The 70,865-nt window shown below is 45.5% G+C and overlaps 4 protein-coding genes and 1 long non-coding RNA gene across 7 annotated transcripts; 2 read left to right on the plus strand and 3 right to left on the minus strand.

Moving 5' to 3' along the window:
* Window positions 1–10,307: 10,307 nt before the first annotated feature.
* LOC125537074 lies at window positions 10,308–10,968 on the minus strand. The gene is made up of 2 exons (XR_007295530.1): window positions 10,747–10,968; window positions 10,308–10,569 (listed from the first exon to the last, which is right to left on the minus strand). It is a non-coding gene; the product is annotated as an uncharacterized LOC125537074 (long non-coding RNA).
* Window positions 10,969–14,015: 3,047 nt separating this feature from the next.
* On the minus strand, window positions 14,016–19,054 carry LOC125523905 (calmodulin calcium-dependent NAD kinase-like). Its single transcript, XM_048688974.1, has 8 exons — window positions 18,055–19,054; window positions 17,216–17,439; window positions 17,040–17,101; window positions 15,973–16,194; window positions 15,630–15,759; window positions 15,049–15,374; window positions 14,666–14,807; window positions 14,016–14,561 (listed from the first exon to the last, which is right to left on the minus strand). The coding sequence occupies exons 1-8, from the start codon at window positions 18,149–18,151 to the stop codon at window positions 14,274–14,276; spliced, it is 1,491 nt and encodes a 496-aa protein (XP_048544931.1). The 5' UTR covers window positions 18,152–19,054; the 3' UTR covers window positions 14,016–14,273.
* Window positions 19,055–19,194: 140 nt separating this feature from the next.
* LOC125523884 (TNF receptor-associated factor homolog 1b-like) lies at window positions 19,195–30,242 on the minus strand. Of its 3 annotated transcripts, none has more exons than XM_048688955.1 (13): window positions 30,130–30,242; window positions 28,864–29,081; window positions 27,480–27,594; window positions 26,839–26,927; window positions 26,694–26,762; window positions 26,465–26,594; window positions 25,795–25,953; window positions 25,333–25,696; window positions 24,748–24,857; window positions 23,894–24,044; window positions 22,548–22,891; window positions 22,277–22,472; window positions 19,195–21,615 (listed from the first exon to the last, which is right to left on the minus strand). In XM_048688955.1, the coding sequence occupies exons 2-13, from the start codon at window positions 29,039–29,041 to the stop codon at window positions 19,354–19,356; spliced, it is 4,167 nt and encodes a 1,388-aa protein (XP_048544912.1). In that variant the 5' UTR covers window positions 29,042–29,081; window positions 30,130–30,242; the 3' UTR covers window positions 19,195–19,353. The 3 variants fall into 3 exon arrangements, with proteins under 3 accessions (XP_048544912.1, XP_048544918.1, XP_048544904.1); XM_048688961.1 differs by lacking the exon at window positions 30,130–30,242 and adding an exon at window positions 29,889–30,123 and having other exon boundaries at window positions 27,480–27,591; XM_048688947.1 differs by lacking the exon at window positions 30,130–30,242 and adding an exon at window positions 29,889–30,123.
* An 8,882-nt stretch (window positions 30,243–39,124) lies between these two features.
* Window positions 39,125–41,423, plus strand: LOC125523915 (40S ribosomal protein S15-like). Its single transcript, XM_048688984.1, has 4 exons — window positions 39,125–39,231; window positions 39,336–39,502; window positions 39,632–39,689; window positions 40,926–41,423. The coding sequence occupies exons 1-4, from the start codon at window positions 39,229–39,231 to the stop codon at window positions 41,172–41,174; spliced, it is 477 nt and encodes a 158-aa protein (XP_048544941.1). The 5' UTR covers window positions 39,125–39,228; the 3' UTR covers window positions 41,175–41,423.
* A 146-nt stretch (window positions 41,424–41,569) lies between these two features.
* On the plus strand, window positions 41,570–42,475 carry LOC125523922 (photosystem II reaction center W protein, chloroplastic-like). Its single transcript, XM_048688996.1, has 2 exons — window positions 41,570–41,849; window positions 41,945–42,475. The coding sequence occupies exons 1-2, from the start codon at window positions 41,789–41,791 to the stop codon at window positions 42,271–42,273; spliced, it is 390 nt and encodes a 129-aa protein (XP_048544953.1). The 5' UTR covers window positions 41,570–41,788; the 3' UTR covers window positions 42,274–42,475.
* Window positions 42,476–70,865: the final 28,390 nt, after the last annotated feature.

Below are 70,865 nucleotides of genomic sequence, written 5' to 3' on the forward strand. Positions count from 1 at the left end.
CGAAACAAACACACAAAAGAGAAGTTTATTTTGAAAATTAGAGATGGCACATGCAAATTTGCTTAGAACGGCAAAAGAATACCGCATATAGGTAGATATAGTGGACTCATGTGGCAAAACTGGTTTGAAGAATTTTGGATGCACAAGTAGTGATCATACTTAGTGCAAAATGAAGGCTAGCAAAAGATTGGGAAGCAACCAACCAAGAAAAGAATAATCTCATAAGCAAGCATTAAGCATAATTAACACCGAATAATGCACCATAAGTAGGATATAATTTCATTGCATCATTATTGACTTTCGTGCATGCATAGGGAATAACAAACCTTAACACCAATATTCTTACTAAAGCATAATTACTCATCAAGATGACTCACATATCACATCATCATATCTCAAAGCTATTACAAAGAATCAAGTTTATTTTGTCCAATGATCTTCATGACATTTTTTATTTTTTTTATTTATCCTTCTTGGATATCTATCACTTTGGGACTAATTTTCATGTGTTGCTTTCCATAAGCTCAAACAAATATAAGTGAAGATCATGAGCATAACAAATTTTCTTTCTCTCAAAATAATTTAAGTGAAGCAAGAGAGAATTTCTTCAAAATTTTACTAACTCTCAAATAAATCTAAGTGAAGCAAGAGAGCATTTCTTCAAAAATAACAAAGCACACCATGCTCAAAAAGATATAAGTGAAGCACTAGAGCAAGTCCATTGCTCATAAAAGATTTAAGTGAAGCATAGAGAGCAATTCTAACAAGTCATGACATAATTTTGGCTCTCTCAAATAGGTGTGTCCAGCAAGGATTTATGACTTCAAACACAAAATAAAACAAGCAAAGACACATATCATACAAGACGCTCCAAGCAAAATAGATATCATGTGACGAATAAAAATATAGTCTCGAGTAAAATACCGGTAGTTGTTGGAAGAAAGCGGGGATGCCACTCGGGGGCATCCCCAAGCTTAGTTGGTTGCTCATTCTTGGACAATATCTTGGGATGCCGGGGCATCCCCAAGCTTAGGCTCTTACATCCTTCCTTCATCCATCGTAAGATAACCCAAAACTTGAAAACTTCAATCACACAAAACTCAACAAAGCCTTCGTGAGATCCGTTAGTATAAGAATAATAAATCACTACTATAAGTGTTGTATCAAACCAATTCATATTTTGTTTTTGTATTATATCTACTGTATTCCAACTTTTCTATGGAAAAAACTCATCAAAGAAAACCATAGAGCCATCAAAATAAGAACACAACACAAAGAAAACAGAATATGTCAAAAAAGAACAGTCTGTAGCAATCTGACTATTTCGAATACTTATATAACTCAAAAAACTCTAAAATATTAGGACGACTTGAGAAATTTTTATATTGATCTACTGCAAGTGGAATGGTATTTTATCGCTCTCTGGTAAAAAAATGAAAATTAATTTCGTGAGCATAAAAGTTTCTGTTTTTCAGCAAGATCAAACAACTATCACCCAAGAAGATCCTAAAGGCTTTACTTGGCACAAACACTAATTAAAACATAAAAAACACAATCATAATAGTAGCATAATTTTGCTAACACTCAAAAACATAAAGCAAAAAGCAAAAATAAATTGTATTCATTGGGTTGCCTCCCAACAAGCGCTATAGTTTTACGCCCTTAGCTAGGCATAAAGCAAGGATCTAAGTTTTGTCATCTTTGGTTCAAGATCCATAAGATGACCTCATGATTGATTCATAGGGTGGCTTAATTCTAGTTCTAGGAAAGTGTTCCATACCCTTCCTCGAGGGAAATTGGAACTTAATATTGCCTTCTTTCATATCAATCACGACATCGATAGTGTGTAAAAACAGTCTACCAAGAATAATTGGACAAGACGGATTGCAATCAATATCAAGAACAATAAAATCTATGGGCACATAATTTCTATTTGCAAGAATAAGAACATCATTAATTCTTCCCATAGGCTTTCTAATAGTAGAATCCGCCAAGTGCAAATTCAAAGAACATGATTCAATATCGGTAAGACCAAGCACATCACATAAAGATTTTGGAATTGTAGAAACACTAGCACCCAAGTCACACAAAGCAAAACACTCATAATTTTAATCTTGACTTTGATAATAGGTTCCCATTTATCATGCAATTTTCTAGGAATTGAAACTTCTAATTCCAATTTTTCTTCAAGAGCTGTCATCATAGTATCAACAATATGTTTAGTAAAAGCTTTATTTTGTTCATATGCATGGGGTGAATTTGTCATGGATTGCAGCAAAGAAATACAATCAATCAAAGAGCAACTATCATAATTAAAGTCTTTGTAATCCAAAAGAGTGGGTACATCACTAGCTAAAGTTTTGACCTCTTCAAACCCACTTTCATCAATTTTTTCAACAAGATTTTCACCCTCCGAAATATTGGGACGCCTTCTACCTAAAGTTAACTCTTGTCCGGTCCCTTTTTCATCAATATTAACTTCACTAAACAAGGAATCGATAGAAGAAACACCAATCATTTTAAGATCTTCATCACTTTTATCGTCTAACGAGATTGGTTTAGCAGCCATTTGATTTACTAAGTTAGCTTGTGCGTCGGATATTTTCCTAACAAACTTTCAGCAAAAGCATACTTAGATTGGAGATTGCAAACTTCTCTGCTGATATCATCAAGTTGTTTTGTAATAGCATCAAGAACAATGGAGTGCTCCTTAAGTTCTTCAGTGAAATACTTATTATTTTCAAATTGTGTAGTCATATATTCCTTAGTAATTTTCCCAATTTCAAGAAAAATATTTTGGTAAGGAACATCATAATATTTTCTTTGAGGCATCATGACTACGCAAACACGAGTGCACACAAAAACAGATCCGGCAAGAAAACAGCGAACGAAAAAGAGGGGCGGATAAAACGGCAAATTTTTGTGAAGTGAGGGAGAGGAAAACAAGAGGAAAATTGCAAATAATGTAAATTGCGAGGAGATGAGATTTGTGATTAGGAACCTGGTTATGATGAAGATCCTCCCCGGCAACGGCGCCAGAAATTCCTTTTGATGTCGCTTGAAGCTACGTCGGTTTTTCCCCAAAGAGGAAGGGATGATGCAGCACAGCGGCGGTAGGTATTTCCCTCATATATGAAACCAAGGTTATTGAACCAGTAGGAGAACCAACCAACACAATGTAAACAGCCCCTGCACACAAATAACAACCACTCGCAACCCGACGTGTTAAAGGGGTTGTCAATCCCTTTCGGGTAACGGCGCCAGAGATGGCGTGTTGACGGGAGAAAGTTGTAAATAATAATAGATCAAACGCCAAATAAAATAAATTGCAGCAAGGTATTTTGGGGGTTTTTGGATTAATAGATCTGAAAATAAAAGCAAATAAAAGTAGATCGCAAAGGAAAATAATATGAGAAAGAGACCCGGGGGCCGTAGGTTTCACTAGTGGCTTCTCTCGAGAAAAATAGCAAACGGTGGGTGAACAAATTACTGTTGGGCAATTGATAGAACCTCAAATAATTATGACGATATCCAGGCAATGATCATTACATAGGCATCACGGCCAAGATTAGTAGATCGACTCCTACTTGCATCTACTACTATTACTCCACACATCGACCGCTATCCAGCATGCATCTAGTGAATTAAGTTCATGGAAAACGAAGTAATGCAATAAGAACGATGACATGATGTAGACGAGATCTGTTTATCTATGGCGGTAGATATAGATCCCATCTTTTTATCCTTAGTAGTAACGATACATACGTGTCGGTTCCATTTCTGTCACTGGGATCAAGCACCGTAAGATCGAACCCACTACCGGGCACCTCTTCCCATTGCAAGATAAATAGATCAAGTTGGCCAAACAAAACCCAAATATCGGAGAAGAAATACGAGGCTATAAGAGATCATGCATAAAAGAGATCAAAGAAACTCAAATACTTTCATGGATATAAAAAGATAGATTTGATTATAAACTCAAAGTTCATCGATCCCAACAAACACACCACAAAAGAGTTACATCATATGGATCTCGAAGAGACCATTGTATTGCCATCTAGCTACTAACTATGGACCCGAAGGTCTACAAAGAACTACTCACGCATCATCGGAGAGGCACCAATGGAAGTGGTGAACCCCTCCGTGATGGTGTCTACATTGCATCTGGCGGTTCTGGACTCTGCGGCGGCTGGATGAATATTTCGTCGACTCCCCTAGGGTTTTGGGAATATTGGGGTATTTATATAGCAAAGAGGCGGTCTGGGGGCACCCGAGGTGGGCACAACCCACCAGGGCGCGCCTGGACCTCCTGGCGCGCCCTGGTGGGTTGTCCCCTCCTCGGGACTCCCCCCCAGGTGCAACCAGGGCCCAACATCTTCCTTCTGGTCCATAAAAAATCTCTGTAAAGTTTCTTGGCATTTGGACTCCGTTTGATATTGATTTTCTGCGATGTAAAAAACATGGAAAAAACAGCAAGTGGCACTTGGCACTATGTCAATAGGTTAGTACCAAAAAATGATATAAAATGACTATAAAATGATTATAAAACATCCAAGATTGATGATAAAACAGCATGGAACAATCAAAAAAGTATAGATACGCTGGAGACGTATCAATAGGGAACAAGCAGACGACTAGAACCGCCATCAGGCTCCAGGTTTGCTGGATCTGCATCAGTCAAAGGCCACCTCCATCCTGGATATCCACCACTAGCGGCCAGGAAGCCATCAGATCTAAAGGGGGGAGGCAAGCAGCGTGTCCGAGGAGGCTTGCTCCTGCCCACCACCCACCGGATTCATCAAGAAGGACTCCAGGAAGGCAAGAAGCAGCGCCAAAGAAGGCTTGTGGAGACGTCGACAGACGAAACACGCGAGGACGATCGAACCCTGGCCTGATGCGCGAGAAGCGGCAAGGCCCCGCCACCGCCTACTGATAGTTATTTTGTGCCTACACAGTAGGCTTTGTGGAATTTTGCCGCGTTCATGTGTTTCTTTTTGTCGGTTTTCCAAGGGAACGTATTTTGAAATTAATAAAGCTCTCTGTAAGGAATCCTAGGAAATTATGGTGGAATCACACCATTCAATGTAATCATTGGCTACCATAAAAAGAATGAAGCAAAGGGAGAAAAAAGGAGTCCAGGTGGCCGATCTAGGGCAAAAGATGGCCTAGCATACGAGCGTGTGCGGTCGTATGCACGGTCATACATATGGGACGCCAGTGCCGCCTCCTCCTCCACTATTTCCACCCAACACATCCAAAAGGCGGAATCCTAGACTCCGGAGGGCATCCGGAGGGGGGTCGATCCAAGGACTTTGCCGCCACAACGCTGCATCAAGAGGGCTTCATCCTCACCACCACCATCATCATCATCTTATTCTCATGCATTTGTAATATAATAGTTGGAGTGGATTCAATCTTGTGTTACTTGTATGAGATCACCATGTTCATCATAATTCATCTCATCTTGTTTGTGCCCTTGAGGTGCGAGTAATCTTCCATATCTAAATAGCTAGCCCCCACTACTAGATTTCTCTACACATGCGTGCTCCACATCACCTCAACTATTTACAGCCTTCCGATTAAAATTGTGTGGCATCAAGAAGTCATGCATGTGCTCATAAGTTCCTTTTTTGCATTAATGTAAATCATGCCACTCATTAGTCATGCATGTCTTTATTTTCCAACGCATGCATGTACTCACAATTTTGCATTAATCTGTCAACTCAAACTTCGCCACTTCATCAATCATGTCTTCTTTTGGGGGGGGGGGATTTTTTCTCTTTTATACATCATTTTGTCACACACTTCTTTTTATGTTTTATCTTAAATATTTAAAACTCTTACATTTGTTTTTCATTGGTTTTAAGCACCTATTTATGCATTGGTTTAACATGCTTCCCGCGGCAATGTGCGGGACATCATCTAGTTTCCAAAGTTCTCGGGGATATGGAGGAACCCTAGTGTATAATAGATCGTTTGGCATTAGGATTTGTTATCCTATTTATGTTAATTGTCTTCTTGATGTAAGGGTGAAATGGCGATCCAACATATGACAATTTTGGACGGAAGGTTATTAATGTTGGCGAACCGGCTGGTTGCAGGGGTAGGTAAGTGACAGGGCCTATCTCTTTTCGTCCCAGATTATTGCAGCAGGAGGTAAACAAAGACCGCTTATAGGTTGCGTCCATGGAACCTTTTTCACCTTAATCACCGTTGGTAACCGGAGTGGGGAAGAACGGTGGTGACGTATGCAATACGGGGTTGCTGCGTGTATGCACCGTATCTGTACCGGCTCTGCCTATGAATAAAAACATATAAATTGGCTTAGGAATTCGACGTAGAATTATGCTTAGGCATTGATATTAGACGCACACTAGTGGGGAATCCTGACTCCTTTGGAACGCCTTAATCCTATTGATTTTGACAACTTTCACTCACATCTTTGCTACTTTAGTTTATTTCACTAATTACTTCACTGTTCGCTACACCGCTTTCAACCATATTACTACTATTGATTTGAATTTCTAGCTTTCAACCATATTACTACTATTGCTTTGAATTTCATCTAACTTGCAGGCACTTCTATTTGAGCCCTACAAGAGACAAAAGGATGATATATGTGCTCTGTGTGGGATTGATACTTTTACTTCAAAAAAAGCTACTGCTAAACGTTGTGCACTTGCAGGCCATCAAGTTTTTTCTGGCTCTATTGCTGGGGAGCTGAGCGCTTCGGTCTTTGTATTAAGTTTGGTTTCTTAATTACGTGTACTAAGTTATTTGCAGGTCTAGAGCAACCATGGCTGAGTTTGGGCACTTCTACCAACTAAAGGCGATGCAACTCACTGGACCACTTATACAGGAGATATTTACATCACTCGGTCTGAACCTCACTAGTGTGGCTTATGAGGTGAATCCGAGCGTACTGGCTTGTGAGGTGAACCCCGCTAGTGTGGCTTATGAGATCGCTTTAGATACATATCAGAAGGGAATCCGGACATCCCTGTGCGAATAGCTGGAAACGTCTTGCCTGTTGAGGCCGACGGGTACGTGTTAATATAGGTGGGGCGCACCTCCCGTACAGCGCATACAAAGTAGTTTGGATACAGGAGATATTCAGGAAGAAACAACTCATGTATATCTATCCTATATCTATCCTAACTACCTCCAGGTACGGGTCAAGGATGACATGCCAATATACGCCAATGTATACCGCACCAATATAACAGCATGTTTGACACCCTCCCTTAATCACAACTTCATCAAGTTGAGATTATGCTTGAAGTTTTCAAAGCTTTTTGTGGGCAGGGGCTTTGTGAATCCATCTGCAATTTGATCTTTGGAATGCACAAACCGGATGTCAAGTTGTCTTTGAGCAACTCTTTCTCTGACAAAGTGAAAATCTATCTCTATATGCTTTGTTCTGGCATGGAACACAGGATTGGCAGAAAGATAAGTAGCACCAAGGTTATCACACCACAAGCATGGAGCTTGTTTGCCTTTTACACCAAGCTCTTTCAACATAGACTGAACCCATATGATTTCAGCTGTGGCATTTGCTAGTGCCTTGTATTCTGCCTCAGTGCTTGACCTAGAGACAGTAGCCTGCTTACGTGCACACCATGATATCAGATTAGGTCCAAAAAATACTGCAAAGCCTCCTGTGGAGCGCCTGTCATCCAGGCAGCCTGCCCAATCAGACTCAGAGAAAGCACTGACAAGAGTAGAGGATGACTTGCTGAAATTCAGACCTATACTCAGAGTATGTTTAACATATCTAATGATACGCTTTGCAGCTATCAAATGAACAGTAGTAGGTGCATGCAAAAATTGGCAAACTTTGTTGACAGCAAATGAAAGATCAGGCCTGGTAAGAGTTAAGTACTGAAGAGCCCCTACTAGACTTCTATATTTTGTACTATCTTCCTGACTCAAAGGTGTACCTTCCATAAGTGACTACTTTCCTGAGCTTGATAATGGTGTGAGGGAAGGTTTACAACCTTGCAGTCCTGCCTTTTTAACCAGATCAGTTGCATACTTAGCTTGAGAAAGGTGAAGTCCATTCGAATGCTTCTTTACCTCAATTCCAAGAAAGTAGTGCAAGTCTCCAAGATCCTTTAACGCAAAGTCTGCACTCAAGTCCTTTAACAGTCCTTTAATTGCTTCATCAGATGAACTAGTGACAATTATATCATCAACATAGATGAGAACAAATATGCATGTATTGGATCTGTTATAGATGAACAATGACGTGTCTGACTTAGAGGGGATAAATCCAAGTGTTTGCATCTTGTGACAAAGACGTGAGTACCACGCCCTTGGAGCTTGCTTCAATCCATATAATGCTTTATCAAGTTTGCACACATAGGAGGGAGTTTTCTTACTTTCAAACCCAGGAGGTTGTTTCATATACACTTCCTCTTCCAGAACACCATGAAGAAACGCGTTCTGTACGTCAAGCTGCCTAAGACTCCATCCCCTGGAAACAGCAATGGACAAAACAAGACGAATGGTGGCTGCTTTTACCACAGGACTAAATGTATCCTCATAGTCTATACCATATCGTTGTTTGAAGCCTTTTGCAACTAGCCTAGCCTTATAGCGACCAATAGTTCCATCAGATCTCCTTTTGATCCGAAAAACCCACTTACAATCAATCAAGTTTTTACCTTGCTGTGGAGGAACCAAGTGCCAGGTCTTGTTTTTCTTTAATGCCATGTATTCTTCATTCATTGCCTTCTTCCACTTATCATCACGAAGTGTTGCATCAAGAGTCGCTGGCTCATCTGGTTCTCCTGTGGAACAGACCAAGCCATATTTGGTTACGTGTTTATAATTTAAAGGCTGAATTAAACCTTGTTGGAGCCGTGTTCATCGTGAAGGAGGAGCTACAGAGTCCGCAGCCACAGAGGATCCGGAGGGCTGCATGGATGGATCAGCAACAGATCCCGAGGGGGATCCTGCCGCGGACCCAGTAGCAGGTGCAGCAGCAGCCTCAGTCAGTGCGGGGCTGGCCGGATCTTCTGTGGTCGCTGGCTGAGGCGCCTCGGCACGGGTGGGTGCAGAAGATCCCAAGGCGGGGACCCGCTCATCATTGTGCGGTCCGGTCGGTTGATCAGCACCGGTGGGGCCAGCTTCAGAGACCTGCGCGGATCCGCGCCGCTGATATGTGACGGGACGGGCGCCGTACCGCGTGCTGCCTGGAGGGACCCGCATGTCGGGGAGGGCGCACGTGTCGGTGGTGGAGACGCGCGCATCTGGCGGGGCGGCGCGCACGCCTGCACCTGGCGTCCCTGCACCACCAGATTCTGAGGAGGATCTGGTCAGCGACTGCGCTGCCGATCCGAGGCGGATCTATCCCCTAGCGCGTTGTCTCCTGCCACGGGACACATGAAATATGGCCCGGATTTTTCACCTTGTTGATTATTTGCTTCACAATTTTTTTCTGTTTCATCAACACAAAGCTCATGCATGCCATTAGATGAGTTAGTCAACGAATGATCATCAATATTTAGTCCCCCTTTGTCAAAACTAGTGAGATGGGGGGTAGGAGGAGAATTTCTTCTCGAAGTAGTGCACCGGCGTTTGGGTGGAGATCGGCAAATGGAAACTTGGTTTCATCAAAAACGACATCACGGGAGATGTACACTCGCCCGGTGGAAACATCTAAGCACTTGACACCTTTGTGCTGTGCGCTATAACCAAGAAATACGCACTGTTTTGATCGAAACATGAGCTTGCGGTTGTTGTAGGGACGAAGGTTAGGCCAACATGCACACCCAAATACACGAAGGGACTTATAGTCTGGTTTGGTGTGGAGAAGTCTTTCTATCGGAGTTTCATTATGAATAACACGACTAGGGAGCATGTTGATGATATGGATTGCGGTTAAAAACGCTTCATCCCAGAATTTTAGAGGCATGGATGCGCCGGCTAGAAGGGCAAGGCCAACCTCGACAATATGTCGATGCTTGCGTTCTGCTGACCCGTTTTGCTGGTGAGCATGAGGACATGGCACTTGATGTGAGACACCAAGTGTTTGGAAGAAGGAGTTTAACTTTTTGTACTCCCCTCCCCAGTCTGACTGGACAGCGATGATTTTGCTGTCAAATTTTCGCTCAACAAGAGCTTGAAAGTTTTTGAACACTTGAAACACATCAGACCGTTTCTTTAAAAGATAGATCCAAAAAAATTGTTGAAATCATCGATGAAGCTAACATAATAAGTGTGTCTGCCAACAGAAGTAGGGGCAGGACCCCAAACATCAGAAAAGATCAATTGTAGTGGTTTGGTAGAAACACTGCTAGAGATAGGGTAAGGCAACTGATGACTTTTAGCTTTCTGACATGAATCACAAATTGTCTCATTATGACGCTCACCAACAAACGGGAGATTATTTTTCCTAAGTAATTTTTCAACTAAAGAAAAAGATGCATGTCCTAAACGATCGTGCCATCGTGTGGACGAGAGCTTGATAGCACCACAAGCATATTTATTTGGTCTTCGAAACTCCGGAATCAACGGATAGAGGCCACCAACGCATCTACCTCGATAGAGAACCGTCCTCGTTGCCTGATCCTTGATCAAAAAGAAGTAAGGGTGAAATTCAAGAAATACATGATTATCAAGGGCAATTCGATGGACAGAAAGAAGACTTGTTGGCACTAGGAACATGCAGAATTTTTCTAAGATGAATATTACGATGAGGGGTACGAAATATTGAGTGACCAAAGTGACGTATACTCATACCTTCTCCACTGGCAGTATGGATTTGATCCTTGCCGCGATATTTCTCCTTCATGGTTACTTTTTCGAGCTCATTGGTGATGTGGTTGGTAGCACCACTGTCAACATACCAGTTCGTGTCGACACCATATGAGCCATCAGCCGCCGCAGCGACCTTTTCTTCATCTTGGGAGTCGTAGTCGTCCTCCTCATACCTGTACCAGCAATCTTTTGCTGTATGCCCGACCTTGCCGCAGATCTGACACTTAGGGGTGTCCGGACGGTTCCTGCCGCCGCCACCAGCACCGCGTCCGCGACGGCCTCGGCCACCAGAATGGGGTGGCGCAGCGCCACGGTTGCTGTCGCCGGACCTGCCCTTGTTGCAAGAGGAGCCACGGGAGCGAGAGCCGCCGCCCCGCCCGCGAGTGGCCGCGTTTGCGGATGATTTGAAGCCGCCGCCACCGGCCCCCTGGAAGCGAGCCATGCGCTGATCGAAATTGGATAACATGGCAAAGAGTTCATCAAGGGTTACCCCGGTCACGCGAGCGTCGAGGGCAGACACCAGAGGCTGATAGTCGGCGTCGAGCCCATGGATGATGTAGGAGGCGAGTTCGTCGTCAGGGATCGCCTTGCCTGCGGCGGCTAGCTCATCGGCGTAGCCGCGCATGGCGGTGAAGTAGGAGGCAACGGAGAGACTCCCCTTCTACGCGTTGATGAGGGACGTTCGTATGTTGTTGATGCGGCTGGCAGACTGAGACGAGAACATCCCAGCGAACGTCGTCCAGAGCGCGCCCGCGGTGGTGACCGTGGTCACCGTGAGCAACACCTCACGTGTCAGGTTGTTCAGCAGGTATCCCAGAACCTGCTGATCCTCCCGGACCCAGATTGGGTGGAGAGGGTTGGGCGTTGACGAATCCTCCTTGCCGTCCTTGGTGGTGACGAGGAATTTCGCCGGCTCCGGCTTGGTGCCGTCGACGTAGCCGTAGACACCGGCGTCGCGCAGCTGAGGGATGACTTGCATGCGCCATAGCACATAATTTGTGCGGGTTAGCTTCTCGGTAACTTGGCTATTGAGGTTGGTTTGGGAAGCGCCGGAGGTGGAAGACATGGCTAGGGCTAGATGGAGTTTGCAGGGAGCTTTGATGGGAAAAGGATAGCTCTGACTACCATGTGCGAATAGCTGGAAACGTCTTGCCTGTTGAGGCCGACGGGAACGTGTTAATATAGGCGGGGCGCACCTCCCGTACAGCGCATACAAAGTAGTTTGGATATAGGAGATATTCAGGGAGAAGATAGAACTTGGAGAGAAAGAAACAACTCATGTATATCTATCCTATATCTATCCTAACTACCTCCAGGTACGGGTCAAGGATGACACGCCAATATACGCCAATGTATATCGTACCAATATAACAGCATGTTTGACAACCCCAAGATGCATTATTGATTCCAACAACCATCACTTCATGCTTGCACTATTTTAATATTGCATATTACTTCCGTGTTCACAGTTCACTTGCAACATTTCAAACTTCCGTTTCAACTGTGCTTCAGGTCAGTAGCGGAGCTACACAATTTTTGTTAGACGGGCCAAACTGAAGGAACGCATTGTTTTTCTCCCACATGATCCAACTTTTGCCTTCATTATTCACTGTTTTGGTCGTGGATTGGGCGGGCCACGGTCATATTTTGTTTCAACTAAGCTCTGCCACTGCTTCAGGCCGCAAGTGACTTATAGGCATGTGGCTCAGTCGCAAACGGCTTTTCTTAGTGAGTTGTGTGGGACGTTGTTGTACCATTAGATGTTTTTATATTGGTATATAGATAGATAGATCCGGGCCAGCTGCATCTCCTAGGCACGCCGAGGAACCCGATTTGTAACGCTCATATCGAAGATTGTCAGAGCACACAAAACTGTACTGACGCTCGTGTGTATGTGTGTGTGTGTTTGTTTTCGATACGAGAACAGGGATGCGGTTTTTTACGTTCGTGTTTCGTATGCAGCGCGAATCCGAGCTAGCCATCATGCATGATGTCCAATCAATTAGGCTCATCCTTGTGTCAGCCATGTACCAGCCACAGGCTAGTAGATTCGTTTCTCTAGCTAGGTCCTATACATGCTCTGTGCATTTTTGCCTCCCATACTCCTGTTTAGTGGCAGGCCAGCCTCATAATTATATCTGACGTGGATAATTAATGTCGCTAGTTACTTTTTTGCAGGATAATGTCGCTAGTTACTGTAGGATTATTACATGTTAACCTACAACCTCATTAAAAAATCATGCGCGTACAATTTTTATGAAGGCTTTGTCGGACTTTATGAAGGATGTGCCTGAATTTTGTCATGAAAATCAGAAGAACTTTTGAAAAAACCAAAAGAAATGAGAAGTTCTTTGAGTTTTGGCGACAAAGTTCCAAAAATACGGTTAAAACGTTATCTACCTATTTTTCAAAAATTGTGAGCTATACCAAAGTTTTCCAAAAGTTCTTCTATTTATCATGACAACATTCAGATACCAGTAAAACAAAGTTTGATTCTATTTAAAACTATTTAAAGAACATTCTTTAAAAACAATTTTAATAACAGGATATTTTAATTTTGTGATGTTTAAATTAAATCCAACAACATAGGCTAGATAATCACAGGAATTAATTCCACAGCCGGAGGGGTAAAGCGAATTTAGCAACACATCACCTACTACTGAACAAGACTAGCCTGGGTCCTAGTGGGGCCCTTCTCAGCTTTCTCACACGCATCATGGGTAAATTTGGGCGGTGAAAATACTAGTTGTGAACGGAACGCTAATGTAAATGCCTATTCCCCGAGAACAGTATACAATGGTCCATCGGGTTTGGAGATGGTAGAAAGCACGGCCTCTTCGGCGAGCCATCCATCAGGCTGGTTGTAGTGAGAGTATCATAAGTAGTATTATGCATGCCAATTAGACGTTTTGGATGATGTGGCACACAATTAAATGAGGAAAGAGAGGATGTAGTATCATATCATGATACCGTATCATATTAAATGCTTCGCTAGTTTGTGTCATGCATGACAATTAATAAGGCAATCTAAGATACTACCTTTCTCAGAGTTTACAGGGCGTGTGGGTGCCCCTAGGTTATCAATTTGACCAACCTAATACAAGTCATATATTACAAAAATTATACCAATATAAACTTCAGATGTTCTATTTTCAAATCGTATAATTTTTGTTTATATAGTTTATATTAAGATGATAAAATTGACAATCTAGATATACGCGTAGGACTTGTAAACTGAAACGGAGGTAGTATTAACTTATAATACTATGCATTACGGAGGTAGTATCACACACTAGTATCATATGCATGCATGATACTAGTATATGATACTTTTCATTACAACCAGCCTCATTTAACACCAGTCAACCAGCCACATCAACCCAACACCACACCCCAGCCTGACAGTGTCAAGAGGAAGAAGAAGAAGAAGAAGAAGAAGAAGAAGAAGAAGAAGAAGAAGAAAGGAGAAAGAAAACACCCTCATGACGGATGAAACGCACGCACCGGACTCAAAAAGTTTGTACCGGCGCGTCGCCGCCGCGGAGGGCGCCGTCGGCCAGCGACGCGGCCCTGAAGCGCGCCTCGCTCGCCTGGACGGTGGCCCTGAGCTCGCGCTGCACGGACGCCCTCGACGGCGACGCGACGAGGTCCTGCCACGCCGACGGCGACGGCTGCCCGTCCGGGTAGAGCTCGTCCACGCAGTTGGCCTCGTCGTTCAGGCCGCTCACCCGCTCCAGGCACCCGATCTCCTCCGGATCCACCAGCAGGTTGCTCTCGCCGTCCTTCCACCCTATCAGCTGCGATGCCATGAAGAACACACCATAGGTTCAGCAAACATGATACTCCAGCTCCAGGAGCGGATAGTTCATTGTTGGCTTCAGACAGAGTGGTGGCTCCTCACCTTTGGGGCACCCATGGAGTTGGTGCTGTAGAGCCTCGCATTGTCGACGACGCCACAGTATCCGCGGAACGCAGTGGCAAATCGCTTGTGCGACTGCAGCTGGGACTTGACCCTCACCGCTCTCCCCGTGATCACCGCTCTCCTGCCAATGCCAAACTTTTAGATATGCCGCTTCTGTGTTTCCATTCAAGTATGAGCAGAAATCTTCCCCTTTGTAGGGTGAGATGTTCACTACTTAAAAGTAGTTCAGCCAAATGGCGATAGCGCGAGATACTAGAATGAGCAGAATTTTAACGATGCAGGGGCTAATTCTGGCATGGACTAGATTACTCTGAACTAAAACCACGACACTTATTATGGATCGAAGGGGGTAGGAGATTCACCTGATCCCTCTCACAACTGCGAGGTAAGCATCACAGACGACACCGACGAGCTCGATGCGGTAAGGCTTCCTCGGCCTCATCTCGCTCTCTTCGTCGGCACTGCGAGCCTCAACAGGCTCCCAGTAATCCTCCGTGATTGACCCGTCTTCAGTGACCTTGTAGCCGACGCCCATGCGGTATCGCTGCCGGTGCACTGCCCTTGCCATGGCTACCGTTTGCTGGAAGAATGGCTCCCACGACAGTGTGCCATCCATGATCACATCCCTCCCTTCGTTCAGGGCGGTCACCAGGAGCGATGAGGCCGCGTCCATCGATGACTGGTGCACCTGTATCGACGTTGTGAATCACGATATAAGATGTGCATAATGATTCATCAGCTACTTCTGTTTAGATAAATTGCTTGTTTCAGTCTGGACCAGTAGAATTTGATTAAACAGAGCTGCTGATATGGATTTTCATTATTTGAAGTCTGGACCAGTAGAATATGCAATCTTGTTTGTTTTTATCAGTCAAATAATCGGTATGTACTGTCCTACTCACATAGGAATATGCACATATATAGCAATCATAGTGAGACATACCAGCTCTGCCGTCTGCAACATGTCGTTGTGATGGCCTCTTGAGCTGATGGCTCGATATATAACATCTGTTTCCTTGAATGCATCTGCCTCCACCACCACTGCATTTGCTGCTGCCCCAGACCAAAATGATCTACAAATAATAGGGTGATCAGCTTATAGACACAAAGTCTTCTATCTAGCTGCTCTACTTGCTTTGAGGAAAGTCTCAGTACTGTTTCTGTCTTCTCAAATCAGTTTGAACAGCTCGGCATTTCCCCATTTACTCTGCTTTTTTTTGTGCAAAGTGTGCAGATTGCCAGAAGAAATTTACAGTGAGCAACAAGTACAGAATTGATAAACTTACTCCTTTAGTATATCTTTAAGTACAGTGCTCTTGCCAGCTCCCATTCCACCACCCATCAGGAGTAGGACTGGGCTGCGATCACAATGTGCTACTGGGACCATCACATCGCTGCACTGTGCCGGGCCTTGGGGAGAAAGTCCTATGGCCTTGAGCTCTTCCACCAGTGTGGAGAATAGCCTAGTTACCTTCAAGTTTCTTGTGACCCTTTCGAATCTCTGACTCCTGTGTTTAGAGGAGAATCAGATACTAGACTTCAGTTTTGGTGTCAGAGAAACAGAGATCATTACCTGTAGTTATTTCTCATACTTATGACTGAACCAGATTAGAGTTTACGTATTCTTTTTTGAGAAGAAAATAATATCTCAGATCCAAGTTGTAAACATATGCTTAATTTGAACTCCTCTACTTAGGAAGTTTAGGGAGATAGATGATGCATAAAGGGAAGGGACTTGTAAAGCATGCAGTTCATGTAGCTTTATTTTTGTATATTTTTCACATTTTTAATGGATTAATTCGACTATAGTTCTCCTACGCAGAACATACTTCACTTTATAAATGGCCAGATACACACGGGAATTATTGTACCCCACTGGCAGTGAATTAATTGCTTTCAAGATTAATAATAAGAAACGCAGACCCAAACTGGACCAGGCAAGTTAGCAATGCACTCATTCAAAGAGGCATTTCCAGGAAAGTGTCATGGCAAACCAACATGTGGTTGTGGGAGTAATTTAAAACCTTAGCACATGGGTGCCATCTCAATCTCATCACTCCTGACCTCAAAAGATGCAGTTTCTGCTACACTGCCAGGTTGACTAATCTATCACTCCGTCAGATGAAAGTAGAAGTCAACTGTGTGAATAATTCAAGGACGAAATCCAGCACGCCGATAAAGAAGAACTTATCAAACCACACACTAGGGCGACATACCAAGCTACATACACTAAGATGATGTAAGCTAAAAATAATGGGCAAAACAAAACAAAGCAAAGAATAGACAACCACAATGCATTGACAGGCCGTTCTACTATGACGCATGCAGCTTAAAGAATGGATAATTCAATCACCTAGTGGCCTCCAATACCATGTTCCGGAGCTTCCTTTTGGGCGCGCCTTCCACCGTCAGAACCTGTGGAGATCACACTGTATCAAATCAATATACAAAATATCAGTGGGAGAGCATCGCCGTGAGGAAGACAGAATATTCAAAAGCCGTCGTTCGTGGTCGCTCCTTAATTTGTACCTGGGTGATCATGTAGGTGGAGCATTTCCAGTGGAAGGAGAAGTAGCCGAGAATGCACTTGTCGAGCTCCTCGATGAAGCTGACGATGAGGGGCCCGGGGTCGGGGGTGTTGTGGAAGAAGGCGAATATGTTGTCCTCGTAGCCCTTGTTCTTGCGCAGGTAGTCGTAGGCCAGCGTGCACAGGTGGGGGCACTCGCTGGCGTGGTCGAACCCGATTTGCCTGGCTGGAGAAAAATGCCACAGATTTTTGTCAGGCAGGCAGGAAGGAAGGTGCAGTGCAGGGGAAGCAGCGTGGCTCCAAAACGGCATTATTGTTGTAGGATTGTGCAGCGGCTAGTAGAGCCAGAAGGAAGGAACATGCCGTGCGTCTGGATCTCTTTGATGGCGATGTGGGTTTAACTAGTTTATTATTGCGGAAGAAGGGTGGGAAAATGATCGAATGATGGCGATGTGCGGGTGTGCATCCGGCAGAGTCACAGAAGCATTATCTAATGCACAGTTATCTTTTTTCTGTATGGCATGGGCAGGTTGGGTGCCTAGTTAAATTGTCCACCATGAGCTGAGCAGGCCAAGGAGTTAAAAAACAAAATGGAGAGGGGATGCTTTTTGTGGCTGGGATTCCGGGCTGCGCCCCCGCTTCTTGGATTGGGATCGGGGGAAGCAATAAACGGGAGATGACGAAATGGATCGCGCGAACAAATTCGCAGGTGCAAACGAAGTAGTAGTTGAGTACTACTGCTACAAAATGAAAGATGAGTCCAGATTACTCCAGGAACTGAGACTGGGCGAGGAAGGAGGAGGACATGGCGGGGGAGAGGAGGATCGCAGTGCGCACGTACCGACGTAATGGGAGAAGCGCTCGAGCTCCTGGACGCGGCTGGCGCTGGAGACGGCCAGGCGCGGCACCAGCGCCGCCGCGGGCCCGTCGTCCCTCATGCCGCCTCCTGACCGCTCCTTCCGGCGGTTGGAGGCGAGAAACGCGCTGCCGCACCCGCACAGGCCCTCCCAGTCGGCGGCAGGTAGTGGGATCAGGCAATGGGGGAGCAAGAAGGAGGGTGCGGCGTCGATTTGTTTATACGGAGCAGGAGCGGGAGCGGGTCGCCGATGCTTCTGGACAACCAGAGTGGGTCGGAAATCCTGGAGCCGGGGGGCCGGCAGAAGAGTGGCGTGCGCCTAGGGAATGAGCGGAGCGGCGGCGATGGGCGATGGGGACGGACGGGGTGGGGACGGGCAATCTGCGCTGCACTCGCCGGCCGCGGCGTGGAAGGAAGGCAAGCCTGGCTCTGGCTCTGGCTGGCTGTATATGTATGGACGGTACGGTACGTTCCGCGGCCTCACGACGGCGCGCGTACGCCGTACGGCGTAGAGGGAGGGAGGAAGGAGCGCGCGGTGGTGGTTGGTGGTGGTGTGCGGGGGCCAACGGCCGGTGGCTGGCGAGAGAGAGAAAGAAAGAAAGCGTACGGGTGAAATCTGAAATGATCGCGCGGAGTTTTGACTTTGCTGCCCACCGCCCACACCAGATTTGTTTCAATTTTTCTTTCTGGGAAAAGAAGGGGCTCTCGAACCGCACGGTCGCAGCAGGCAGGCTGCCATGTGCTCGCCGCGACGAGTCTTCCGATCTCCTCGGCCCGCGTCCCCCGTCGCGTCAACAATGCACGCCTCCCTCCTTGACTCGTCTCGCGCCAGGAACCTGATGGTAGGCAGGCGCCGGGTGACCCGACCGACCAAAAGCGGTCGATCTTGTCCTGCTAGTCTGGTACGTAGGCACTAGGCAGCGAATGACTGACGCACAAATGCCAACTACTTCAACATTTCCGACGGAGGGAGTGGTCGTTCCGCTCACTATGATGAGAAGATCCCTTTCGAGGAAAGAAAGGTTAGAACGGCGGGCGACTGGTCTAATAATGCGTTCACTCACTCCAGTCAGTCAGTCATTCAGGCACTCGACAGCAAACTTGAAAGCAGCCGGCGAACAGGGCTTTACGGAAATGTAACTGTATCCCTTTTCTTTTCTCCCCTTTTTTAAAGCTAAAGGTTTCAAATTACATGCCCATGGCGGCACAAGCATCTGTTACAACAAGCATTATTTTCCTCAACTGTAAGACTGACTGTATACAGGCATATATCAGCGCATCGCATCACCAGCGCCCGTTGTTGGCCTGGCGCCGATACGCGGCGGCGGCAGAGCCCACACCGTTCACCCCACTCGCCAGGTTGCTGCTGTAGTCCCCCATCTGGTGGTGGTGCTGTGGGAACCCGTTGGTGCTCAGCGATCCGAGATTCATCGACGACGGGTTGACAGGGCTATGCCCACCATACAGCCAAGGCTTTGATGTGCTCATGTCAGACAGGCCGCCATTGGTGGCGTATGTGTCCAGCGAGGAGAACTGCATCTCCCTCGCCCCCTGCCCCTGGAGAGGGCTCATGTCGTAGGCCCTTGAGAACCCATCGTCGTAGTACCGGTCGGTGGAATTAAACCGACTGGGACTGCTGACAGAAGCCATCATCTCCGGATCTGCCAGGCTGCCTCTGCTAAACCGCCCAGGACTGCCCACAGAAGACATCTCAGAATCAACCAGGTTTCCTCTGCTAAACCGCCTGGAACTACTGAGAGAGGCCATATCCAAATCTGCCAAGTTACCTCTGCTAAACCGCCCGGGACTGCTAACAGAAGCCATTTCTGAATCTGCTATGTTGCCCCTCAGCGAAAATGGCAGACCATAAGCATGGTAATCATGGCGCATAGGCTCTGCCTTGCTGCCATTGCTCTGTCCCTCGTCAAGCAAATCATTAATGATGTCAAGGTGCTGATATTCTTCAGCCACGGGCGCCTGTGGTTGCTGCATGACAAAACTGACAGGAGTCTGTCTAGGTGGTTGCAATCCTCCAAACCTGCTGAAGTTTTCTGTCTCAGTGCCCCGTGTCTGCTGATAAGCATCATCTTTCCAAGTTTGTTGATACGCATGACCATTTGTCGTCCGTTGGTAAGGGGAGTCGTCCCTCCAGAGATGATTGTTGATGCTACTATCACCTTTCCATGGTTGCCAACTATCAAGTGTATCTGAATTCCCCAAACCAGATTTAAATCCATGCCTCGCTGGCAACAACTGATCATTCCTCCCAGCAGGAGGCATCATTAATGACGCAGTTGATGCATATGTTGATAGCGGCTGCGAAAGTGCAGTACCTTGTCCCAGAATAGTTGGCTGATATGAAAGAATTGAAGAGGGCGTACCCAGACCAGGCTTACCAAGGATGGCATTACGGTAGGTCTGTGGAACATACGCTGGGGCAGAAGGAGAAGGATCATTTCCTGATCTTCCAGCTGCTTCACTCGCTGAGCGCGAAAGCAATGTAGAAACTTGAACTTGTGGGGTAGCTGGTACAGTTGTTCTTGGTGTAGGGAATACAGGGGCACTTGAAGGCCTTGATGTTGTGACAGCAACCTCAGAAACTCTGGTGGATGTGACCTTTATAGGAGTGGTCTCTTCCCGAGCTTCTGAATAAGTGGTGGAAGAAGTTTGTGGCGATGCGGAGGGAAGTGGAGCAGCTTTATCAACTTGTGGTAGTCTTGGGGGGGCTGGTATGGTTTTATCAACTTGCAGTGATCTTGAAGGAGTGCCAGCATCCTTAGCAGATGGTGGTGTTATGGGTACAACAAGAGAAGACTTACCAGCTGATGGAGATTTTAGAGGTACCGGATTAGCTTTATCAGTCGCTGGAGATTTCAGAGGAACCACAGCAGCTTTAGCAGCTGCTGGAGATTTTGGAGGAACTGAAGTAGCTTTATCAGTCAGTGGAGATTTTGGAGTAACTGGAATAGCTTTATCAATTGGCGGAGATTTTGGAGGAACTGGAGTAGCTTTATGAGTTGGCGGAGATTTTGGGGGAACTGGAGTAGCTTTTTCAGCTGGTGGAGATTTCGGACAAACTGGTGTAGCTTTATCAGTTGGAGGCGATTTGGGGGGAACTGGAGCAGCTCTATTGATTCGTGGCGATCTTGAAGGAAGAGGAACATCTTTATCTGTATCAGTTGGAGTCGATTTTGAGCTATTCGGAGGTGCTCTAATTGGTTGCGGTGTCAAACTTGATCCATGATCTTTGTTTGAAACTGGGTCAACCTTTGTTCTGGTAGGGGCCTTAACAGGCACAGCTTCAGTACTCGTGGTGGCTGGCATGCCTGAAACAGCTTCTTCTGGCACACCATTGGCCAGAGGGACCTCCTTGTTGGCTGTTCCATTGGCTTTTACATCGTTCGTAACTTCAGGGGAATGTTCCGAGCTCTTCAGAACATCAGGTGGCTTCTCCGTAGAACTGGATGAGGATGATCCATTTGTCTTTGTTTGATTTTCCATTGCTTCAAAGTGAGCTTTGAAAAGTTTCCTCCCCTCAATGTTTTTCTGAAATATACATAGAGAAAGATAGGTTACAGAAATGAATTGGTTGAAGCTATGAAGCAGGAAGACAAGACCCAGGCAGCGCATCTGCTACGAGTGACTACTGTACATACATTTATCTGTATTGTATGCACTTGAGAGAAGGTTTTTCCTTTCCTGTAAGGAAAAAAGGACATATCGTTTTTTCCAACCAGACACTACCATGCGGGGTGGTGATCGGGTATAGAAAAATAAACCAGAACCTTTTTGCAGTTAAAAATTGTTTCTACCATAGGCCATAGATACCTTGTCCACTTGACAAACAAAAAAGCATGTAACAAGTGCATGGACATTGTCGACCAGCACAGAACTTAGGAACAAGTCTACCTTAACAGTGTTGATGTGAGATATGAACACATGAATTTATACAGACTGGATCAGTACTCAAATGAATAGAAGATGCATCGTTAACCATTTCGAAATTAATCTCAAACCATCTAATGCTAGAGATTATAGAAGTACATACGAGTAATGGGAAACGTATATTCCATATCTATCAAGTTTAAAACCAATTCTTACAATTCAGATCCTTCAACAATCAAACATATGTAGAAACTCGAAAGTACAGCAGAACTTTGAACATCATGACAAAAAGGCAATGATATTTTCGAAAGAGTAACTTCACCTCATGGAGACGCTGCCCCAGCTCACGAAGTCTATCTTTCAAGGTGAGTAGAACAGTATCCCGGTCCAATTTTGGAGCAGTGCCACAGCCTGAACTATTGCGATCTGAACTACCAGTAACACTGGAGGAGGGAAGGCAATCGTCTTCTTCGGCATAACTGATAATGCTTATGCCCTTGTTACGCTGATTTTTCCCTCTGCACAAGTTCAGTTAGCCCAGGTGCCATCTTACAAGAACAATGCAAAACTTTAAACATATCGTCTTCACCTACCTATTTGGTGACAAGTGATTTCTGCTGTCTGGTAAATTGTTTATTTTGCTGTGAATACCATTCATAGCAGTAGAATCAGCTGAAAATGCTGATGAGTTGGCCTCCATAGAGGAGACTCTCTTTCCATTCATAGGTCTAGAACTGTCCAAATGATCTGGCCCATCTGAAGCACCTTCTTCCAAAGTAAGGCCAACCTTCAGTGCCACTTCTTCTGCCTGTTTAGATGGTAAGCCATCACTGTCATCAACTGTGATTTCGTCATTAAGTCTTTCCAGAATTCTTGCTTCAGATTTATCTTCTCTTTCCTTGTCTTTAACCTTACGGTTGTTCTTCTTTTGTTTGGCCTGAAAAGAAATAGTAAGAACACACCAGCAGAAAACAAGAACAATGCAGTAGCAAAGAAAGCATCAACCAAACAAGATATTAGACCCAGGGGTATTTAACCTCGAAAAGATGTACACATTAGAAATGAAAACCATGCATAAACTACTAAAGTATCCATTGAGATACACTCAAATCATAATAACTTCATCGCAAGAAATAAAGCTGATCTTCAAGAATGGTGTAGCACAAAATGTAACCAACATAGGACTAAGTGCTAGTACTTGTATCTCGAATACACATAAAGGGGAGCCAGGGTAGGGAGACGGGTAAAATAAGTGCAGTCAACAGTTCTAGGGATATCCTCACCGCAAAATAAGGTTAGCTGTGTGGGTATCATATACCAGAAAGAAAGTTGTTCCTTGGTAACACGAGATAGCATGCATGACATACCATACATCTATAGTCTATAAGTAAAAAAGCTCTTTCAAGCTCGGGAAACTTATGCAAGTTTTAGCTGGACTATGGGCCAAGTTCATCACAAGACATCAAGCTAAGTTCTTTAAGTGTTTTCACAACATAACCGAAAACTCAAGAGAAAATAAGTAAAAAACTAGAACGATTCCAAGTTTACAGCCAGTTCTCAGTACAAAACACAAGCTGCCTTGTTTTATTCATCCCAGCTATGAGTTCCAGTCAGTTCCTATCAGATAATCACCCACTGCCACTTCATAAAAGTAGTAAAGGATATGAAAAATTATGACTGATGAAAAATGAAAAATATAGCGCATCACTGAAACTCAAAACAATGCTTTAGCATGCATCAAGACCAATCAAATACAAAAGAAGAATTATAAATCCTAACTCGCAATGATCACTCGATAAATTAAGTTCAATAATTATTGGGCAGGAAAATTGCTCCAGATTCAGTGAATTGGTCCCTACTGTGGCATTCCTAAATAATAATGGCAATACAACATTCAACCTAAGAAAATAAGCGAGAAGAAGGCACATAGAAAAGTAACCTGCTTTTTCTTTGCGCGCTTGTCCTTTTCGTTCGCGCCACCACCACGCTTTCCCTTCGTCTCATTTTCAAGTCCCGCTGCTTCCTCCTCACGGATTAGCTCTTCTTGCCTCTTCAAAGCAACAGCTTCTTGGTATGCAACTTCAATTCCACTGACACAAGCAACATGCAAGAATCAGAAGCAACAGATAGTTGATCACATTATAGAACAACTGACCCACAGTTGAAGATTCATCTACCCAACTTTCCATCAAACTTATATAGAAGAAATGCCTTTGATTTCATTTGTAAACTACAAACAGCAGAAAAATAGTTTAGTCTATTTTGAACTAGATAACCGCATGGCCCTTGCTTCTTTAGAAGATCACCAAAACATTATTCATCAAATACACAGTGGGGCACAACCTCACAAAAAAAAAACAGCAACTAACTTGTGCCACAATCTTATACTTCTTCCAGAAACAGGTAAGTGCTGTTTCAGACACTGGTACCGAAAATACAATTGACCACCAGTTTCTATTATAATATATTGTAAAACCTATTGCCTTTTGTTTTTAAGAAAAATCTGATCATATCACATTCATGTGTCTACCCTAATTGTTCATTTAGTTAACTGATCAAAGGAAAAATAGTTTGGCTGCACACAATCAAGAATAGTTCTTATGTTTTACACTTTTAGTTGACCAAGTTTTTGTTGCTAATGAGTATAACATAAATTTCAGTACAATAAGATATGGCTCAATATAGGATTAACCAATTCAGCACCTTTTGTAGTACTTCGTAACTGGATATAATATAAGCCTTGAACATTCAGATCAGACAAACTAAAACCTGGCTCTAGAAAACAGTTGTTACCTAAATATGTGAGATAGCACAAATGTTTCAAGTATCTTCCGCCCAAGCTCAGTTAGGCGTCTTTCTTCGCGCTCCATAGAGATTTTGTTAACCTCGCCAGAACTACCATCCTATGAAGATGGGCATAGTTACAAAATGATTAGGAGCGACAGTTATTTCACTGGTACAATAGACTACAGTTTCAAATTTGTCCATTACAGATGTTACAATATCATATGATAAATACAAGCTCACCAGTACCTGCTGTACCGAGCTAGTTCAAACAACATCATAAGTCCACCCCAAACCAACATATCATTCAGTGAACATATACTAGGCAGTTCAAACAAGAACCTACAACATCTCTTTCAACAACGGAAGAAATTGGACGAGCTGCAGTAAGGTAGGTATTGTGCATATCACAAAAGGAGGTGCAGAAACTACGCTACTAGAACGACATATTGCAAATCCAGTAGAAAAACTTTATAAATTAGATTAACAAACAGTATGCATAGATATAACTAAGGCACTAGCAAGTAGTAAAAAATATATATCCTAATAAACTGGAAAAAAATGTTGCAATATATCAAACCTCACTAATCATACCTTCATGCGGCTCTGGGAACATTTGTCATCCTTTGGAGATACTGGTTGACAAGGCAACGGTTCCAAGGCTGCTCTCTCAAGTAAAGTTATAACATCACCAGCCAAAACAAATATGTCCATATCAACATTGACCATGGGTGCAGGTAGTTCATCCAATTCTGCTATTTTTGTTCTCCCTTTCTTGCCCTTGCTCTGGTATTCGAGTGCCTTCAGACCCGTATACAAAGAGTCCATCACTAATGTTGAAGTAACCTCTTTCTCTACAAAGAAATGCTTCACCAGTACTTTAAGTATGGTATCAGTCTTCTCTCTGGACATACGGTGCCTGGTTCTTGGGTCAATTGCTGACCAGAATGCACGAAAACTGAAAGGCCAACAAAGATTTCAATCTGTGAACATAATATGAACAAACAGGCAACATTGACTTGTTGTGATGTATACTGGAAAAGATAATGGCGTTACCTGGACCATCTAATTTTGTCCTCAATGAGCTTGGTAAGTTTATTTCTTCGTTCCTCAATAAAACGTCGGTAAATTTGTTCTATATTGGTTGTATAGACACGGAGCAATTCTCTTCGGTAAGGACGATCAAGGCAACGAAATGGTCTGTCCACTTTCTCCCTTCAATATGAAAATAGAGCAGTCTAATGTTACATGATAGTTCGCGGTTGATTCTACATATAAAGAGAAAACAGCTGGAGCTATCTACTCCCTCCGTTCCCTAATAAGACCTTTTAGCTTTTTCTTGATTCGTATGTATCTAGACACATTTTATTATGAATGTTCACTCATTTTAGTATGTATGCAGTCAATATTTTGAAATAGATAAAAGGTCTTATATTAGGGAACGGAGGGAGTACTATATAAAGTAGCTGGTCTGCATGAGTTACTAAAGATTGACCAAAAGAATAAGACAATGAAACTACATGCATTGCACTCCTGCCATGGGAATAGCCGAGTATGAATTATAGGAAGAAACAATATATTCAGAAAAATTGACATTTTCACTAATGTTGTTCTTGCGAAGACGTGCTCGGATGAACAGATCGAACAGTTCCCTTCTGAGACATGAATTAGAGGCACAATGATGAAAAAATTAGCTATCAATCATGAGCATAGACAGATTAACTACCTGATAACTTGAACTTGAGCAATTATTTCAAGAACATCGTCCACGAGAAAACCATCCTGAATCTTTGACAACTCCATAAACTTTTTCCATCCCCAATCATGCTCCTTCTTCCAGAACCTATGCAAAGTGTCTACAAAAATTACTTCATTAATGCCTGAACAAGGTGAAAAGATATATGGATAGATATACTGTAGCTTCCTATGAAGAGAACAGACCAAGTTCAGCTCACCTGAGTATTTAATTTTCTTAGGATCCATATTGCCTACAGCTATAGTGAACTGTGCAAAATGGCTCCATCCTGAAATTTTCATACTAGAGTCAGATAAGTAATTTCCAATGTGTGCAAGATAGCTGTAAACATGGTAACATCAAACCTGGGAGGAGTTTGTCATGATTAGCAACACAAAGAAACAATGACAAGTGATTGGAGACATCACATCCTTGAGGGTATACAAGTATATACCTGTGAAATAACAATTGGAAACAACAAGGGAATCAGTATCTGTGCATACAGAGAAGAAAAAATATACACCAGAAAAATGAGTCATGAAGCTTTCAGATTAGTTCATTTAGACATCAGAGAAGCTACAACATTAAGCCCTCAGCGAAGCTAAAAAACCTTTCTGAAGGTAAAAATGGAAAAAATGGTGTCCAAAAAGAGACAAAAATGGTATCGTATACCAAGACGCACTGTGTCAACGGTAACAGAATAATCAAAACAGACATGTCAGGACCGTGAACACTTCCAGTCCTTACTCTTCCCTCCCTGGCTCCCACCCACGTGAAATAAATACTCTAGTCAAAATGTAAACCAAACATGTCAAAACATTGCACATATGAGAAAAGGATTGTGTGGCACTCTCCAATCTCCAGCTTAAGGACTGGGGTGCACAGAATGACAGAAAGGGAAACATAGCAAGACAAAATTGCCCCATATAACGTTTTATAAATACCAACACGAGAAAAATCAAACAAATGACAAGTGGTTGAACAAGGTTGTCAAAAGGCACTTTACCATTTGTAACCACCAGCCTCAAACGGCTCACTTTTCATCTCTCTCTTCTTCTCCTTTGAAAAATTCTCAATCCTCCAAGTATGCCGACCGTATAATTCTGAAGGTTTAGGGCCTGCTATGAGAGTCGAGAGAAATGAGATTAAACACACGAAAACAAATACAGCTTCCAAATCTCGGAGGAAGTTATCCTTAAAGGAAGTTCAATCAATAGCATGGTATGACTTGCATCATGGTAAGGAAATAGATTTTTCCATGCAATGAAAGCAAATGTTGACACAAACCAATTTAATTTGGGCAAGTATCAGCATGCAAATTATCTACTCCCTCCGTCCGGAATTACTTACCGCGGAAATGAATAAAAATGGATGTATTTATCACTTAAATACGTCTAGATACATTCATTTCTCCGGCAAGTAATTCCGGACGGAGGGACTATTTAAAAGATTGTTCCAATTTTAGAATAGAAAAGATTGCATCAACGGGACAACTAATGACATTGTGAACTGGCACAAAAGAGAAGGTAAATGAATTATTTCATTGTAGATTGAGAGAGAGAGAGAGAGAGAGAGAGATCCTCAGTTTTCAGCTTGTAGAAGCTATTTAAGATGGCCAGTTTAAGACAGTGTTGAGTGACAAACAATGAGCACCACAAATCATTGAATTGCCTACGTGCTATTTAGCTCAATATTAATTGCATGGTATTTTAGAGTGCAATTGACTAGGTGCATATGGATAATCTCAACAAACAAATGAAGGCATGATCACATTTTAGTTTATTTACAACGGAATACTGGGAAAATAGCTTAATCTTTATATATTACGCACCGAGCTCTAATATGCATGTGGCCTGAGTTTAATCATAAATGGTAAATGTCTTGAATCAACTGACGTTCTGGTCTAACCATATCATGATTTCTGCCTTTTTCATTGAAGACAGATAATAAGACAAATTAAACCTCTCTGTATTTATATTTTCTATACATTGAGAATCGGATACGACAAGCCTTTCTAAATGTGAGAGCCATGCCAGACGCTATCTATCATCATGCCCATGCAACATCTGCATGTATAATCATGGCACTAAGTCCCAGCAACCAGCACGAACCAACCTTGGATACCATGGCACTGCAAAATGAACCAATATGTAGTGATGAATGGGTCACAAGCTCCACCCTTACAGCTTGACAAGATAATTTGGTGCACATAGGAGGTATAGTGTATCAGCTGCCCAGTTGGTGTTGGACTATTTGAACATGCCAATGATTCATTCAAGTACAATAGGCATCACAGCAATCCATATACCAAAATAACTTCCACAGCATGTCGCGCCAAAATAACATGCTAATCAAACCACGAAACCATATATGCAAGTGCATTCACGCACCAGGATCATCATCGTCGCAATCGGTGTCCCAAAATGGCGGGGACGTTGAAGGGCTTCCGCTCTCGCCCTGGTCGCAGGACCGCCACTCGGACAAGGACTCGCCGGACAGGCTGCGATCGTCATCCCTCATCCCAGCCGTGCTCGCAGAAGAATCATCGGTTGCTGAGGCTCCGGCCATCAGCAAACCCCTCAGCTACTTCGGACAACCTTATCCGCGGCTGCATGCATAAACGACAACGGAATTATTAATTTTGAGCTGAGTCCAGCACACCACAATGCTAGCAAAACCAGTGCTCTTATCCAACAAGACAACCACGGCGGTATCAAGTCTCCTAAGTCCCGACAAAGCCGTTATCAGACCGGCACAAAACCCACCGGAGGTATCATCAAGTCTACTAATGAGTAATGAGTTCCGACAAAACCGTTATCAGACCGGCGCAAGCAAAACCCACCGGTGGTATCAATCAAGTCTACTAATACCTCCCGACAAAGCCGTTATCAGACCGGCGCAAAACCCACCGGCGGTATCAAGTCCGATAACCCCCGACAGAAGCGTTGCCGGAGCGGCACGAAAACCCCGTAAACAAGCCTATCACAGTCCAGCGAGCACAGAACCTTCCAATACTGGAAGGTTGTCGCCGAATTCAGCAATCTGATGACCCTACTCGGCTGAAGACAGCCTTCCATCCGTGAACTCCACGCTCTACGGCTCTCTCTACCCTCTATCCTCTAAACGCTACTCTGGCACATCCAACGGGGCAAGGGGATCTACCCGGCGCCCATTTCGGGAGCCAGACTCGCGGAAACGCGGCATCCCGAGCTGGCAGCGCCTCCCGGCGGGGGGCGAACAGCCAGCTCGCCGTCGGATCAGCCGGGGCCGCGACGAGGCCGAGCGAAAACGCGACCGCCCGAACCCTAGCCCCGCAACCCCGCGAGACGCGCCACCGCCCGCGCCCGCCCCGGGGGGCGGGCGCGCGCGGGCCCTGATCTAACTACGACGGGCCGGGAGGGCCGGGGGTCCGTACCTGCCGCGGCCGCCGCCCGGGGCAGGAGCGGTCCTGCGGCGGCGGGGGGCGGGGAGTGTGCTGGGCTGTGCTGCGGCGCGGCGCGGCGTGGCGGAGCTGCGGAGGGGTGAGGGGAATACGGTCTTGGATTGGGGAATTGCGATGCGCAGCAGCGAGACGGGAGGAAGGGGGGGGGGAATGGAACGGAATGGAAGGGGAGGAAAAAAAATCGAGGGGAGAGGGGTGGTGAGGTGTGTGAGACCTTTGGCACGGTCTGATTCCCCTTTCGTCCACTCCTTCGCTTGGCTCGCTCACTTCACCCGCGATGCGATGCCATGCGCGTTGGGCGGCGAGCAGGGGAAAATAACCAACCGAAAAGGGCAGGATGACCGACGGGGATGGTTCCGTGCGGGCGTGCGGGCGGGCGAGCGAGCTCGCTTTGTGGACCTGCGCGCGGTCGGTCGGCCCGGTGAAGTCACGCGGTGCACGGCCCGGATCGGGTGTCAGCCGTGCCCGTTGCGTTGAGTGAACCCCTCTCCCTCAGAGAAAAGAGTGAGCCTCTCTCTCTCTGTCTGAGTGTTGACAGTGGTTTCGTTTCTTTTTGGGAAAGGCTTTTCTCCTTTCGGTTTTCAACATCTTCATGGTTTTATGCTCAAAAGATGAAGGTCGGTGGCGACTATGTTATCTTTTCTTTTATTTGCACGCATGTGTTTGCGACTTTGCGGCCCTATGGTGACTCTCCCGGGTCTACTTGATGCGCCTTCGACGTTTCTTTCGCGCGGAGATATTCGATGACTGGTTGCTTCGTGTCATCTTCTCTTCTTAATAGGTGTTGAGTAAGGCCGCTTCTTAGAGCAATGACACTCCTCGGCCGCCAGGCGTGTCATCGAGCCCGTTTCCATACGTGTGTGGCTATGTGTGATGGGTTTTGTTAGTTCCTTCGTCTACGTGTTGTCATTGCCTTTATCTCGTATCCTTCTACGTTTGCTTTTCTTGTCCTTCTTTCTCTTTCCCTTCACTGCTGCCACCTTATGCTTCACTGAGTTCATCCCTTGCTTCAGCCCGCTGGAGGTGCTCTTTTAGCTCATCCCTGCTATCCGGTTGTGCCTTCCTGCTTAGTTTGCCTGTCGGTCTGGCCTTCGTCCTTTCTGTTGGCTGAGGTTCTTTCTCTTTCCTTTCTCCGGTATCTTTTTTCTTGCCTAACTGTGGATGTGCGAGACGTGTGATCACAACGGCCCCTGAAAATCGTGGTTCGTTTTTCATCTCCAACCCAAATCCTGCTATATACGTTTTTCATTTCTTTTCCACCCCATTCAGGGGGGGGGGGCAAGGGCAGTTAGGGTTCCGTCTCTAACCTCTCTGGTCGGCCCACTTTGGCGGCTTGTTTCGGCAAACCATGCCTCGCTCCATCTTCTCACCCGTCTTCCCCTGCCCCATCCTAGCCTCCTCTTATGTCCCATGCCTCGATCTCCTCCGCCCCGTCTTCCTCTCCTATGTCGCCGTCCCGAGTGGTAATTGCACCTCCGTGTGCCCATTCCCTTGGCCATGTGACCTCCCTCCTCTCTTGTCCCTCCTCTCTCTTTGGCCCCTCCCATCCTCTGTTGTGTCATATTCTTTCTTGCTTGTGAATGATGCTTTCCTAACTATGCAATTTTTTTATGCAATGTGATTATCTGCTTTAAGTGCATGTTGTGTCTATGAATTATGGAGTGTATGATGTGGAATGGAGTTTGCTTGCAACGTGTTTGCGAAAATGCTTGTAGGAAAAAAGTGTCTTCTTCTATCTAATAATATATATGAATTGATCTTTAGAAGTTGGATTCGCCGATTACGCGTAACAATTTAACCATGCCCGTCAAACATCATGTGTGGTCGATCGTTGAATGCATGAAGTCGAGCACCCGACTAGAGAGCATTTTGTGCTTGTACGCGCATAATGGTGGAAGCAACAACCATTTGTCTTGCCAAACTGCTATCTACTTTTTTTACGCGTAACTGCTATCTACTCCAAGCCAATCACACAAAAACTGCTTTGCTATGTTACTTTGTGACAGGGACGACAGTTCCTGTCTTTCTTGGCGTCGGCGAGACCGCGATCTCCACCCCTCTCTGTCCGCTGCTCCGGCGGCTGGTGGAGGGGGTGGGCTCCTGTTTTTCTCTCCCTGATGTTTCATTGATTTAGGGCTTCGGCTTCGTCTAGTAGCGCCAATTTGGTGAGGTTGGTGCCGCATCAAATAAGGTGACCTCAGTCTCTTCCTCACCACGGCAAAGTCCTCTGCGGCGACGCTGTTGAGTCGATGGTCTCGTTTGCTTGCCGTTCGTTCGGACCAGTAGGCCTTATGTTTTTTGTGTCTGACGGTTGTTGTCTCTCATGGTGGCGCTGACAAGTGGGACAGATTGGTGTTGGTACAAGATTGGTGGCTCGACGGCAGCAGATTTAACGTTCTTCCCCGACAACGGCCGAATGCGTTAGATCTGGATCCAGGTCGTCGTGGGGAACATCCTCGGTCGACACGCCACATCGTCGAGTGCAAGTTCTGCAAGTTCGGTATTTGGCTCACAATGCCTACAAGGCTATGGCGTTGGCCTGGATTTTGGTTTGCTGGTGCTCCGCATCTTCCCTCGATGTGGGTCTCAACGGCACTGGTGGTCAACGGCCATTTCCGATTTGGTTGTTTGTAGGGACTCCAATAAACTTATTTGTAATCTTTTGTGTGGAGTTCTTTCTGCAATGTTTCCTAGACATATGTCATGACTCGGTCTTTCTGATAGTTTTCACATGTATGTGTGCAATTGTACTTTGTTTTATTGATTAATATAAGGTTTTTTATCATTTATGCCACTATTTGTGTCTCACTACTCAGTTTTGTCATTAGAGTTACAACTGCTCAAAAATACCACCGTTCCGTTAGATGCGTGCTAAAGAATGCCATTATATATCCAAAAAATGTCATCATTCCATTACATGTTTGCTCAAAAATGTCATTAGACATCGTTATTGTCAGGTCAAACCCGTTGACCATGTTATATGATAAAAATACCCCTAGACCCACATGTCAGCTCTCTCTATCTCACATGATAAGAGTGGGCCCCACTTGTCAGGAGTAAGAAAGCGAATAATTTTAGAGGAGAATAACGACGTTGTTGGGATCAAGTGGGCCCACACTTTATTGTAGTGAGATAGAGGAAGAGCTTACATGTTGGCACATAGGTATTTTGGTTAGTATAACATGATAAACGAGATTTGAGGTGACAATAATGGTGTCCAGTGAAATTTTTTAGCATGCACCTAACAAAGAGATGGCATTTTCTTAGCAGTTAAAATACCTAGTGGCAAAAATGAGTAATGGGACATAACCAGTGGCATAAATGATAAAGGGTTTGTCTAGAACTCGGTCGACTGAGACTTAACAAAGTCTCGGTCGAGTAACGTCAGCGTAGTTGTTTTGTTGCAAGCGGCATGGTTAGATGCTAAAATGATTATGAAAAAATGTTGCGACAGTTTTGCAATCAATGACAATTGATGCTGCAACCGGTGTGATTAAAATGCTACAATCGTCAATAATGGATGTTACAACTGGTGAGACGATGAGGGACAACATGCTACGACTAACAAGACGGATGTTGCAAAACAGTAGAAAAAAAGTTGCAAACGTTGAACAAAATGTTGCATGGTCAATTGAGACTTGGTTAAATCTTGGTCGACTGACTTTTAGCAAGCCCGAATGATAAAAGCCCTTAATAATCCGTGCGATTCAAAAAAAAACTGCTATCTACTCACCAGAGAGTATCTATAACATATGAATTGAATTATGATCATCTTGTCACAAAAAAAATATGATCGCCTTGTTACACAAAAATGCTAAATATGACTGAGTTCATGGTACTTTGCGTTTAGATCAGTATCTTTCTGACAAGACCTCGGCAACTATCATCTTGGTGGTAGAGATGCCCACGTCCGCCGGAATCGTGGAACGGCGGCGAGAGAGACACATCAGCAACCTTCTCTTTCCAACTAAAAACGCGTCTAGTTCCGATCACCGCGACGTGACACTCACTGAAGCGAACTGCTCAACTACAACGGCGTCGCACTCGCAACGGGCGGGCAGCGTGCATTCCTGCTCGCTCGGAGCTAAACCCGATCACGCGGCGCGGCGGCGCCGGCTGCCGGGCGGTCGAGCACGCCGGCGTGGGCGAGCAGCGCCCACAGCTGCGTCATGAACTCGCCGCCGGCGCCGAGCACCTCGGCGTGGATGTCCACGTTGTCCGACGGCGCGAGGAACAGCAGGAGCTCCGCCCAGAACTCGGCCAGCACCGCCCACCGCCGCCTGTCGTCCTCGCCCACGGCCGCCCCGAGCTGCCCGCCCAGCAGCGCCGCCTTCTCCACGATGGTGCTGCTCCCGGCCCTCTCCTCCGCGCCGCCGCCGGCCTCCACGCCCTCCATGTACTTCTGCTCGTCGGCCTCGATCTTGTGCAGCCTCGCGAGGATGTCGTCCTTGTTCTTGCAGCCGGCGAGGTGGCACCGCGTCTGCCGCACCACCGTGTCGAAGATCTGCTCCGCGTTGTAGCTCGGGTCCGGCAGCATCTCCGGCACGAACGACACCAGGTACGCGCAGTAGTTGGACAGCTTCGTCGCCACCAGCCGGTGCTCGTCGGTGCGGTCGTCGTCGCCGCGTTGGCCGCCGCGGCGACGCCTGTCCCAGTCGCAGCGCGTGGTGGCGATGTGCCACACCAGGATCTGGTCGGTGGCCTTGGAGAACTCGCACGCCCACGCCAGCCGCGGAAGCAGGCCGTGCCTCCGCAATGCCGTGACGCCATTGGTGAGGTGTCCCCGGCTCGCCTTGAGCGAGACGAGCACGGCGCGCCGGACCGGCGGCGGCAGCTCCTTCCTCTGCTCCCGCTTCTGCCCCTGCCGCCGCGGCTCCACCAGGAAGAGCGTCAGCCACGACAGCAGGTTGAGCGGGCGGTGCGCGAAGCGCTTGAGCAGCACGTACTCCCCGATCTTGTCCTCCCAGTACCTCGCGTCCGGCGGCGCGAGGCTCTCCTTCCACCAGAGGTGCCCGCCGCGCCGCTTCTTCTGCCAGGGCTGGCCGTCGCGCACGCAGCGGTACACCGTCTTGATGTACCTCCAGTTGTTGGAGAAGGCCGCCAGCGCCTGGCACATCTCGAGCGCCGCGGTGATCACGATCACCACCACCGTGACGGAGCGGTCGAGGTCCTTGACGCCGATCCGGAGGCGGCGGTAGTCGGGGCCGAGCGTGCCGAAGAAGGCCGTCCACATGGTGAGCGCTAGCACGACGACGGCGATGCAGATGTACGTCCTGACGCCCACCAGCACGATGTTCCGGGTGTAGAAGAAGTCGTAGAGGAAGGCCAGCTCCGCCTCGACGACCCGGAACGCGGCGTCGGGGCCGGTGGCGATGTCCCGGTGGTGGTTGTGGTGGTGCGACTGCGGGTGCTGCTGGTGGATGAGGCCGTCCAGGACGAGGCTCAGTGCCTTGGCCGAGCCAGCCTCCGCCGGGACGTAGCCATAGAAGCGGCGCTTGAGCAGCTTGAAGAGCGCGAAGGCGAGGCAGAAGTCCTTGGCCATGTCCTTCTCGACGTCGCTGTACCCCTGCACGTCGATCCATCGGTAGACCTGGTCGATGGTGACGACGGACTTGCAGGTGCTCTGCACCAGGATCTCCTCCCGGGACAGGCGGCCGAACTCGTGGTTGAGCTCCATGGTGTCCTCGCCGTGGAAGAGGTACTTGTACCCGGCCATGGTCCCGGGGTCGGGCGGCCGCTGGTCGGCGGCGGTGGCGGCGAGGGACTCCTCGACGTCCATGTACTCGGCGACGACCTTGACGGAGCGGTCGGGGAGGCTGGCCTTGATCATCTCGACGATCTTGGCGGCGGTCTTGAGCACATTGAGGCTCCAGAAGGCCCAGATGGCGGCGCGGTAGCTGGCGTTGGTGCCGGTGGCGTTGAGGACGAGCCAGAGCACGAGCGCCGTCTGGAGGACGTGCTGCAGCAGCAGCTTCTTGCGCTGGTCGACGTCGCGGCGGCTGTGCACGGGCGCCGCGTACGCGCTGGCCTGGATGAGCAGCAGCGCCGCCGCCCACAGCACGAAGGTCTCGCCGTGGAAGGGCCCGTCCTGGATGATGCCGACGGCGTAGGTGACGACGACGTAGGAGAGCGAGTAGGCCATCCACATGACGCCGCGGAGGAGCCGGTCGCTGCTCCGGCGCCGGGTGGAGCCGTAGAGCACCAGCGCCGCCAGCACCATCGCGCTCAGCAGCACCACCACCTCCAGCCGCAGCAGCCGGCTCTCGATCGTGCCCAGGTCCTCGAAGATGCGGACGCCCATGGCCGCCCTGCCGACCACCTCCGTGTACGACGGCCGGAGCCTGTAGCTAAGCTTCACCGGACTCACTCAGTGGCTGGCCGGCCGGCGATCTTGCGGTGAAATCGGTGTTATCATGGAAGGGTGTCAGTAATGCATGCCTACGGTGGACCGATGATCTGACGTGATGATCCGATGCACGGCGAGGATGAATTGGCACTGAGATGAGATGAGGAGAAAGGAATGGGATCGATGAAATGTGTGCGTGTGAAGCATCGTTTTGGGGCATGCAGTGGGCGGTGGCACTGGGTGCAAGGCAAGAATACTTGCGAGGCTGAGATTTCACACGACATCTTTGCCAGAGAGAGCTTTCTTTTGATCAGGGCCGGGTTGGCAACATGAAGCAAAGGATAGATTGCCTACGGCTAGGGGTAACGTGAACCTATATGCAACGGGGGTGACACAGCAGAAATGCACGAGTACTGAGCAGAGCAAATGTAACTTCAGGATTGGAAGCCTACCTGCAGGTTTCTTTGAGCGAAAAGAGGCCCTGAAGAAGCGATAGAAAAAGGTTGGTTCCAAACGTAGGCCATCAGTTTTCATTCCACGGTCACTATTAATTCAAAAAATCTGGTAATATATAATTTGAAGCTAATATTGTAGTTATGTCTCAGTCGATGCTATATTCATGAGATCATACATTAAGATTGGTGTAAAATTTTATTTTCAGAATTTATTTTTTCTTTCTTACATGGTATGTACTGGGCTGAGACCTAGCCACACCCATATGCATAAGTGTGATTGCGCGTTATTGAATAGCAGATCTCTTATCAAAGTTGAACAGTTTTCTAAATTTCAAACATTTGTTTTCATTTTTGCTTCAGGCCGTTTTTGCTTGGAGGTTCCGGAAGCGACGCCAACCGGTCTTCAGCACCCAGCAGCTCTCAACTCCAGCGGAATCCTCTCAGCTTCACCGCCCCATGCACCGAAACCCCGGGGTTCATGATCCCTAGAGCCAGTCCCTCGAACTTCGCCGCACCAACAATGACCCCGCCGATCGTTGCACATGAGGCACTGCGACTACTCAGCACACCCTTGCTGGGGGATGACCCCACAATCAGAGCCATGTAGGCCATTAGGCAGGCCATCGTGCCCGCCCATCTGCAGCTACATAAGGACAAAGAGGAGGTCGCCGCACAACAAGCCTGGTGAAGAGAAACCATGGTTAATGAATAATGTTGGCAACCTCGACGTTGATACACCTTAAACATATCAATATTTTTATATAATTCATGCTACATTGCTATCAATTATAAACACACTGTAGATACTTTCATTGATTTTAATTGTACTAACATACAATCCAGGCCGGTTCCTGTTTTCTGGTGTTTCTGTATTTTCAGGAAAACACCTAGAAAAGTACCAAAAAATCCACAAAAGATATATTACGAAGATATGCATCAAGAGACAGCCAAGGGTCTGGGCCCCACATCTGGAGTTGCCGAGGGGCTCTAGGCGTCCCCAGGCCCAGGACGTCTGGGGGTGTCTAGAGGCTACATGAAGCTTCTAGAGCTCTTCTTTTACTGCAAGCTTTTCCCAGAAGTTTCTGGACTGTCATAAAAATTGCAAAATTTCCGAAGTTACGGATCTTCGGCAATGTTAAAAGCGGTGACAGGGCTCAGATTTTAGCACCCACAAGCAAACTCCCCTCGAAATTCAGATCCCATCTGGGGGGAGGTTCTCATCTCCAAATCACCATAGCCACAAAAACCAGAGGAGAAAAACACCCCTCTAACCAGAGGAGAAGTCCAAGGAAGGAGAAGAAGGGACCCCCTTCCCCCTCTCCTCTAGTGGCGCCGGAATGTTGTCCGGGACATCTTCGCCATCTCCATCACCATCACCAACAATTTTCTTCATCATCCTCTCATGGTGATGTGTGAGTAAACTCCTTGGGGCCTAGGGATTGCAGTAGTAGCTATGTGTCAAGCATCTCTCTTGCTTGATTTTATGATTTGCCCACCATGATTATGATCGTGGGCATGATGATTAGTTGAATTGTACGATGTTCCTCTTGTAATAAGTACCTTTATGGATCAAATCTTATTCATGTTATATTCTTGAACTTAAGGAGTTAATGAGATTATGTGATTCATATCTAGTAATTAGACAAAGATTGAACGATGTAGATTATGAGGTACTCCCTCCATCTCACAATGCAAGACGTCTTTGCAAGCTGGGACAAAGGGAGTAACTTTTAAGTATAGTTTTGGGGATGCCTGATATGACATTGGGGCATGTACTACAGATTTAGAGCGACAAACTTAAAGGTATACCTAGCCATACGTACATTAACTATTTTGGAATTGATCCAACAAAAAAGAACTTTATGAGGTTGTACCATGCATTTTAATGAAGTTATCATGTTGAGAGTTGAGACTAGTGAAATATGACTCTAGGCCTTGTTTCCAAGCATTGTAGAGCTTTTTAGTCATGTTTCCATCTTGTTACCTTGTTGTCTTTAATTGTTCAGAAAATAAAGAAAAATGTTTGCATCATCCATATTATGCCAAGTATCGATTGCAATAGTTGCAACACCGGTGCTGTCGCGATAGCACGGCGAGGCTTTGCAACGTGTGCGGCGGCAACACACTTTGTCTGGATAGGCTACCCGAGTAGGAGATTTTGTTGTGACTGCAATAGAGGCCTTGTTGCAAGAGCTGACATTTTTGGAGCGAGATCGGTTATTCGACGCTCTGGGGCAAGGGATACTTTTAAATTATCATCCGGCCGACGCCTAGCATTGCCCTAATTGAGAATAAGCTACTTCACCAGTCTAATAAATGCTCGACTTATCAACAAAAAAGTAAATAGAAATATCCTAAAAAAATAGAAATAAATGTCCTAACTATATTACCACGGCCACGGACAAACATACCCCATTTTCGCCAAAGCCCTAGCGCCGCCTCCTCCGCTGCTCCCCCGACAGCCGTGCCTCGCCACCTCCACTCCTCCTCCCCCAACCAGCCGCAGCCAGCCATGGTGAGCTCCGCCCTCCGCCCTCCTCGCCCCTCCCCCAAACCAACCCTCCCGCATTTCCCGATCGCCGGTCCGTCTAACCCGTGCGCCGCGTAATCGCGTTGCAGGCGAACGTCGCCGCGGGGACGAAGGTGGCCGCCGCTGCCGCCGCCGCCGGGCAGCCGAATAAGAGGACGTTCCGCAAGTTCACTTACCGCGGCGTGGACCTCGACGCGCTCCTCGACATGTCCACCGACGACCTCGTCCAGCTTCTCCCCGCCCGCGGCCGCAGAAGGTACACCCCCGTCCCCCCAGCGGCGTGCGTCGAGAGTGGAATCTCTCGAAGTTGAAGGGAAGGGAAGGGAAGAGTGAACTGCTGGCTCGTTTGTCTGAAAGAAAGTGCGGTGCTTTGGTGTTGCTGCAGGTTCCAGAGGGGGCTGAAGCGGAGGCCCTTGGCGCTCATCAGGAAGCTGCGCAAGGCGGTAATGGACACTCCTCCCTTGCCTCTCTGCTCCTGGGTGTGATGAACTGCCTGCTATTTATAACTGTCTCCGTGTTAGATAGTTGTGCCACTTGCCGGCGACAGCATGCCTGAATGTGTCTCCTTTCTTTTGGATGGACGTGCTGTTGACTGCATGTGATTTGTAACTCAGCAATTGGCATGTGTGCTTGGAGCCTAGCGTGGAATCGTCTGATCAATTACATTTTCCGGCCCAAATATTCGACTTTGATACTTTTTTTGCGGGGAATTCGATGTGCGTTCTTTCTGGCTGCAGCCTGTAGTGTCTGAAATGTCCATTTTGTTTGCTCACTGACACTATTATTGATGAGGATGTGTAGAAAAACATCGTGGCATGTTTACTGTTTGCGGCGCTAAGATGTTTGGCAACAACCAGAGCATTAAGTTGGGACTGTAGGTTGTCAATAAAATCTTTGAAATTATTTGCTTATATGTCACTTTTCTGATGCTTTGGCAACTCATTCTGGTTTTGATTTGCAGTTCAGGTTGTTGATTTAATATGTTTGGATATATCGTTGCAAATACACTCACTTTTAGCAAAATGAATTGATCTTTTCTGGAGTACTGCAACTTCCAAATGTCAATTCTCACTTTTCTGTTTGAATGGGCTCAAATATTTTGCTCACTCTACAGAAGAATGAATATTTGTCTAGTGCACATACTGTATATTCTTGAGCTAGCATCTTCTGGTTTAGGATTTATGGTTGTGGAAATATTGATGTTGGATAAATGGAAGTATCAAATATCAATGCATATCTATTGACCATCTTACAAGTGAATATCCTATTGGTTGGTCTTTTGACCACCATGACTCACTAGATGGCTGTATAGTAGTTCTGAACAGTGGTGGTAGTCTATTTTGCATCTTCTACTGGGATACATTTAATGTTCTCTAATTGCTGTGACGAGTATCCATTTTGTTATTGTGGCAGGAAAGAAAAGAAAATGAATAACTAGAAATGTACTATGATATAAACTTCCAAGTATATGCTCTTTGATAGGTGTTGAACGACGTGATCTGTATTACTGTATATGTGTTGATTTGAGTGTTTTCATCATTTCCAAGTTTTTTGCGTGACACCAAGTTCTAACAGTTCACTGCTAATGCTGTTTTGATTTGAACCATCAATTATATTGCTTTATTGGTTCGAGCTCAAGCAACCGAAGCTCATTCCCTTTTCTCTGAAAAAATGTACAGAAAAGGGAGGCACCAGCCGGTGAGAAGCCAGCGCCTGTGAAGACTTATGTGCGCGACATGATCATCATACCAGAGATGATAGGCAGCCAAATTGCAGTGTACAATGGGAAATATTTCGTCATAAATGAGATCAAGCCCGAGATGATTGGGCACCACCTCGCCGAGTTCTCCATCAGCTACAAGCCCGTCAAGCACGGGAGGCCCGGCATCGGCGCCACCCACTCCTCGAGGTTCATTCCCCTCAAGTGAAAGGATCCCGCGGCCTGACTGCCCTCGGCCGACTCCATGTACCTCTTCCTGGAGTGAACGCCGTGTATGTCCGTTTTGTCTGTGGTGGAAGAACTTCTAGTATATCTATCTAGTGGAAGCATGAGGTGGAACTTCTAGTATGTCTATCTTTCTAGTGGAGCTGTGGGAACCCATGTATGGAAAATTGGGGAGAAGAAAGCAGCATCTGTTATCTATCTGCGTGGCTGTAGCTAATGCCCACTTGGTTTGTCTCTCTGCATCCTCTGGTTCCTGGTGTGCCAGGTCCGTTGTCCATGCTGTGCACTTTGCAACCTTCTGATACTTATGGCACTTGTAGATGGTTTTGCTTTGATGATGTGTTGGATCTGTCGCCCACCATTCCAACCTCAACTCTGGTGGGGTTTGCATTGTTGGAATGTCGTTTCACCGTGCAAGCCTCTGGTTACTTTTCCGTTAGGTGCCTGTGGTGTCCAGTTGGCAAATGCCAATTGGACCCAAGAGGATAGGACATATACGGCGCTGGGATACCCAGAGAATTTGCTCACCTTCACTTCAGTTGGTTCCCCTGCTCTTGCTGCACTGCATCTCCCCCGGGAGCTCAGGCCAGGTCTACAATGGCAATGATCAGCCCTGCCGCCGCCACCGTCGTCGCCGCCAGGCCGGCCCAAGCTCTAGGTAGGCAACCTTGTCAATTGTCATCCTCTGTAAGAATGTCGACCATATGAAGTTTGTTAATGTTGAGACGCTGATGCTGGGGCGCTGGGCTGCAGGGCTCCCTCAGCTGAGGGTGACCAGGGCTGAGAAGCTGAGGTGCGCCTACTCCAAGGACGGCAAGGAGGAGGCGGCTGCGGCGACTCCGGCGGTCGTGAAAGGCGTGCCTCTGCTGGCCGCGGCGAGCGCAGCCATGACGGCGGCGTCCCCGGCGCTGGCGCTGGTGGACGAGCGGATGTCGACGGAGGGCACGGGGCTGAGCCTGGGGCTGAGCAACAACCTGCTGGGGTGGATCCTGCTGGGCGTGTTCGGCCTCATCTGGTCCCTCTACACCGTCTACTCCTCCACCCTCGACGACGACGACGAGTCCGGCGGCCTCTCCCTCTGAAGTCCCGCCACCACCACCATCTTCCTCTTCCTCCTGCCCGCCTGCCTCATCCTTGAAAGCTTTGCGTAATTACCGTCAGCCTAAGCATGGACGAATGCTGAGTTACTGATTACGTAGGAGAAATGTAAGATGCAGTATGTCAGTGTTAAACCGTTTTAACTTGTTGTTTGGATCTTCAACGCAAATCTCGTTGCCAGTACTACGAAGCAAGTCCAGTTGAGAAAAGCATATCTACCATGTATGGGATATCCCATGCATGGTACAACCGATTCATCTAGTTGGATTTGGTTACATGCACATGCGTTCCCATTTTCTCCATCAATATTGACAACTTTTTCAATAGCTAGCTTTGTGACAGAGATTAATTACCCAGTACCCACCCATGTCTTTTCATATGGTTTCCAAGTTTGCATCCATTTTATCTTTCCAACTTTTCCAATAGTCTAGTTTATAAACGTTTTGAATATTTGTGTAAAAATCTATGTAACAAAGTGATGTAGTCTAGAACACGAAGAAACCTACTATAACTTGATAAGAACACATGTTGAATATAAACTCGTAATATTATGTTTGAAACAAATTTACCAAGTGCTACCAAGTTGCCTGTGCATCAATTTGAAATCTCTAGGTATTTCAATACATTATGTACAATCTGTTAGGCAAATGTCTATGATTTTTGGTTGTTTCATTAAGTTAAATCATGTTTGAAAATTCAAATTTTATTATAATATATTCGACATTGGTCTCGTTTCATAGCTCTCATCCCTAGGAACACAAATATACAAAGAGATTGGAAAACACACTTTTGAATCAAAGATAAACAAACATGAAAATCAAATGAAAAAGAATCGAGTGGATAAGTAGAAACAGAGAGAAGCCGAATTGATTGTATTGTGTATAGTACACAACCACAGTGCATGTGTCAGCATGCATGCATGGGATATCCCGTGCATGATAGAAAATCCGTTCTCAAGTCCAGTTGTGTTAATTCATCCATGGCCCACACAAGCCTTGGGGCTCGAAGTAAGATCCAACACGTCCCTTGATTTTTATCCCTCCGTAGATAAATATAAAAGTGTTTAGATCACTCTACCCTCCTATATTTCTTTACAGAGGGAGTAGTATATACAAATGCATGTACACAGACGTTGGCACTTAAATTCAAGGAACAAACAGGCCTTGTGTATAGTTACCCACTTGTACACGTCCCAAAATGGTAACTCACTTCTGAAACTAGGTGGTAACTTTAAAACTCGGAAAAATTGAAGAGAACAATCAAAAGTGGGATATAGTTTCAAACTGAAAATTAATTAGGATTACTAAATCTCAGTTGACTAAGATTTAATGAAGTCTCAGTCGATACTATATTCGTGAGATCTTGCATAAAGATTCGTGTAAAATTTCTTTTAAATTGTTTTTTACTTCTTTTTATATGTTCTATTACTTGACTCTTGGTCGACTGAGATTATACCTGGCCATCCCTCGGGCTGGGCCGGGCTTCGGGCCGGGCCTGACCAAGCCCGAGGCAGAAAACCTAGGCCCAAGCTCAGCCCGACCTGGCCGTCGTGCCTACTTTTTTAGGCCCAAGCCTGACCCGTCAGAGGAAAAGCCCACCGGTCCTCGGGCCAGGCCCCTTCCCTAAAACGTGAAATACCAAAGCACAGGTCTGGCCCGACGTGTGCTTCGGGCTCAAAACTCAGGCCCAGGCCCGGCCCGGCGTGTGCCTCGGGCCGGGCCGGGTCAGGCGAGGCGGACCGAGTATCCTGTGGCCAGGTATAACTGAGATCTAGACATGCACAAAAAGTAATCGTTGATTGGGTGGATAACTTACATGTTAATGGTGGGTAGCTTTTGGGTAAAAAAAGTATCGTCGAAATATTTTAATATAGGATCTAATTTTGAAAATCTTGACGTGACTAGTCCAACGGTAAAAACGGATCATAAATCGGATAAGCGTTTTGAGATACAGAACATTTTGAATTTTTGAATTTTGCATTTACTATAGGATGATGTCAGCCATTTTATCATTTAGTGCATGCATTCAAACTAGTGGCGGCAGGACTGTGAGAACTTGTTTTTCGAGCGTGCGAGTGGGAGTTAGTGGTTAAGACAAAATTTGTCCCAACCACCGTTGTGTTCATAGTCTCTGTCCATTGTCCGTTCTGTTAACCCAAACGGGAAAAAGCGGACAAAATCCGTATCCGTTTGGGTCGGCCGGTTAGAGTTGCCCTAACATCCTATGATTATGTCAAATTTAGGGCATCCTATGGCTACTCGCATCCTTATCCTATATACTTAAGAAGTTCATCCCCACTTTCTCAATTATCTTAATATGCAAGCTATCCACGTCACCACACATGTCCCACTCATCCCACCCCTATTTATCTTGACATGCATCTGCCCACGTCAATGCATCCAGCCACATCAGCAACTATTGCCCGCATGCATTCCATTACCGAGCACAAGCTGGCCAATAAGAAGTTTCATTCATTTTTTTAGTAGGTACCATCCCCTAAAGGTCGTTTCCTCTTCCGTCTTCTGATTTCTGAAACGGACGAGGCAGCCTAAGAGCCTAGATGCCTCATCTTAATCTCCTCCCCACCGCATTTTCTCTCCAGCGAACAGAGCGGGCTTTACAACTGCACATCTCATCTTCCATGCCTCCTCCGCCGTTCTCCCATGCCACAACTGTCTCGTGTGAGACATACCCCCAGCCACTGGTTTTCTCCGCCGGCTTTCCGCGGGGTTATCTCGAATTGTGGTCTCCTTCCCTGTGTGCTCCTCCGGCGCGACCACCTGTTCTCTCACCTTCGACGGCTCTCCGACTACGGCGCGACCACCGGCCCCCTCGCCTCCGACGGCTCTCCGACTATGGCGCGACCACCAGTTCCCTCGCCTTTCACGGCTCTCCGACTACGGCCCGACCGACGCTCCATTGCCTTCGACGGCTCTCAACTCCGGCGCGACTGCAATTTTTCCTTTTTGTCGATCTGAGCTCGTGCAAGTGGTGAGCAAGACGACCAAGTTGTTCTCAATCGACTTTAATTCTCCTCCGTTTAGGCTCCCAGGCTGATGTTGTTCATGCCATCTGATGGTTGCTTAAATTTCAACATGTTGACCTGGACTTCCGGAGTACTTCTATTCTTAGTTAATCAATGGCCTGCATGAGAAATATTCACTCACCTTCGCTTCATGAAATCAGCCTGCAGATATCTCGCGCCTGTGCACCAGATCATTTCTCTCACCGTTAATTTGTCCGTTGATTTCTCACCATTTATCCGATGCCTTTTGTGTTGCTATCCATTGATGATCTACTGGTTTGTTATATATATTTGTTCTCTGCATGTAAATATGTAAAAGCATAGACTGTATATTGCTTCCTTTTGATATCATCTGGTCATTGTCTTTCAGTTTTATATGTTTCTTTGGATTTGCACAATATGTTGCATGTACCTTGGAACATTCAGTAAATGTGGTATGAGAACACTTATTTTCCAATTATTTGTGCAGTTTTGATGTGAAGGCATTGTGGTTGTATTATATATACGGTACTCATTCCAGAAATCTATCTGGCTTTCATGTTTCAGAGATGATATATATGTTCCAGGAAATTTGTTCGAGAGAGTTCGGAATATATTCATTTCAAGCTTGCTATTAATGCAGTATGGGAAGACTATCATAGCGCCTGCATCACATCTGAAGTGTGTCTGGAAAACATGTTGCACCATACAACAAATACATTGAGAGGTCCACCGCTGAGACATTGACACATTTCTTCAATGTATCTCCGGCTGCATTTGATGAGATTTTCTGTGAGATTTGGCTTCTATTAGAGAAGTGAGACATGATGATATAGATAAATATTTATGCTGCCCGACATACAACATAGGTCTCAGTTGCTACTCAAATATTATGTTACCCTACTATACTACAGGATAAGCTTCCTATATTACAGGATAACCTTTCCTATGATATCCATGTATACATTATTATTGTATTTAAGCATATAAGAGTTCAAAAAATTGGGTTGTTAGCACGGTGCAGCCAATGATGTTCACTTCGCCAACAATAAACAGCGATTAAGGTGGCAATCTCGATTTTTTGGGCACAAGTTCTTACTCAATAAAGAACTACCAAGGTATGAATGATATGAATTTTTATCATTAATTAAGCTTAATACAATCAATGATATTTTTCAATATATCAGTACATTACCAATGCACATATCAACCACAATAAAAAAACTTCTGACTTTATATATCATTCTATCAAAGGTTCAAATAGACATGCATTTATATATTTCATTTCGTAGTTTCACTATTTACTCACTCCATAAATCCTCTCCTGTACATCACTACAAATTCCCGCAGCAACGGCGCGGGGTATCATCTAGTTTTAAGAGTTTCTAGCACAAAATAAAAATATAAAAATGAACAACAAACATGCAGAAACAACAAAACTGAAAGGTTTGAACATCCATTAAGTGCCAAAAGCAAAACTTGACCATTTATTAAGAGAATAGAAAGAAAACAAATAAAAACAAAAATAATAAATCCCAAACTTTCGGATTTTAAGTATGACAACCTGAACATGAAATACCCAAGCCCAGGTCTGGCCCGACGTGTGCTTCGGGCTCAAAACTCAGGCCTAGGTCCCGCCCGGCGTGTGCCTCGGGCCGGGTCGGGCGAGGCGGACCGAGTATCCCGTGGCCAGATATAACTGAGATCTAGCCACGCATAAAAAGTAATAATTGATCGGGTGGACAATTTACATGTTAATGGTGGGTAGCTTTTGGGTAAACAAAGTATCGTCGAAACATTTTAATATAGGATCTAATTTCAAAAAATCTTGCAACAGTGAAAACAGATCATAAATCGAATAAATGTTTTGAGCTACAAAACATTTTGAATTTTTGAATTTCGCATTTACTATAAGATGACGTCAGCAATTTTATCATTTAGTGCATGCATTCAAACTAGTGGCAGGATTGTGAGAACTTGTTTTTCGAGCGTGCAAGTGGGAGTCAGTGGTTAAGACAAAATTTATCCTAACCACTGTTGCGTTCATAGTCCCTGCCCGGACATAGTCCCTGTCCGTTGTCCGTTCTGTTAACCCAAACGAAAAAAAACCCGGACAAAATCAGTATCCATTTGGGTCGACCGGTTAGAGTAGCCCTAACATCTTATGGTTACGTCAAATTCACGGCATCCTATGGCTACCCACGTCCTTATTTTAGGAGTTTTTAGCATGAAATAAAAATATAAAAATGAACAGCAAACATGCAGAAACAGCAAAACCGAAAGGTTTGAACATCCATTAAGTGCCAAAAGCAAAACTTGACCATTCATTCAAACTTGACCATTAATCCCTTGCTTTCCCTCCGTGCCTTCTTGTCCGTAAGTGTAGGATTTTCGTTAATTTACTCGATCCAGATGCAAATTAATTATCGCGTATGAACCTAGCGATCTGATCGCCCCCATTCTTTACGTCTCTCCATGTATGTGTACCTACGGCAAGAAGACGAAGTTGACTCGGGCCTCTGGGATCGATGGAGAGCTCCGGAAGGCGTGTGCGGTGTCTATACGTTGTTAGAGATCGAGCAAGTACAGCAATAATAGTGGGTTATAAGATTGTTTTCGATTCGTAGCACTTTTGATAATGTAGAGGAGAGAGGCAATGAGAAAAAAAGAGGTGGACTCTTATTCATGAGTGTCCTTATGTGAAAAAGGTAAAGGAGAGAAAAGAGAAAGATGAATAACCTATATTTTCAGAAAAGCTTTCAATCTATTAATCTTGAACAACGACAGTGCAACGGATAGTAGAAATAATAAAGATTACATCCAGGTCTGTAGACCACCTATCGATGACGACAAACACTGAAGCGAGCCGATGTCATCGCCCCTCCCTCGCCGAAGCCAGACAAAACTTGTTGTAATAGACAAATGAGAAGTTGTCATGCTAAGGCCCCATAGGACAAGCACACTAGAACAACAACCGGTGTCGTTGAAGAGTAGCGTAGATCGGAATGATCCAACCTGAAAACACACGAACGTAGATGAACTACGACAAGATCCGAGCAAATCCACCATGGACAGATCCGTATTATGGAGTAGTAGTGTTTGTTTGTTTCATTGTCGGTAAAAAATAGCCATGTCATGAACCAACATCTCATCTTACAACTACTACAACAAAGTGTATGTAGTTTAATGAGAGGTGAAATATACTCTCTCGCTGCCATAATATGGTACATATGAGATTTTTTTTAATGTCAAACTATGTAAACTTTGACCAAGTTTATTGCGAAAATTATCTATTTCTACTATGTTAAATGTACAACATATGAAAATATACTTCATGATGAATCCAATGTATTAATTTGGTATTATAGATGTTCATTTTTCATATAAACTTGGTCAAAGTTTTTATAGTTTGACTTTAAAAAAAATCTCACATGCACTACATTTTGGCAAGGATGGATAATATACAAGGTATTTCTCATTGTTTTTTGAAGCTTGTGCAAAGATTATTGGTTCATGAAAATACAACCCCTCCTCTCCTCACTTATTCTATGCTATGACATAAAAAAATCCTATGTGGCAAAATCTACCGACAACTATCTTACAAGTATTGGAGACGCCATAAGTGCGATAAACAAACTCTACAACGACTTGGGTGTCCCGACCTTATGTCGGGTGGGTATTGCGTGGACTATTCTTTAGGGTAAATGGCAGCTGAGGGACCCCGACCCCCTCCTCCTTCCTCGCCCTAGCGTCGCCTCCCCCGGGGGCGGTTGGGGCGGCGTATCGGCCCTTCCCTCTGGCCCCTCCTCCTCCCTCTTCCCCCGCCGCCACCAGCGGGCGCCCCCGGATCTGGCCCAGGTGGTGTTGGCGGCGGCAGGACCTCCATTCCCCGTGCAACTCCTCTTCCGAGGCAGGGGTGACGACGGCAGCCCGGCGCCCTGGTGGTGGTGCCCGACGGCCAGCATGGTGGTGGCGCCTTCCTTGGGGGCTGGGCGTTGCGGGGTGGCTGGCGATGCGACCCTGGCCCAGATCTGGTCCCGTATGGCCCCATCTGGGCTCTAGCGGGCCAGCTCCGGCGCGTCCTCGTTGCCTCCTGCGCGGTGTGGAGGGGAAGCTCGGACGAGGGGCGGCGACGCCGATGGCATGCTCTCTGCAGCGCACTGGCGGGAGCTTCACGGGCATTTCAGAGCCCGGCCGGGCCTGGTTTGCTCCTGCTGGCGTGTCTGGTCCGATACCGTTGTTGACGGTGGAGGTCATGCCCTCCCGCAGGCCGACAATACTGCTGCCCCGAGTCCCGACTCTTTTTCTTCATGTGCAGGCCTCACCCCACGGTGCTGTTGTGAGACAACGTGGATGGCTTCATGATCGTGTTCGCGCAGGGTGGTGGCCGGTATGGTGGAGTGCTCCGGAGCGCCCGGGGTGATGGTTGGGATCGGGTGAAATCCCTGTCGGCATATCCGACACTGACGCAGTGGCGCCTGAGGATGCTGCCGGACCTCCCTGGAGGGCGTCGGGGGCTACCCTTCCTCTCTCCTCGCCGCGTATCGGGAGAAACCCTTGAAAGCAGCGCCGTCATCGCCACGTTCCTTCTTGAAGGTGTTGTTTGGTACCAGCGCTTCGGAGTCTAGGAGGTTGGTTGGAAATCTCCAGTGGGCGCAGCGGTCGCGAGGCTTCTTCGTTTTTTGTTGATCTGCTGGTGTCGGCATTTGTTCCTTTTGTATTTTCTCATTCGTTTCTTTTAGGCATGATTGTACTGCTTCCGATCCAGCACTTATCGATGGTTGTATCGGTGTTGTTACTTTGTAATACAAAGCGGGGGAAAACCCTTTCTCGGTGATTTTATGTCAGGTGTACCGTCCAACTTACAAATCCAATGGAAAAATAAGGCTATAATGATCTGTATGACTAGATATATAGTTCGTCGTCGTCGTCGTAGTAGTTAAACTTCATGCTGAGATGCCTCTCCTCCGTTCAAGTCTTCATCCTCTGTTGGGCTCATCTTGGCCATTGCCCTCCTCTTTGTTCAGCTTTTCGACGAAAGCGTCGTGGTCGGCTTTGGCCTCCAAATAATCCTCGAGACTGAGCTACGACCTCCTGGCCACCTTGTCATAGTAGTCGTCGTCGAGCTCGACGTAGGCCTTGGCCTGCTGCTCCTGGCGCAGCTTGTCCTGGGACGCCTTGAGCTGCCTGTTGAGGTCGTTAAAGAAATCCACCGCGTCGTTCCACATCTCCTTGCACTGAGTCTCGTCGTCGTCGTCTAAACGGGGAATAGTTTTGTACTCATGGGAAAGGAGATCCTCAACCTCCTCTGGCGGCATCCGGTAAGACATTTTCCTCTTGTCGTCGGCACCCGCGGGCTGGGTCGGGAGCGCCGCCGCATCAGCCCCAGGCCGCTCCAGTTGCCCTCTTCACCGGCCATCGCCTCGCCGCAAGATGGATCGATCGATCACACGCAAACGCAGGTTTGGTTTTTTTTAGACAACGTTCGCGAAGCTTTTATTGATTCGTCACAATGTTTACAGGAACGGATGATAAGTTTTCAGGGTGTCTTAATTAAACATGGTGGCCATCACCAAAAGATAAAGCATGCTTCACTAGGTTGTGAGCTTCAAAATTTAAGCTTCTAAACTCATGACTGAGATTACAAAAATCAAAAGCTAAAGAATGTTCAACTATTTCATGAATAATTGCACCATAGCTCGCCAAATTCTCTTTATTTAAATCCTGCACCACCGTTTCGCAATCCGATGCGACTTGTATGCGCCTCAAATAGAGATCATCCGCCAAAGCAAGCGCTTCTCTGATGGCGAGAGCTTCCAACGTCGGAGGATCTACAATGTATTTGAAAGAGAGAGTCGACGCTCCCATGAACATACCTCTGTCATCTCTGCAAATAACCCCAACTGCTCCACCATACCTGGTCACTGTTGCGCCAACATTGAACTTGGCATCCCCTTGGGGCGGGGTTACCCATCGCCTCGGCCTTGCACTGGTTGGAGTGAGCGTCGATGGAGACCTTGAATTAGTCACTTGGACCTCACCTATATATTTAGATATGAAGCTGTCAACAGAATAAGGTGGCTGAAATATATGCTCGTGAATTGCCTTCCTCCTGGCGGCCCATATTGCCCAGAGTGTCACCACTAGTCGAACAAAGAGTTGTTTCGTCAATATTTCATGCATAGAAAACAGCCACTCCTTCGGGCACACTTCCACACGGTCGACCATATGCTGCACCAACTCCTCCGGGGCCAATGCCCACACACTTGCCGCCATCGGACATGAAATAAGAGCATGTTTCCAAGTGTCAACAGCCCCACATATCAGGCAAGTATCCTCTGTTGCCATGTGACGATGCTTAAGGAGCGAACCCGTTGGCATGGATTGACGAACCAGTCGCCACACGAACACCTTGAGTTTTGATGGAACTTGCATGTGCCAGATCATGGACCACTTCTTCGTCTCTTGATGCTCGTAGGATGTACCGTCCTCCTCATATAATCAAGCCTCCCTGCTATGTTTCGTCCTTAGTATCATCCGGTAAGCTGAGCGAACACTAAACATTCCTCGAGGCTCCTCATGCCAGCCCCAAAAATCCCCCACACGACGTGTGCATAAAGGAATCCGTAGGATCTTTTCTGCGTCAAAGTGAGTGAACAGTGAGCGTACCAAGTTTTCATTCCATGTTGCCGACGTTGCATCTATGAGCTGCACCACCTTATCCGACGGGTTATGAACAAGTGAACTGATGGGTCTCTTGATGCCGTCGCGTGGGATCCAATTATGCCTCCAAATATCCGTTGTCTCTCCATCTCCAATGCGCCTAATGACACCTTGTGCCAGAATGTCACGGCCATCCAATATCGCCCGCCAAATCTGGGATGGATGCGGCCCAAGTTCGGCTTCGAGGAGAGAACAGTGCGGGAAGTATACTGCCTTGAGAATACGCGCACTCAGCGAAGTGCTATCTGTAAGGGTACGCCATGCTTGCCTTGCCAGAAGTGCAAGGTTAAAAATCTCCATGTCACGAAATCCCAGGCCTCCCAAGTGCTTTGGTAGAGTCATTATATCCCACGCTACCCAGCTCGCCTTTCTCTTACCATGCTTGGAGCCCCACCAAAACTGTCGGATAAGTGACATTATGCTCTCACACAAACCTTGTGGCAATCTGAAGCAAGACATAGAGTAGACCGGTATAGCTTGTGCAACAGATTTGATCAAAACTTCTTTGCCAGCAGCTGATAATAATTTCTCCATCCACCCTTTGATTTTCTCCCACACACGGTCCCGGAGATATTTAAACGTACACTAGTAGAAAACAGGGCTTTGGTTCGGGCAGGGCAAGCCCATTAGTCCCGGTTCAGTCATGAACCGGGACCCATGGGGGCATTCGTCACGGTTCTTTAGCCCAGGGGGCCGGCCGGGGCCTCGCGGGTATTGGTCCCGGTTTGTATGGACCCATTAGTCCCAGTTCTAGGCACGAACCGGGACCAATGGGCCTCGCTCCTGGCCCACAAACATTGGTCCCGGTTCTTGGCTCGAACCGGGACAGAAGGTTGGGCTTTAATCCCGGTTCCAGCCACGAACCTGAACTAATGAGTTGCCTACATATACCCCGTCGCCGCAACAGAGCACTCCACGGTGCTCTGTTTTTTCTGGCCGGCGAGGAGAGGACATTTGGGTGCTCTAGCTCACCTCCTATGCACATGAGGTGTTCGATGAAATTCCCAAGCCACGCTAGTTAAGTTTTCTCCTCTCGAAGCTCGACCTCCAAGCTCCATTTTCTCCGAGATTTGTCTAGGTTTAGCGGTCCGTCATGTCCCGTCCCCGTCTTCACCGTCGTCGATCGCCCGCGCCGATCTCGTCGCCTGCACCACCATGGTGAGCCTCTTGTTCTTATCTTCTTCTGAAAGAAAAAAAATTCTTACTTTAGATATATACTTGTCTAATTTTCTTACTTTTATTATTGCTTGTTATTATATAGTGCAATGATTTTGGTATCCGCCTCCGTCGGCCCTCGTCCTGGCTATGATTCGGATGTGGTATATATATATATTATCTTTTATAACTATTTGGTTCATTTATTGTTTATGACAATTAAGCCCATCAAGTTGACATAGATTTTATTTATGTAGGAGGTAGTTGAACCGGAAATTCCAACCGACCCTATTGTCGAGAGGTTAAATTTAGTTGAAGAAGAAAACAATTACTTGAAGGAAAAAATAAAAAAAAATTGAGGAGGAGAAGATGATATTGGAGTTGCATGTTGCGGATGTCGTCGATGATCACAAGATCAAGATGGATGCAATGCAGTTGAAGATTAGAAAGATTAGAAAATATGTCATTCATACCAAGGCTTGGTATCATTATGCCGTTGGATCAATTTTTACCTTGGTTGTGATTATAATCGCATTTGTTGTTGCATTGAAAGGTTTACATAGTTTTAATGTATGGTTTAACTAGATGCTCTGGAGAGCTATATGTTGTTCAATGAGAACTATGTATGTACTTTGTTTTTAATGTGATGATGAACTTCTATTAATTTGGTCACTTATCTATTCATGAGAGCTATATGTACTAAATTGATGATGTGGCTTTGAATGGTGCATTTTGAACACAGAAAAACTATGGAGTTCAAACAAGTTCAAAAAAAAATGAAATCCCTTTGTAACAGACGAGTTTCCGTACGAAACCCTCATACTTCGAAAGAGATTGTCCGTTTTGTAACCGAAGTGCATTCATTTTTTGCCGTAACCCTCTCTACTTTGTTGCACATGCTATGTGGGTGAAATGATGATACCATGCCAACTTTCAACCTTTTCAGCGTTCATTTGAAATGCTTTTCAATTTCAGGGTCTTATAGCTCAAAATAATCAGTAAATGCATGAAAAATAACAAATGAAGTCAGAAAGGGTTGAAAATTGATGATGTGACTTTGAATGGTGCATTTTGAACACAGAAAACTCTGAAGTACAAATAAGTTCAAAAAAATGAAATCCCTTTGTAACACATGAGTTTCCCTATGAAACCCTCATACTTCGAAAGAGATTGTCCATTTTGTACACGAAGTGCATCCAATTTTTGCCGTAACCCTCTCTACTTTCTTGCACATGCTATGTGGGTGAAATGATGATACCATGCCAACTTTCAACCTTTTCAGAGTTCATTTGAAACGCTTTTCAATTTCAGGGTCTTATAGCTCAAAATAATCAGTAAATGCATGAAAAATAACAAATGAAGTCAGAAAGGGTTGAAAATTGATGATGTGGCTTTGAATGGTGCATTTTGAACACAGAAAAACTCTGGAGTTCAAATAAGTTCAAAAAATGAAATCCCTTTGTAACAGACGAGTTTCCGTATGAAACCCTCATACTTCGAAAGAGATTGTCCGTTTTGTACACGAAGTGCATCCAGTTTTTGTCGTAACCCTCTCTATTTTCTTGCACATGCTATGTGGATGAAATGATGATACCATGCCAACTTTCAACCTTTTCAGAGTTTATTTGAAATGCTTTTCAATTTCAAGGTCTTATAGCTGAAAATAATCAGTAAATGCATGAAAAATAACAAATGAAGTCAGAAAGAGTTGAAAATTGATGATGTGGCTTTGAATGGTGCATTTTGAACACAGAAAAACTCCGGTGTTCAAACAAGTTTAAAAAAAAGAAAATTCCTTTATAACAGACGAGTTTCCGTATGAATCCCTCATACTTCGAAAGAGATTGTTTGTTTTGTACACGAAGTGCATCCAGTTTTTGCCGTAACCCTCTCTACTTTCTTGCACATGCTATGTGGATGAAATGATGATACAATGCAAAGAAAAAATTAACTAAAAAACTTTTATAAAACTCTGATAGCAAAAGGAATGAACTAAAAAGCTTTTATAAACCTATAGTATTTTTAAACTAAAATTATATAAAATTCATGCCACTAAAATTATCAAAGTATTTTCTGTTCAAAACATGAAAAGCAGAAAGAAACAAAATAAACTTTAATAAAAAGTAGAAACAAAATTAAATAAATGAAAATTTAATAAAATAAATAAGTAGAAACAAAATAAACTTTATAAAAGTAAAATAAATAAACTTCAATAAAATAAATAAAATAAACTTTATAAAATAAAAAAATTTACTATAATAAATAAGTAGACACAAAATAAAATATTTTTTATAAAATAAAGAAGTAGAAACAAAATAAACTTCATAAAAATAAAATAAATAAACTTTAATAAAATAAATAAAAATAGCAACAGTAAGTTTTTTGTTGTAAGTAGAAACAAAATAAAATAAATAAAGCAATAAAAAAATTAAAAAAAGTGCCAACTACTTGGCCACCACGACCTGAATACGACTAGAAACCCTACTATTGGCCAGGATTCAGGCCCGCAGAAGGCCCAGTAGGCCCATCAGGCATAGCAGTGACAATTAGGCCCGTAAGCCTGCAATCGAGAGGAGCTCGAGAGGGGTGCGGCAGTGGGGCTTATAAACCACCCCGCGCCCCTCTCAACTAGCGAGGTGGGACTAAAGTTTTGGCCACGAGGAGCACGAGGCCTTTGATGGTATTCGTACCGGTTTGTGCCACCAACCGGTACGAATGCCACCCTTTGGTACCGGTTGTCCTTTGGTCCCGGTTGGTGGCACCAACCGGGACTAAAGGGGGCATTGGTCCCGGTTGGTGCCACGAACCGGTACCAATGCCCTGGATATATAAGAAAACACTTAGCAGTTTCGATGAAATCCATCACTTCTTCTCCCCCGACGCCCCTGCTCCTCCTCGTCGCCGTCGCCGCCCGACGCCCCTGCTCCACCTTGCCGTCGCCGCCGCCACCGATGCCGTCAGGATGCTCAACGTCGCCGTCGCCGCCGCCACCGACGCCGTCAGGCTGCTCAACGTCGCCGCCGCCGGCGCTGATGCCCTCTGCCCTGACGACGGCGTCGACCCTCGCGCCCCTGCCGGCCCCGACGCGTCGCCCACCGTGCCTCGCCGCTCCCTGTGAGCACCAGCCTGCTCCTGTGCCCCTCCCCTGTCCCGCGCCCCTGCGCCCCTACCCTGCCCCGCCGGCGCCGGCCCCTCCACCGTGCCCGCGGTGCTATTATATTTGTAGATGTTTTTAGATATTTTTTAGATGGTTTAGATGCTATTCTTAGATGTTTTTACATGTTTTTTAGATTATTTTAGTTTATGTTTAGTTTAGTTTTAAGATTAGGAAAATTTTGGATGTGTAGTTATATTTATTTAGATGTCTAGTTAATTTAGATGTTGTAATTTGTTCATAAAAATTGTGCACTTTTGTATAGAAACTTTATTTTTTTCATATGTACGAAAATGTAGAGCGAAAAGTTTTATATATGCAAAAGTTACATTTTTAGAAAAGTTTTATATATCTAGCTAGGAAAGGAAAGAAGAAGAAAAATAATGAGAGGAAAAAGGAAAATAAGAAGAGGAAGAAGAGGAGAAATAAATAAGAAGAGGAAAAAAGAAGAAAAAGAAGAGGAGAAGAAGAAAGGAATAGAGGAGAAGAAGAGAAAATAGAATTTAGGAAGAAGGAAAACAAAAAGGAGAAGAAGAGGAGAGGAAGAAGAGGAGAAATAAATAAGAAGAGGAAAAAGGTAAAAAAAGAGGAGAAAAAGAAAGGAGAAGAAGAGAAGCCTCTATTCCTTTCTTCTTATCCTCTTTTTTTTTTCTTTTTTTTCTTCGATCTTCTCCTCTATTCCTTTCTTCTTCTCCTTTTTTTTATTTCTTCTTCGTCTTCTTATTTTTTATCGGGTATGTCATTGTCGATATACCTCATCCCCGATAACTTCGACATGAGGGGGGGGAGGGGTCGCCGAGGGTTTGAGGGGCGAGGGTCGGGAACTAGCTAGGGTAGAGGGTCGAGGGTCACTGAGGGGTCGAGGGTCGCTGAGGGTTCGAGGGTCGAGGGGTCGTCGTATGTCGTCGTTGTCGATATACCCCCTCTCGACCGTGATAACTTATACCACGGGAGCACCCCCCCGGCCATCTCGCTCGACCAAAACTCTCTAGGACACCCAAACTGTAGAAAAAAACGATGTCAGTCTCCTACCCCCTCCCGCCACGCCCCTACCCGAAACTCTCTCGAGGCCACCCAAATTTACCAAGTTAAAAGAGCGTTGTCGTCGAGGACACTCCATACCCTTGAAGCGTTGTCGAGGCCACCCCAAACCCTTGAAGCGTTGCCGATCGAGGCCACCCCAAACCCTAGAGAAGCAGCGTCGAGGCCACTAATTAATATGATTCCTTATTGTGATTAGCTAGCTAGTTCTACGTTTGATGCTAATATATCCATCTGTCATGTTTGAATATTAATTGCCATGTTGTAAAAATTTGCAGAAACTATGGACCCCCGAGACGAAGCAACAGAAGCGATATCATGTGGTGAATAAAATGACTCTCCAAGCAAAACACATATCATGTGGTGAATAAAAATATAGCTCCAAGTAAAGTTACCGATGAACCAAGACGAAAGAGGGGATGCCTTCCGGGGCATCCCCAAGCTTAGGCTTTTTGGTGTCCTTGAATTTTACCTTGGGGTGCCATGGGCATCCCCAAGCTTAGGCTCTTGCCACTCTTTGTTCCATAATCCATCAAGACTTTTAACCAAAACTTGAAAACTTCACAACACAAAACTCAAAATAGAAAATCTCGTGAGCTCCGTTAGCGAAAGAAAACAAAACACCACTTCAAGGTATTGTAATGAACTCATTATTTATTTATATTGGTGTTAAACCTACTTTATTCCAACTTCTCTATGGTTTATAAACTCTTTTACTAGCATAGATTCATCAAAATAAGCAAACAACACACGAAAAACAGAATCTGTCAAAAACAGAACAGTCTGTAGTAATCTGTAGCTAACGCAAACTTCTGGGACCCCAAAAATTCTAAAATAAATTGCTGGACATGAGGAATTTATCTATTAATCATCTTAAAAAATAATTAACTAAATATCACCCTCCAATAAAAAATGGGAGCAATTCTCGTGAGCGCTAAAGTTTCTATTTTTTACAGCAAGATCAACAAAACTTTCCCCAAGTCTTCCCAACGGTTCTACTTGGCACAAACACTAACTAAAACCTAAAAAATCAATCATAACAGAGGCTAGATAAATTATTTATTTCTAAACAGGAGCAAAAATCAAGAAACAAAAATAAAGTTGGGTTGCCTCCCAACAAGCGCTATCGTTTAACACCCCTAGCTAGGCATGATGATTTCAATGATGCTCACATTAAAGATAAGAATTGAAACATAAAGAGAGCATCATGAAGAATATGACTAGCACATTTAAGTCTAACTCACTTCCTATGCATAGGTGTTTTATGAGAAAACAATTTATGGGAACAATAATCAACTAGCATAGGAAGGCAAAACAAGCATAACTTCAAAACTTTAAGCACATAGAGAGGAAACTTGATATTATTGCAACTCCTACAAGGATATATTCCTCCATCATAATATTTTTCAGTAGCATCATGAATGAATTCAACAATATAATTATCACATAAATCATTCTTTTGATGATCTACAAGCATAGAATTTTTATTACTCTCCACATAAGCAAACTTCTTCTCATGAGTAGTAGTGGGAGCAAACTCAACAAAGTAATTATCATGTGAGGCATAATCCAATTGAAAACTAAAATCATGATGACAAGTTTCATGGATATCATTATTGTTTATAGCATACAAGTCATCACAATAATCATCATAGATAGCAACTTTGTTCTCATAATCAATTGGAACCTCTTCCGGAATAGTGGATTCATCACAAAATAAAGTCATGACCTCTCCAAATCCACTTTCATCAATATAATCATCATAAATAGGAGGCATGCTTTCATCATAATAAATTTGCTCATCAAAACTTGGGGGAAAAATATCATCTTCATCAAACATAGCTTCCCCAAACTTGTGGCTTTGCATATCATTAGCATCATGGATATTCAAGGAATTCATACTAACAACATTGCAATCATGCTCATCATTCAAAGATTTAGTGCCAAACATTTTAATGCATTCTTCTTCTAACACTTTGGCACAATTTTCCTTTCCATCATACTCATGAAAGATATTAGAAAGATGAAGCGTATGAGGCAAACTCAATTCCATTTTTTTGTAGTTTTCTTTTATAAACTAAACTAGTGCTAAAACAAGAAACAAAAAGATTTGATTGCAAGATCTAAAGATATACCTTCAAGCGCTAACCTCCCCGGCAACGGCGCCAGAAATGAGCTTGATGTCTACTACACAACCTTCTTCTTGTAGATGTTGTTGGGCCTCCAAGTGCAGAGGTTTGTAGGACAGTAGCAAATTTCTCTCAAGTGGATGACCTAAGGTTTATCAATCCGTAGGAGGCGTAGGATGAAGATGGTCTCTCTCAAGCAACCCTGCAACCAAATAACAAAGAGTCTCTTGTGTCCCCAACACACCCAATACAATGGTAAATTGTATAGGTGCACTAGTTCGGTGAAGAGATGGTGATACAAGTGCAATATGGATGGTAGATATAGGTTTTTGTAATATGAAAATATAAAAACATCAAGGTAACTAATGATAAAAGTGAGCGAAAACGGTATTGCAATGCGTTGAAACAAGGCCTAGGGTTCATACTTTCACTAGTGCAAGTTCTCTCAACAATAATAACATAATTGGATCATATAACTATCCCTCAACATGCAACAAAGAGTCACTCCAAAGTCACTAATTGAGGAGAACAAACAAAGAGATTATGGTAGGGTAGGAAACCACCTCAAAGTTATCCTTTCTGATCGATCTATTCAAGAGTCCGTAGTAAAATAACATGAAGCTATTCTTTCCGTTCAATCTATCCTAGAGTCCGTACTAGAATAACACCTTAAGACACAAATCAACCAAAATCCTAATGTCACCTAGATACTCCAATGTCACCTCAAGTATTCGTGGGTATGATTATACGATATGCATCACACAATCTCAGATTCATCTATTCAACCAACACAAAGAACTTCAAAGAGTGCCCCAAAGTTTCTACCGGAGAGTCAAGACAAAAACGTGTGCCAACCCCTATGCATAGGTTCATGGGCGGAACCCGCAAGTTGATCACCAAAACATACATCAAGTGGATCAATAGAATACCCCATTGTCACCACAGGTATCCCACGCAAGACATACATCAAGTGTTCTCAAATCCTTAAAGACTCAATCAGATAAGATAACTTCAAAGGGAAAACTCAATCCATTACAAAAGAGTAGAGGGGGAGAAACATCATAAGATCCAACTATAATAGCAAAGCTCGCGATACTTCAAGATCGTATCACCTCAAGAACATGAGAGAGAGAGAGAGATCAAACACATAGCTACTGGTACATACCCTCAGCCTCGAGGGAGAACTACTCCCTCCTCGTCATGGAGAGCGGCGGGATGATGAAGATGGCCACCGGAGAGGAATTGCCCCCTCCGGCAGGGTGCCGGAACGGGTCTAGATTGGTTTTCGGTGGCTACGGAGGCTTCTGGCGGCGGAACTCCCGATATATTGTGCTCCCCAAAGTTTTTAGGGTATATGGGTATATATGGGAGGAAGAAGTATGTTGGTGGACCTCCGGGCTGTCCGCGAGATAGGGGGCGCGCCCAGGGGGGTGGGTGCGCCCCCCACCCTCATGGGAAGCCCGAGACTCTCCTGGTCCAACTCCGATACTCCGTGGGCTTCTTCTGGACCAAAAATAAGTTCCGTGAAGTTTCAGGTTAATTGGACTCCGTTTGATTTTCCTTTTCTGCGATACTCTAAAACAAGGAAAAAACAGAAACTGGCACTGGCACTGGGCTCTAGGTTAATAGGTTAGTCCCAAAAATCATATAAAATAGCATATAAATGCATATAAAACATCCAAGGTTGATAATATAATAGCATGGAACAATAAAAAATTATAGATACGTTGGAGACGTATCAATCACTGGCCCGCATTTGTGGCCAACAAGACATCGGACAAGAGTAAGAAGATGTCAGTGACAAACAAGAAGAATGCTGCAAAGAAGAAGCTTCACCATCGCACGGGGTCAGGTGGCTACCTCAAAGCCCGGCCGTTGTGGGACAAGGCTGAGAATGACCTGCTTGATAAAGGGGTCGAACCAGAGACATTGAGGTGGCCAGACCATTGCCGGACTTGGTTCTTCGGGGCTGGCGAAACCTTGGACCCTGTATCAGGGAAGTGCGTTTGGACGGACGAGCAAATGAGAATACCAGTCACGAGGCTTCAGGAGTATATTGATGCATCCCAGCAAGGGACGTTCGTTCCAGACAGAGAGAACGACGAGCTCACAATGGCCCTCGGGAATCCTGAGCACCCTGGAAGAACACGAGGCACGCCAGGCTCCGTTCCATGGAGGGCTGGGTTTCCGGACGCAGGCCGTTACAAATGTCAGGAGAGGAGGAACAAAGTGGAGCAGATCCAAATTCAGGCGCTGCACGCAAGGGTACAAGCGATAGAGCAACGAGAAGCAGATCGCAACAAGTGACCTGCCGAATCTTCCGCCGAAGCTACCCCGCCATCTCAGCGGAGAAGCAGCATGGCTTCCACTGAGCTGCAGCAGCTGGAGCCTGTCTTCATGGCTCCTGCTAGCTACCCCGTGGACTTAATCACGGAGTCTCAAAATTGCCACCTTATGACGCAATGGATGAAAATGAAAGTCAAGGCGGCTGTTGGCTCTGTTGCACCTCCTGAACCTGGCGCAACTTTTCACTGCCGTCCGATTCCAGAAGGATATGCTAGGGTGATGGTGGACGAAATAATGGAGGGATTTGAGGAGCTCGAGCTTGACCACCCTACCGGTGAAGGGGAGACTCGGCTGGGTTCTGCTCTGAAGACTCTATGCCTATGGCGGAAGGAGCTCATCAACCTTCCGAACTGGACGCCTCCACCTCCTCCTCCTCCTCCTCCTCTGGTGAGTCAGGGCACTCCGCCTCCTCCTCCGCCTCCTCCTCCGGCGAGTGATCGGGGCACTCAGCCTCCTTCTCTGGTGCATGGTGGCACTCCACCTCCTTCTCCGCCTGCGCCGGCGCGCCCGAGCAGCCAGCCTACTCCTTCTCCGCCTCGTCAGCAAGGGCGGAAGAGACCCGTTGCCGCTTCGGCTGCTCCGGTGCGTCACAGTCCTCCTCCTCGTAAGCAAGGAAAGAAGACAACCACAGTCGCTCCGTATGCTCCAGCGTCTAGCAGTACATCCAGAGGCAGGAGGCAGTACAGGAAAACGAGAAGATCGTGCGAGACGAAGTGAGGAACTTCTTTGAAGGGGTGAAAGCAAAGAAACATCCACCTCCAAAGGAGAAGGTAGATCCGGTGAAAGCGAAGCGCACTCTGGAAGCCCTGAAGAAACCACCAAAGTCTCCGCTGAAAGGCAACTATGAGCGCATTATTGAAAGGTCATTTATCGAAGCGGAGCGGTCGGGAAGTACTGTCAGTGATCAAAGGTTAGCGGAACGACGAGCTGGGAAAAAAATTGCCCAGCTCGGCGAACAAGCGAACCAATCGTTCCCCCCGCTCAAGGTGTTTAGCGATATCATCGCTAACGATTCGAGGATGGTGCCCGGTTATAACAATCTTGAAGATTACCTGCCCGACGATGTACATTATGAATTCTTGGAGGTGGAAGAACACAGATACGAGTACGGGAAGCCTCTCGTCAAAGATGAAAGGTCTCTAACAATGTTGATGTGAAGATTCCATGATTGGTACATGAACCTGCATAGAGTCTGGGGGAGGAATACTTTGACGCTGAGAGTTAAAGAGGAGCATGACCTCGTTGGAACTGATCTGTTGAATGTTCCATTTGAGGATTTCTTCTAGTTTTTCAATCAGAGGGCCCTCGATAAATTAACGGTCACTTGCTACTGTCTGTAAGTACTACTTCTGTCATTAAGTCTCTCTATATAGGTCAGCTCTTTCATTGCATGTATTTATAATTATCCTCACTATATTATGCAGATTGAAGACCGCTGAATTGAAGAAAAGACAAATCGGTGATATTGGGTTCATTAACATAAATATCATATATGCATATTCGGTTGAACTTAAGAAAAAAGAAACCAAGGCCAACTTGCTACGATCGTTGGTATTAAATCAAAACAAAGCTATAATACTCTTTCCTTACAACTTCAAGTGAGTGTTATTTCTTGTGCATATTCGGTTTCCCTTATTAGTCGAGGTTATAGTAATGTAATTGATGAGTTATGCATGCGTGCGCAGGTTCCACTATATTCTCCTAGAGATTAAGCTCGAGCAGGGACTAGTAACCGTCTTAGACTCGAGACGAAAAGATCCCAAGGAGTATGTAGACATGACTGAAATTCTTGAGAAGTAAGTTAAATCGATCATTATCGCACCATATCGGCAACTTTGTTCACTTCTTTTGTCTGGCAGGGTTTGGAAAAAATTCACCTCAAAAGCTCCGGGACTGCCAAAGAAGCTGGAATTTAAACACCCGAAAGTAAGTACTACTAGCATGTTCCACGCATCTCCTAGTGATTCAAGTGCTAGTTTCATCAATACCATTTTAGCATGCTTGCTTATCAGTTTGATTGACCTCTATTTCTTGTAAAGTGGTTGTGGCAGGAAGCCAGGAATAATTACTGTGGATACTACATTTGCGAGTCCATCCGCCACACGACCTGTGAGCGGGGCTACACTAAAAAACAATATGAAGTGCGCAAGCAATAATATTCAGAATTTAACTTTATTTACCATCTTTTGTGTTGAGTTTCATTCATTCATATATATGTATTGACCCCCTTCTTCAAATTAGATGTTTCGGATGTGGGATGAACTCCTAGCACCAGATCGCATGCGAGGAATTCAAGAGGAATTGGCAGCATTATTTCTTGACCACGTGATCGATAAAGACGGAGAATACTATGTGGACCCTGTGTTCATATATAATTAGGGGATTATATTGTAAGAGATCTTATATTGTATATATGTAGCCAATAGCGTCGGATAGATATACGAAAACTTGTTGTTCGACCAATCTCTCTGAGAAGGAGAGGTCGATATCACTTCTCTCTGTATGCATATGTTCATGACGATCTTCTGTTTCCTTCATTTTTGCTTACTAGCTAGCGTGTCGAGTGCTCTCTATACGTATAGTATGTAGCGTCGACCAAGAACGGAGATAAGAGAGGACACTTACTCTATTAATTAATTAGCTACCTAACACAATATATGAAACACCTTAATTAACCATACAAAACCCCCAAATCCTCCCTCCCCTTCAGAAAAAAACAAAAACCCTAGCCCCTGAACAGCTGACGCGTGGATGCCTATTGGTCCCGGTTGGTGCCACCAACCGGGACCAAAGGGCCTCCTGCCTGGGCTCGCCGCACCGGCCACGTGGAGGCCCATCTGTCCCGGTTCGTGTAAGAACCGGGACTAAAGGCCAAGGGCATTAGTAACGACCTTTTAGTACCGGTTCTAAAACCGGCACAGAAGGCCCTTACGAACCGGGACAAATGGCCCTTTTTCTACTAGTGGTACCATTCTTCGAGTGGCCAACGTCTGTCGGCATGCCCATGTAGCGCTCACTCAAATACTCATTGTGTACTTGCAAATTGTTCTTGACAATTTCCCTCATCTACACCGGGCAACCCTTACTGAAAAAGATTGAGGATTTCTCATTGTTGACCCGCTGCCCCGAAGCATTGCAATATGTATCAAGTAGGTTTGACACCATAGTTGAACTCTCCCCACTCGCCTTAAATAACAGCAGGCTATCATCTGCAAACAATAGGTGGTTAACGGTAGGAGCCGTGGGTGCCACCTGGATACCTGTCAGAGACGACTGAGAACTTGATTTAAGGAGGCACGAAAGGCCCTCTGCAGCAATCAAGAACAAGTAGGGGGAGATTGGGTCTCCCTGCGGGATACCGCGTGATCGTAAAAAAGAGTCAAGCTTCTCGCCATTAAAACAAACAGAGAATGAAACTGAAGAGACCATGCCCATGACCACATCTATCCAGTGATGATCAAATCCCAATTTAGTCATGATACCTGGAAGATAGGCCCATTCCAACCTATCGTATGCCTTCATCATATCTAGCTTCAAAGCACAATAACTGTTTGATTTTGCTCTCGATCTTTTCATGAAGTGTAAGCACTCATAAGCACATATGATATTATCCGTAATCAACCTCCTAGGCACAAAAGCAGACTGTTCCTCAGAAATTATGTTAGGAAATATAATTTTCAACCTGTTTGCTATAACTTTGGAGGCTATTTTATACAGAACAATGCAAAGACTTATAGGCCGGAATTGAGCAAGTTCCGTGGGATTCGTTACCTTGGGGATCAAAACCATAACAGTGTCGTTGATAGCTGCCGGGCTCTCCTCGCCATTCACTATTCTTATCACTATATTTGTCACTTCATCCCCACAAATCCACCAGTGCTTTTGGTAAAAATGAGCAGGAAAACCGTCTGGACCCGGAGCTTTGCTCGGAAACATCTGAAATAGAGCGATCTTGACCTCCTCTTTGGTGTACGGGGCACACAGGTTGGAGTTCATCTCGGCTGTCACCTTCCTCGGGACATGGTTGAGCACCGCATCCATGTTCTGGACCCCTTCAGATAGATATAAGGATTTATAAAAATCATTAGCCAAAACCTTTAACTCTGCTGGGTCGGAGATCTCGACTCCTAGCGAGTTATGAAGTGCTTTGATCATATTCTTCTTGCGACGAAGACTAGCTCAAGGGTGAAAAAACTTCATGTTTTTGTCCCCTGCCGACAACCATTCAACCCTCGCTCTCTGCCTCCACATAATCTCCTCCCTGTAGTACATCTCTATCAGCTTTTCATTGATTTTGAGCTCAACATGGGAAGGACCAGTTCTTACTGGGTTGTTCTTAAGTTCCTCAAGCATGAGTTTGAGTTTTTTATCTCTTTCCTTACACTACCGAAAGTGTCCCGGCTCCACCTCTGTAAATCATTCGCAAGATCCTTCATCTTCTGGCCTAGCTCTACCATGGAAGTGCATGGGGGTCCGACCCCCAACCAGAAATTATAGTGTCATGGAAGTTTTCGTGCGACTCCCACATTAGCTCATACCTGAATGGTCTTTGTCCCCGCTCATGCGTACCAGCATCCAGCTCTAGCAATAGGTGTGCATGATCTGAAGTTACCCCCATCAAGTGTGTGACCACAGCCAGCGGGAACTTGGCCAGCCATGACGCGTTAGCGAGAGCTTTGTCAAGTCTACACCTCGTAGAGCTCCCACCTGTTACCTTCTTCTCAAAAGTCCAAAAATTGCCTTTGAAGCCCAAATCAAGCAACATGCAAACGTCAAGAACTTATCTGAAGGCTTGGATCTGAGCGTTGCTACGCTGACCAACTCCTTGATGTTCATCTGGACGTAAAACCTTGTTAAAATCACCTAAGCAAAGCCATGGAAGATCGCTCAAAGTGATAATATTTTTCAAGGTTGTCCAGGTGTGATGCCTCATATGTGTTTGTGCCTCACCATAGACGCAAGTCATCCTCCAGTTCTCTGCATCTTGTTCCTCAATAGACACATCGAGATGATAAACAGAGTAACCAAGAATTTCAACCTTTATTGAATTATTCCAAAACAAGCCTATTCCACCACTCCTACCTTGACTACTTACAGTATAGGAGTTATCAAAACCCAATGTTCCAGCCAAAGCTTCTACCCTAGCACCCTCAATTTGAGTTTCAACGACGCACAACAGGGTAGGGGTAAATTGCCTTGCGAAATCGAGAAGTTCACGGACTGTCGCAGCTTTACCCGCACCACGACAGTTCCAGCAAAATATATTCATTGGGCCCGACGGCGCTCCTCGAAGGAGCCCACCAACGATGAGACAATCTTGCCAAGATCGCCACTTTTCTGCAAATCATCAGCTACTGCATCTGTTTTAGCCCTCTTCAGGTCCTGTTTGCTGCTCGGACTCAAAGGATCAGTGAGGGGAGATGGCAGCGCAAGGGTCGCCCCCTGTCCTCCTGTAACAGGCGCATTATGACTTGATTGTGGCACATGTTGCATCTGCGTCCTCTTCCTGACATAGTCCGCCTCTGTCATATCTGTATCAACTTTTGAGGTATAATCCTCCTTCCTTTCACTGCCCACATCTTCATGAGAAAAGTTACCGTTTTCCCAGCACCCTTGCCTCCTCTTTGGCCTCCCCTCCGGCCACGGCCCCCACCGGGACCCTGTCCTGTGCACATAGACTAGGAGGCTCGAAGGTCTTTGAAAACCAGTGCTGTACGAGAGTGGATTCCATTGCCATGTTCTTTGAAAAGGTGGCCCAGCTTACCACAGACCGCACACCAGTCTAGAAGCTGCTCATATTTAACCCTATAAATTTGGCGCTTTCCATCCCTTATCATAGAAACTGCATTCTTCAAAGGCTTGTTGACATCAATCCGGACCCAAACCCGATGGAAATTCCCCACAAAGTCATGTGATTGGGGTTCTGCATATAAGACTTCTCCAGCTTTTTGAGCTAGCGATGGCACCAGATGAGCATACAATGGCAGGACATCATGAATCTGCAGCCAGATCTCGATAGTATCAAGTTGAACTGTTGACGGTTTTGCCAATCCGTCATATGGTTTCAGAATAACGGCGTCTCCCCGAAATTTCCATGGACCATCGCATGTTACTCTCTCCCAATCACCCAAACATGAGAACTGGGCTGTGTACAGGTTGTCTTCAAGCGGTTTGAACCGGACCTCCTAAGCTAGATCCCACGCCGCCCTCGTATTCTTAAAAAAACAAAATTGGTTGTATGATTTGGGTGTGTGCACCCGGACCAGCGCGATCCAGCGTGCCACTGGCGGCGGCGCCTCATCTTCATCGAACACCACATCGTCAAGGTCCTCCTCTCGAAGACCTAGCTCCTTCATCAATGTTGTTACGTCATCCGTCTCGGAGGGACCTGCAGAGCGCGATCCCGAAGCTCCATCCAACGACATGGAAAACTTCAAACCCTAACCCGATTGGAACACCGGGCCTTGAGGATAACCCTAGAACCCCTCCCACCCCAGTTCCGCTTGGACCAGGATCGGCCCCGCACGCCCGCTCGAAGGGAGGGGGCCGGAGGGCACAACAGAGGTAGGGAAGAGAACGATCTCAACGACGGGGATCAGATCGCCTCGAGAGAAATAAAACCCTAACTCGAGGGAATTCCCACGTATCGGTTTGGAACCCTAGCTTTTGATTCGATGATTTGGGGGACGGCGGCGGCCTGGGCCGATGTTATGAGGGCGGAGGCCCCCCCCCCTAATTCGACACGGGTGTCAATCAATTTTTTTTGAGAAACGGATGGCAATCAATTGGGTCAAATACCTCGACGGCCCAATACCTTTCGATTCAATTCAGTCTCCAACACGGTTCAGCTTTCCAATTCCGTACGAGTTAATTCTCAAAAAAAAATCCGTATGAGTTGATCTAAAAAACAGGATAATGTTATAAGTGGTGACCGTTCGCCGGGGGCTAACCCCAGTGAACGCCGTCCCTGCCGTCGCACGAATCTTGGAGCACGAAAGTCATTGTGTAGCTGCTCCCGTCGAAGCTAGACAGGGGGATCTAACCTGCGACCTCGTGTGTGTGCCCGAACTCCCACAGCCACCGGGCTAGGGGAACTATTGTGAAACCATTTTTTTTGCAATGTCACATATATTTTTCAATCCCAAATATCTTGTTTTCTTCTGTTCATTTTCACATGGTAGTTCTATTTTTTTACAGCATGACATCTTTTAAGTGGATGGAGGTTAGTAGACATTAATATCAAGCTTGTACAAATATTATCAGAATATCCCCTAGAAAAGTCTAGGGTTCCCTTGCCTCGCATCGGCGCCATCATCGATCCACCTTGTCTCCGATGGCCTTAGGGCCATGGTGGCGCGGTGGATCCTGGCCCTTATCGGCGGGAGGGCTCTGTTTTCAGTTGTTCCTTCGTGTTTTGTTAGGATTTGTGTTCTGCTCAGGAAGCCGAGACGGCAGCGGCTCCCTGAAGATGAAATAAGGTTCTCCCCGTATAGCCCCTTCCTGATTGTGTGTCTAGCATCATCGGTGGCCGTGTGGAGGTGTGTCTCCAGCAGATATGTCCTTGTGGATTTGCTTGGATCTGGTCGTAGTTCGTCTATGTTCATGTGTTTTCAAGTTCGATCATTTCGATATACACTGCTCTTCATCGGCGGCGGTTGCTGTTCTGCTGTGCTGGTCCTATGAGGCCTTAGCACGATGACATCCCGACTAGTGTTCGTTGTACTTCCATGATTGAAGATGAATGGATCAGAAGTTTTCTCGCAAAAAGAGAGTAAATGACATCAGCAATCCTATAACTATTCAGAAGGCATCAGGTATGTCCTAAAACTGTGAAACTAAGTATTTGTGTCCCAAAACATTTTAAGTTGTGCACCCGAGGTCCTAAACACGCCTCCACCTGCTCACGTGACCATCAAGTAGCATGCATAAACCCATATATATATTGTTGAGCATGGCAATTCATTTTGTACCAGATTTAACATTAAAATCAAAATATTTGAAAACATGACAGAATAACAATTCAATTTGGGAACATGACCATGCCTTAGCATGTCATATCATATTTTCAACATGACAACTATTCTGATTGGAACAGAACAATATCAACTTGACCATCAATACATAACCACCAAAATAATACGAATTAGGTTTGCAACATCTCCAACAACATGAATTAACTACCAAAATTAAGCATCATCATCGCTTTGCTGCCTTCTATGCCTATCCAAAATGAAGCAACATCATCACTTTACAATCTACTAATTCCTTTTCCTAGGAACCACATTTTCTTTCTCCTTTTCTTTGGAATTCTTCTTTTTCTTCGGTCCTACCACATGTATGGTTGCTTTCGTTGACCTCCATGGAAGTGCATCCTTATGTCTTGCAATAAAATCGTTCCCTGGAAGAGGAGGAGGATGTGCAACCTGACATTGTTGAGTTCCTACAGCTTAGAGGAGGAGGTGCAATTAGTCCAAAAAACAAGCACTAAGAAATGATGTGTAGCGGAACTGTCAATAAGCTAAGTAATTAACTTACATCTTGCATCAGAACATGGAGCACTCATAGGTTCTCCTAGCTAACATCATGAACAGTAGATGCAACTAAACTTTTGGATGAGGATGCCTTCAGATTTGCACAAAAAATTAGTTTGTAGCCATGTACTAATTTAACTAGAGAACACCACACATGTTGTTGCGAGAATTTATAGTATTAAATTTCAAGAATAAAATTATAATATATGTGAATAGTTCATCGCCACATTCTCTGTCATATATGAACTGTAGTGGATCGGTGGTGGAGCCAACATCCAAACAATGGTGTACATAGTCCTTGAGATTTACAGTTTTACTCATGTTTCCTGATCTCTTGATGTATATTGTTCTATATACATGAATCATACATAGGTACTTAGAAGTTTTGAAAAATAATAGGTGCACATTTATACACCCAAGTCCATACATAGCTTTTCCCATAAATGTACACCCAAGTTTGTATGTAGCTTTACCCATGTAGGGAATCTAGTAG

The sequence above is a fragment of the Triticum urartu genome, chromosome 1 (assembly GCF_003073215.2).
Source record: "Triticum urartu cultivar G1812 chromosome 1, Tu2.1, whole genome shotgun sequence".
Taxonomy (NCBI): Eukaryota; Viridiplantae; Streptophyta; class Magnoliopsida; order Poales; family Poaceae; genus Triticum; species Triticum urartu.

Coding starts and splice junctions, on each gene's coding strand:
- LOC125523905 (XM_048688974.1), bottom strand. CDS start 18,151: ATGAGGGACGACGGGCCCGCGGCGGCGCTGGTGCCGCGCCTGGCCGTC. Junction 17,102..17,215: donor CCACCTACATGATCACCCAG/GTACAAATTAAG, acceptor TGATCTCCACAG/GTTCTGACGGTGGAAGGCGC. Junction 14,562..14,665: donor ACTCCATGGGTGCCCCAAAG/GTGAGGAGCCAC, acceptor ATGGCATCGCAG/CTGATAGGGTGGAAGGACGG.
- LOC125523915 (XM_048688984.1), top strand. Junction 39,503..39,631: donor CCCGCCCGCGGCCGCAGAAG/GTACACCCCCGT, acceptor GTGTTGCTGCAG/GTTCCAGAGGGGGCTGAAGC. Junction 39,690..40,925: donor TCAGGAAGCTGCGCAAGGCG/GTAATGGACACT, acceptor AAAAATGTACAG/AAAAGGGAGGCACCAGCCGG.
- LOC125523884 (XM_048688955.1), bottom strand. CDS start 29,041: ATGGCCGGAGCCTCAGCAACCGATGATTCTTCTGCGAGCACGGCTGGG. Junction 26,763..26,838: donor TCATGACAAACTCCTCCCAG/GTTTGATGTTAC, acceptor TGAAAATTTCAG/GATGGAGCCATTTTGCACAG. Junction 22,892..23,893: donor AGCGCGCAAAGAAAAAGCAG/GTTACTTTTCTA, acceptor ATTTCTTTTCAG/GCCAAACAAAAGAAGAACAA.
- LOC125523922 (XM_048688996.1), top strand. CDS start 41,789: ATGGCAATGATCAGCCCTGCCGCCGCCACCGTCGTCGCCGCCAGGCCG. Junction 41,850..41,944: donor CAGGCCGGCCCAAGCTCTAG/GTAGGCAACCTT, acceptor GCTGGGCTGCAG/GGCTCCCTCAGCTGAGGGTG.